Genomic DNA, 67,059 nt, shown 5'->3' with positions numbered 1-67,059 from the left:
GAGTGTAATGGGGTTTTATGGGTGTCCCCCATCCTGCTATAGAAGGTAAAGGACGGGATCATAATACACCCTATGGATTCACAATAGGAGAGGAAATGGAAAGGCTTTCAGTAAGACTTTGAGGACAACTTGCTTCTTGGGAGGTGGGGACTCCAAGGTGGGGTGAAACTTTTTCCTTCCTTTTCCAGAAGCAGGCTAGGGAGAGGCCATGGCTGCTGGAGTAGTGTTAGGACTTTGGGGTAGGGTGGAGGGTTGAGAAGGAACAAAGGGACCAGCGGGAGAAAGCCCAGTCAGAACTGTGTAACACAGGTACCCTGGGTGCTGTTTTCCTAATTTCATCTTTAGCATTTCTATCTGTCCCTCATTTCTCCTGGAAATCCCTTGGGCACTTTCACCCCAACATTTGCTGCTTGCGGGGGGGACAGGAACTCCAGCCTATTCTTTCTAACAGGAGGAGGATAGTACTAAGTTTGTAATAAACCACTTTTTTATTTTGGTGGGACTGAGGTTTGAACTCAGGGCTTTGCACTTGCAAAGTAGGTGCTTTACCACTTGAGCCACACCTCCAGTCCATTTTGTTCTGGTTATGGGATCTCTCGAACTGTTTGCTTATGCTGACCTCGCCTCCTTATCTCTGCCACCCAAGTAGCTAAGATTACAGGTGTGAGCCACTGGTGTCTGGCTACAAACCACTTTTTAAAAATATGTGCATATGTGCATCAATTTATTAAAAGCATTTAATAAATAAATAAATACTTAATTTGCATAAAATTCTATTCTTACGATATCCATTTTATAAATGGAGACACTGAGGAAGGAAAGAGAGGTTAAGCGAGTTGCTCAAGGCCACATAGCTAGTAAGTGAAAGAGCCTGGATTTGAACTCCTGAGGTAGTGTGCTTTACCTCAGTGTTCCCTGTCTTACTGAGCTTGTGGCATCACCAGATTGATGACCCGGGCCAGGGGAGTCAGGGATCACAGAAGCAGCAGACCTGCACCCTGGGTGCCTTTGGAACTTGCAGATGCAAGGAGAAAGCACAAGCCTCGTGCCTCCCCTTCTTCTTCATGGATTTGATTCGCCTTTTTTTCTGTGGTACCAGAAGCTGGACAGACAATGCTCAGGGGGACCAAGTCCCTTCCCTCCACTCTCCTGAAGAGGGAAGAGGGTGTGGATACCTCCCTGGAGTGGGATGCTATCCCAGCATCCCTTGCCCCCTCTCAGCCCACCCTTGAGAGCAAAGCAGGGTCAGAGCTTCGGTTAGCATCTGTCAGGGGGACCACCCTGAGAGGGAAACAGATTCCTGTGCTCTCAGAGATGAGCTCTGGGCCATCCTAGTAAAGGGACTAGGATCCCTTACCTCAGAGGATCTTCTCCAGGGATTCTGGACACCCTTATCTCCCCAGAACTAGGGAAACCTTTGACTCCCACCTTCTGGACCCGGGAGTTTGGGATGGGGCATTGGAAGGTGTGGGCTTTGGCTGCAGCTCAAAACTGCAAGGCTTGAAGCTCAGGAGGAAAGAAAACTCATCCTCATCTCAGCACTCCACTTTGGACCAGGAAAGCTGGGCACATCAGGTTTCCCCACAGGAGCCCTGTTTTTTCTGGAGAATGGGGGCAAGTTGGGGGGTTGGGGGAGAGAAGGCAGAAGGACCAGGCTGCCGACTCTGAGCTTCTCCATGCAGCCCCCGAGGCCGGGTGCCTGGGCAGGAGGAGGGGGCAGAGCAGCTGCTGGCGATTTATTAAGCAGTCACGGAAAAATTGGTTTATAAATTAACAGCTGTTTTAACTTTAGGGCCTCTTCTTCAGGGAATGGAAGCAGCCGACTGGACCGGGATTGGAGTGTGTGTGAGGCTGGTGGAGGGAGTGGGAGGCGGCGAGCTCCAGCAGCTGGCATTCTTCGGGGGCAGCCTCAGCTGGCACCTCGGGGGGCACCAGGCAGTGGCCAGAGCAGGGGGTCTCCAGGTGCCTGGGGCTCAGGCTGCCCCTGCTGTGGGCGGCAGCTTGCTCTCTTCTCGCCAACACCCTAGCTTCCACCTGGGGGCGCCAGAGGGCACAGCTGCTACCGTACTCGTTTCTGCCACGAGAGGGCAGCCTCGGCACACCGATTTCTGCTTTCCCCAAGATCCGTCCAAATAGGGCTGGGCGAGAGAGAAGCCCGCTCCAGTGCTTGCTAGCGATCTTCCACTCGTCCATCCTGAGTGTGTTAGACAGCAATAAAGAGTAAGAGCTCCGCCGGGCGCCGGTGGCTCACAGCTGTAATCCTAGCTATTTGGGAGGCTGAGATTGGGAGGATAGCTGTTGGAGGCCAGACGTAGCAAATAGTCCACAAGACTGTCTCCAAAAGAACCAGACCAAAATGGACTGGAGATGTGGTTCAAGTGGTAGGCGCCTGGTTTGCGAACTCGAAGCCCTAAGTTCAAATCCCAGTCCCACCAGGAAGAGGGAGAGAAAGAGAGAGTAGAGCACTGGCCCTGGAGCTGGACTGTGTTTGAACCCAGGTTCTGGACAAAAGCCTGTAAAATGGGACATTTTAGTGAGGATTAAATGAAATAATGTATATAAAGGGCCTAGTGCAGTGCCTAGCACAGAGTAAATGTTCCTTTTCTATGTTTTAAAATTTGGTGACTTACATATTCATCTATTCATTCTTTCCTCAATCCATCCTCTTCTCAGTATGTAGTATGTATATATATTCTGGGCACTTTGTAAAGATAGATGGTGGGAAAGACACTTATCAAAACAGTGTGAGCCAGAGTAGTGGTTCAAGCGGTAGAGCACCTGCCTAGCAAGTGCCAAGCCCTGAAAGCAAACCCCAGTACTGCCAAATAGTGTGTGAAGACTTATGATGCATTCATTGGAGAGGGAGATTAGGTGGGACAAATGTATACTTAAAATTGGTACATTCTGTTGTTTGTAAACTCTAGCTTAATAAAGTTGATTTTTTTTAAAAAAGCACCTAAGTACCCAATATAAATATTGGATGGATGCATGAATGTGTGACTATCTCAGATGACTGCCTACCTGTACCACCATTGTGCCTGCTGAGGGTACCCTTGCCCTCTCTTTTCCCTTGTCCATGGATTTCCCCAGAAATGGGCCTTGGAATTCCTGTAGGGGGCACCACGCCCACTTCCTTCTCCTAAGGGCAAGGAAAAGTGCCCCTGTGGACCCAGCCAGCGCTCTCCAGGTCCGCTAAAGCCGCTTCCCAGGACTTTCCGGGGCCTCCCTTCCAGCTGCCACATGCCAACCCTGCCAGCTCAACTCAGCTTAGTGATGCCAAGGTTATGGGTGCGATGCCCAACTACCGACCTACAATGCCAGCTGCCTTGCTGCCCAAACCCTGGCTGATTCCGCCACCTGCTGACCATTTTCAGAACTGCATCTCTAGAAGCTGCAAGGAAAACTGAACCTTGGCGGTCTAGCAGGAGTCCTGAACTGGGCTGGGTGTTTCAGTTTTATCCCAATGAATCGTTACAGCCACCATGCAAGGTGGGCTTGAAATATAAGGAAAGAAAGGCACAGAGAAGCTAAGAAATTTGCCAAGTTCAGACTGGAGATTCCTACCCAGGGCTGTCAAGTTCCCAGTTTAAGTTCTGTCCATGCGACTACATTTGCTTGGGGATAGGAGGGAGTGTTCCCAATTGTCCCCTCTCCCCACCTCCCTGAAGCTGGGCAAAGGCCTCACAGCAGCTTCCCAAAGTTACCTTCCAGAGAAGGTGCCAATAGTGGCTCCTGCATGCCAGGCACTGTGGCAGGCTCTGGGCAATGATAAGAAGGAAATAGCGGGAAAAGAACCCACCTCCAGATCGTGTGCTCAGACCTGTGATGCATTAATAGCCTCCCATAAACTTCTTTTGTCAGTCCAACCAGGAAAACCCATAGTTCAATCAAAGTTAAGTCAAACGAGGTCTTGAGTTTGTTCTTTGGACCTAACTGGCTGTGCTTCTAACTCAAGAATAATAACCAAGGAGTGGCATATTATTTTTACATCTCATCTGCATATGATTAATTCCAAGTCAAAGTGAATGAAAGTCACCCAGTCCCCTTGTTTCTCAGCCTCCACCTCATGTGCTTGACCCTGGCCCTCTCCTCCAGTCCCTGCTGGGCCCCACCGCCCCAACTAGCTTCTGCCCACCTCTCTCCTCTGCCTGCCCCTTCCCCAGTTCCCAGAAGTGCCTGTTCCTTTCCTTTTCTGTCGCCCACGCAGCCCCCGCCACCTGGCCGCCCACCAGAAAAACTTTTCCCCAAGTTCTTCAGAAGTCGCGTAGGATCCAGAAGAGAAAAATCAAAGTAATAAAACCTCATTTAATTCCTACCGGAGGGCAGAGCTGTGAGCTGCAATTATCTTAATGCTGAGCTATTTTTACTCTCTCTCTCCATCTCTGTCTCCTGCCTCTCTGTCGTGAGGCTTTCTCCTTCTCTCTCTGCCTCCTTTTATCTCTCCATATCTCACATGGGTTTTCTTTTCCTTTGTGCTTTCTCCTACCTCTTGCCGTCTCTCTCACCTCCTAGTTCTGTGTCTAATCCCTCCTTTCCTTTCCAACTGTCCCTTGTGTGTAGACCTCTGTCAGCCAGTGTCCTCAGGGTTGAGGAGTCAGAGATGCAGTGCTGGGCAAAGGCTGCGTGAAGAGGTAAAGGCTCTTTCTTCAACTCCAGAGGCCCCATTTTCTGGGCCTGGCCAACAGGAAGGAGTTTCTGGTCTCATCTCCTTTCCCCCAGATGTCCCAGACTGGGCTCAAGAGAACTTTTTCTAATTGGGGTCTCCCAGAGCACAGCCTCCATAAACAAGCTTTCTGGTCAAATGAAATGAGGTCCGGTATACTGTTGCCCAAGGGCTTTTCAGCTCCAATGGGCACTAAGGTGCCACTGGGGGTCAAGTTCCCATCCTTGACCTCTCATAGCTCCTTTATTCCCTTTGTCTCCCCTCTGCCTTACCCACCCAGCACTGGAAGCCCTGTACCTTAACTTCACCTGGGCTGTCCAGGTTACTGCTGGGCGAAGCCCTTCTCATTTTCCCTCACAAGGCTCTGCCAACCTGGGCTTCTCCACTCTCCACCACACCCCATCTGGAAGAGGGGTTCTGGGCCATGCCAGGGGCTGCCAGAGATGCCCACAGTCCTTGGCCAGCAACCTGGCATCCGGCTATTTCCCAACAAATATGTAAGTCAACAAACACACGGGGATTGGAACCAGGCCTGTGGCTGGAGGATGCAGAGCTGAGCAGCCAGGACATCCCATTCCCATGAGCAAAGCTGGGCCCTTCCTGCTGCCCCTTCCTCACCCCCGAGTGGGCACTGACTCTGGGGCAGGACTTCGTGCCTCTGACCTCATTTCCATAACACTCCTCCAGCAGCCAATGAGCCAATATGCTGGGGCTGGGAGTGGAAAAGTTGCTGGTGAGTTGGGGGGGGAAGGGAGGGCTCCTGGTGTTCCAGGCCTGAGAGTGACCAGGAGAGAAGACAGCCAACGCACACAGAGCCCCAGGAGGGCACACTCATGGGCACAAGTCCACACATGCCCCCTTCTGGGTGTTACAGAAAGGCATTCAGACCAGCACATCATATTCCGCAGAGGGCAGTGCCAGTTCCTGCAAAGACCCCAGGGCCTGGACAGATAAACAGGGTCACACAGCCCACAGGGCAGCTCCTCCCCTCCCCTCCAGACACACACACAAGCACCTCTGTAGAGGTGGAGGCTTGCACCTCAGAATGATCACACACACCTCTCTCCCAGCTCTGTTCCCAAATGCACGGAGCTCACACACGTGATGGCACGTGTACTGGTAAGGCAGCCCCCAACCCTGCCCCCCAGGCTGGCTCCATCCCCTCCCCCATTACATCTGGGGAGAAAAGGCAGAAGACACGTGAATGCAGGGTGCATCATGGCAGGGACTCATCCTCTATGTCTCCCGGAAATATTCTTACATTCACAGCCTCAAGCCCCTCTACCGCACAGACCAGGCTGTGGATGCAGCCCCCCTCCCTCCTCAAGCTGGCACCCCCCTGCCCATCACCTTGACAGCCTCTGACATCCTTCCCCACACCCACACCCTCCCCCGCATACACGCAGTCCTCCCACGCCCTGCCACTCACACCCGCATCTTTGACACTCTGACACACTTACTCACCTAAACTCACGCACTCACACCATACCGACCCCCACTCCCCAGCTATAGCACCACAGGCCCCTGGCACTCTTCACACACTCCCTGCCATGATGACTGACTTGTGTCCTCCCACGCACACCTCGTTCACACTCACTCGCTTTCTAGGACACCCCCATTCACAGCGTGACATGCTGGCACTCTTTCCTCCACCTCACAGGCCTCCCATGAAACTCCAAGAATCAGGGCCACGCAGTGGTTAAAGCCAGAGTCCTGTCTCCCAGCTGCCCGCTGTCCCTCTTCCCTTTCCTTCCCCCCTTCACACTCCCGGCTGGACTCCATCAATAATGCAGCTTGGAGTTCAGGGGAGACGGCAGGGGGCCCCGGCCCCGCTCCCCCAGCCCTGGCTCACACTTCCCACCCTCCTCCCAGCCCCAGGGGAGCACGATTCTCATTGCTCATTGGCCACTTTCTCCTAAGCCCTCCCTCCGAGCACCCGGGGGCCAGTCCCAGGCCGAGGGGACGGGCTGGGACCCCAGGGCTAGGACCAGAGAAGTGAACCCAGCAGAGACAGAGAGACGCGGAGAGGAAGAGAGGCAGAGGGGGGGAGACAGAGGCAGGTGGAGAGAGGCCGAGAAGAGACCTGCAGAGACACTCAGAGGACGGGAGGGAGAGGAGAGACGCGGGAGCCGGGCAGCCCGCGGGCGGAGGCGCGGGGGACCGAGGCAGCGAGCGTCCCGGCGCAGGATCGCGGCGGGCGAGCCCGGCAGGGGGGCGCCGAGCCCGGTGCGGCAGGCGAGCCCGGCGGCGGAGCCCTCCTCGCATTCTCACGCCTCCTCGCGCCCGGCGCGGTATTTTTATCAGTGCGGGATCAGCCTTCCTCCTCTTCCTCGCCGCACGCGCGGCTGGCAGCGTAGGGGAGCCGAGCCCGGAACAGCCGGAGACCCCAAGGCGCGCCCTAGCCCCGCCATGGACCCCAAGGACCGTAAGAAGATCCAATTCTCGGTGCCCGCGCCCCCCAGCCAGCTCGATCCCCGCCAGGTGGAGATGGTAAGGAAGCCGTGACCCACCCACCCCCCCCCCCCCCGCAGCACCCGCAACACACACCCGAGGTGCTGCCAGGCCACCCGCCCAGAGGATAGGGGATAAAGGAGGGCGGGGACCCTGCCTCGGCCACGACAGGGGGACCCGGACAACGCGTGAAGTTCGCTGGAGACTCAGGCAACTTTTTCTCCAGAGCCTCTGCTCTGAATCCGGGCGGGAGAATTCTGGCAGTGCGACCCGAGCAGGCTGGTTCCAGGGCAACTGTCCTTTCCGTCCTGAACAGTCTCCCTAGGCTACTCTCTTCCCCTAGGCTACCACCAGGATCACTCCGCCCTGGTTTCAGCCCCAGAGCTGGTCACACGCAAGAAACACGGTGCATCACGCATTGACTCTGTTACACAGCACAGGAGTCTGAGACTCCACTCCGCTACCCACGGCCTTGCTGGCCTTCAGTCCCACCTTGAATGCCTGGCCTGAGATCCTGGAACCCTGTTCTGACCTCTTTCTGCTATCAGACTCTACAGCCCCAACCTTAAGGAGAAGTGGTGACCAGTCATCCCTTCCAGGGGCTGGGAGGCTCCAAAGGTGGGGGCTTGAGACAGAGGTCTACAGCCCACAGCCTAGCAGGGGGCACTTGTTGCTGAGATGCTGCTGGCAATGAAAATGAGGCCAAGTCATTCTAGGGGAGAGTTGGGTGGAGTGGGCTGGAGGCTGGGCCTAAGCAGCTTTTGGTCTGGAGGGCAGTGCTGCAAGCTTGGCAGGGGGAGGTGATAAATTCAGCTTAACTCACCCGGTTCTCTCTGTGCATTTCCCTGGAGCTCAAAGGAGACCTAATTAACTGACAGTTGGTCTGATTGGCAAGATGGGGGGGGGGCACCCAGTGCCCCCACCACTGTGGTACAGCTTGGCTCAGGTAGTAAGGAAAACAACTTTCCATCGGCACTGGGTGGAGAGGCCTATAGTCTGAGAAAGACTGACCCACACCTCCAGAGACACCCCCAGGCTCCCTGGCATCAGGGGTCCAGGAGCACTACCTGTGCTCAGTGTAAAATTAGAGGTGCCTGCAGAGTCTGGCTCAGACTTCCTCTGCAGCTGGTTCCAGTCGTTTTGGATCCCTTTTTCTGACTTTAGGTGGTCAGGGCCTGTGAGCATCTTCCCCAAGAGGGCTCATCTCTGTCAGCAGGAGTAGCAGCGAGCTTCAGCTAGCTTCAGAAACTGAGAAGAAGGGCCTCAGTGGAAGAAGATAGAAGGGAGATGTTGGTTCTAGAGTAGGACAGGCAGGGCTGGGAATCAGTAATTGGGATTTTTCTAGCCCTTTGGACTCAGTGTGCTGTGTGACCTTGAGTACACTGTTGAATCTCTCTGACCCTCAGGGTTTTCATCTCTGTAAAATGAAGGGATTGAGTAAACTACGGAATTCCTTTCAGCCCTCATAGTCTTTGATTCAAAGACTCCCTGGGGACTCCAAAGCACTGCTCCTGCTCCCTGGGAGGCAGGGTGGACCTAGGGTGTCTATTCTACTCTCCCTTCCTCCTTCTTCTTAGATCCGGCGCAGGAGACCAACCCCTGCCATGCTGTTCCGCCTCTCAGAGCACTCCTCCCCAGGTAAGGCCTATTCTCTACTTCCCTCCCCACTCAGCCCAGGCTCCACCCTAACTCTGATGCCTTCCTGAGGGCCCTGCCAAATCCAGTGAGCAGGGAATAGAGCCAAAGACTGGGAAGTGAATAAGGTCTGGGAACCCAACTCTTTTGGGTTCACTTATTGGCATGGCACTTCTCAACAGTGGGAGGAAAAAGGCAACTTCCCATCTCTCCAGAGAACAAGGCTTTGGGGAAGGTAACTCAAATTCTTTCTCTCTCCTCTCCTCTTTCCCTCTGCTGGTGCATTTGATGTGACCCCCTCAGAAGAGGAGGCCTCCCCTCATCAGGTGAGTTTCCTGGGGCAGCTGGAAAGAGGCACATCTTGCCCTTTGGGTTGGGGTGGACAGGTGCCTACAAAGCCAGCCACCAACCCAGGGTGCCACAGGACACATTAGCATATCAATCGCACTTCTTCTGAGAGGGCCTGGTTCCAGGGTACCACCAGCAGGTCATTCTGTCTCAGATGTGGGTGGGGTGTCCAAGACCTAAGGTCCTGCCCTGAGCCAGGCCCTGGCTTGCAGGATCCTCCCAAACAAAGCAAGGGGGGCAGGTGTGGAGAGGGGGCTTGGTTTAGGTGCAGGATACATTGTCTAGCCTCTATAGTGGAGGTGGAAGGGGGCTGGAGTAGCTCCTTTCATCTGGCCCTTCCTTGCAGAGAGCATCGGGAGAGGGACACCACGTCAAGTCGAAAAGACCCAACCCCTGTGCCTATACACCTCCCTCTCTGAAAGGTAGGATCCCCAGGCCTGGCTGTCCCCTGGAGGCCTGGGACTGGGCTGATGTAGGGGAGGGAGGTGCAAAGTCAGTGGGAGGGATTGTTCCCCACACCTCAACCCAACTTCGAGAAGAGGCTGGTTCTTTTTTGGTCTGTCCTTGCAAAACACCAGCACCCTAGACTGAAAAAAGGGAGCTGTGGGCTTTAAAAGAGGGTTGTAGGGTTGAAAAAGAAGAGCTCGCTGGCCCAAAATGATAACAGGCATCAACGTGAAAGAGACTAATTCTGCAGTTCTACTGTACAAGCACGTGCTGGACCACCCCCCCACCCCATCAGAGGGCAGCTCCTCCTGTGCTGTCCCCTGCTCCCCCCTCCATTTCACCTCCCATTTGCACACATCTGCATCCTGGGCTCTTCCCTTGCCTGCTTTCCCCTTCTATATTAAAAGGCAAATCATTCCTGTAGCACACACTTATTGAGCACCTAGTATATGTCAGACCTCACTGCTAGGCAATGGATAAAATAAGAGGAATAAGATTTGTGGCTGGGCACAGTGGCTCATGCCTGTAATCCTAGCTACTCAGGAGGCAGAGGTTCAAGGGTAGCCAAGGCAAAAAGTTTGGAAGATCTTCTCTCAATCAATAAAAAGTGGACATGGTGGCATGCACCTGTCATCCCATCTACACAGGAAGCAGAAATAGAAAGATCATGGTCTAGGTGGCCTGGCCATAAATGTGAGACCCTATCTGAAAAATAACTAAAACAAAAAGGGCTTTGGGAGTAACTCAAGTGGTAGAGCCCCACTACCTAGCTGCCTAGCAGCTACCACTACTACCTTGCTGCTGCCTAGCAAGTGCAAGACCCTGAGTTCAAACCCCAGTACTGCCAAAAAAAAAATTATGAGCAAGATTTGAGGGCTGGAGGTGGTTGAGTGCTTGCTTAGCAAGCTCCTGGTTCATCCCCGGCACTGCTTAAAAACAAACAAACAAACAAAAACTCAGTAAGAGTTGATTCCTTCCCTCCTGTGTCCTTTGCTTCCTAGGGTCAGGAAGAGGGAGAATGAAGGATCATAGAACCAACAGGTAGGCAAGGCAGATAGAAGGAAGAAAGTGTGCAAGGGGCAGGAGGTATGAATCACAGGAGGCTTTAGGGCCAGCCTGGAGACTTGGTTTCTGGCCAGGGAGCTGTGGGAGATACACCTGTAGGAGAAGTAGGTGCAGACTGAATATGTGAAGGGCCTCTTCCTAACTAGGTGCCTGATGCCTATTTGACCCCACCTCAACTCCTTCCATGGAGGGAGGGAGGGAAACTGGAAGAGTGATGGGTAGGTTTAATATATTCCTAGCACCTGCCAAGGTCAACAGGTTCACCTGTTAGCACTCCTGCCCCAGGTGGGAGCAGAGCAGGGAGACTGGAAGGAGAGGAAGAAGGGCAGGGGCTCTTTCTCTCCTTCCAGGACAGGAAAGTGAAGGGACAGCTGCCGCAAGAGGAGGTCAGTGTGGAAGGAACTCCCCACCTGTAGGGATGTGTGGAAGGGCCCAAAGCAGGAACGAGGGAGAGTTGATAACATAAGAAGCCACCTCCTTCCCTCTCTAGGCAGGGTGGATGAGAGGAGAACTGTCCCTTGGGACCTTTTTTGGGGCATGGTGGGGGTTGAACTCAGTGTCTCAAGCATGCTAAGCACATGCTGTATTGCTGAGCTACAGCCCCTGTCCTCCCTGGGCTCATGATTGTGAGCGTGGGTAAGTGGGCTGGGGTAGGAGTTTAGGGTCAGGGTGCTTCCCGTGCACCCTGCAAAAGACAAGTACCCTAGGTTGAAAATGGCAGCTGTGGGCCTTACAAGCAGGTTGTAGGGTTGAAAAAGAAGAGCCGACTGACTCCAAATGGCAACAGGTGTCAGCATGAAAGAGACTCAGTTTGAGGCTCCACTCTGCAAAAGCACCCTGGACCACCACTACCCCATCAATAGGACAAAAATGTGCCCCACCTCACCTCTGTGGGTTAGTCTGAGTCTGGGTGGGGAGAAGCAGGGACTTGGAAAGTGGTCAGAAGAGGGATGAGCTCTCTGGGGCCTATGCTGGAGTTCTCAAGCTTAAAAAAGGAGGATTGGGATGGAGAGAGTTCAGGATCCCTGGGTGGGAAAGGGTAGACTCCAGAGGGCCCAGTGAGGCACATGGGAGGCTCATGGAGCACCAGTGGAGGCAGGCAGGCGGGTGCTGCACATACCTATTGTTGTCACTGTGGCTCCTGAACTAACTCTCCTCCCCTGGCTGGGGAAAAGGAAGCTGTCCTGGCTGCCACCTCCTCTCTCCCAGCCTCAGGGGCCCTTCTGAGGCCTTGGCAGACCTTATCCCTTTCAGGGCAAGGGCAAAGCCTGGCAGGGTTGGGGGCTTGTAGAGGAGGATTCAAGGCCCCCCAGCCCTCCAGGGAGAGTAGATAACACTGTCTTGGCTGGGGAGTGGTGAGGGGTTCTTCAAGGCCAGAGCTCTCACACTTGGCTCAAGATGAAACTTTGCCAACTCCCCAAGGCCAGAGTAGGTTGATTTATTGTGCTTTTATTGCCTGGGTAGTTTGCCCAGAGCCAGTGGGAGGCACTGGCCTGGGAGCTGAGGGCAGGGTGGGGCAGCAGGCACACACAATGCACCCTCTGTGCCTGTCCCTGAGTTGGCAGGATTGTGGGGCCCTGCTCACTGCACCGGAGGTTGGAGGTTTCCAGCCAGGATCTACCCCTTGGGCTGCTAAGGGGAGGGATGGCTGGCAGACCAAGGAGCCCTGTGGCCCTGCTCTGCTGGGCAGCATCTAGACTGAGGGCAGTGAATTCAGTGCCGCACATGCTCCAAAATCCCACCAGCCCCTGGTTCCCCTCTGACTCTATCCCAGTCTCAGCTCACAATGTTCCCTCAACCACTATCACTCCCCAGAGCCCCCAACCCTGGCACCTTTCTCCCAACCCCCTGCTCCTTTCCATCTTTGGGAAACTTCCCTCAGTGTTCCCTTCCTAGGCTGCATCTGAGCAGATCTTGGTGATGGTGGGGTGTTTGCTCCTTTCTAGGTCACCACAGAGTGAGCTGGGAACTTGGGGATGTGGGTCAAGATTGTGGGGGCCCGCATCTGAGCAGGCCACTTCCCCAGTACGGACTTCACAGGCTACAGACTGCTATGACCTCAGTAACAGAATCATTCCTGCTCTAGGAGCCTGGGGCAGGGTGTGTGGACTGACATCTAAGACTGCATAGTAGGGTCAGTGGAGTGCAGAATGGAGGTTGGGAGGGTGAGGGTGGCGGGAGGATAGGAATAAGCAGTAAAATTGGCAAATCCCTTGGCCCTGGCCCACAGGCCCAGTGCCTGCTGCTAGGGTTGAAACTGTTTGGCAGTTTCCAGTTCTGGGTACTTAGCAATGCAAGGTCAGGGAATGTTAAGCTGCTGCTGTGCCTGCCTGGTCTTGCCCAGCCTGGTTCCCTTTGGTTGGGGGAAAGTTTCCTGGTGCTAGTCTCTGGGGGCCCAGCATCTTAGGACAGCTTAAGAACCAACATGATCTGGTAAGAGCACCTGCCTAGCATGCATGAGGCCCTGAGTTCAAACCCCAGAACCATGCCAGGCATGGCTCATGCCTGTAATTCTAGCTACTCAGGAGGCAGAGATCAGGAGGATTGTGGTTTAAAGCCAGCCCAGGCAAATAGTTTGAAAGACCTGATCTCAAAATAAAAAAAAAAAAAACAGAAACAACCTTCACAAACCCCAGTACCAAAAATCAAAACAAAACAAAAACAACATGATCAAATCTATCCCCTGCTGTTCCCACCTTGGTCTGGCCCCCAAGTAGGCTGTCCCAGTAGGCTGGCCTACAATCTTTGGCCCTTGAACTTGGTCCCTGGAGAGGTTAGCTCTGCTCCAAACCTATGGGAAGGAGCTCTGTGGACTGCTTCTTGGTTCTGCTGACTCTTGCCTTCCTGGGTTCCCTCTGTGCCAGCTGTGCAGCGCATCGCTGAGTCCCACCTGCAGACCATCAGCAATCAGGCCTCGGAAGAGGAGGATGAGCTGGGGGAGCTTCGGGAACTAGGTTACCCAAGAGAGGAGGATGAGGATGAGGACGAGGATGAGGAAGAAGAGGAAGAAGAAGACAGCCAGGCTGAAGTCCTGAAGGGCATCAGGGGGTCTGGTAAGCTGAAGGGACTCTGATGTGCGGGTTGTACGACCATGGGTTAGGTGTGGGTCCTCCTTGAGTATCCTGGACACCCCTCCCAGGCCAGTTTCTTACACTGTACTGCAGGGATGCTGCAGGATGCCTCTCACTCATCCTCACCTGAGACCTGGCTTCCTCTATCTTTGGCTCATCCCTCTCTTGATTAGGTTTTTTTCCCTGAAAAAGTAAGGCAAGGGCATACAAGGTTTGAAGCTAGATCCCCCAATAAGGACTTCCCATCTATGAAAGCAAAAGGGTATGAAAAAACTTGGGGCTAGAGGAGTGAGAGTCCCACATCTCCCTATTTCTGAACCTAAGATGTGGTCTTTGCTGGGATGCAGGGGACTGGCTGATTTGCCTCCCTGTGACTGTTTGTTCCTTTTACTTAGGATGGGGTAGGAGGGTGCCCTCTAGTGTCCAGATGGGGAATCCAGGATTTAAGAACTCATCTGTTCCTCCACACCTCAGTTACAGAAGAAAAAAGGGCTTGGAGACTGGCCTAAAACTCAAAACTGCAAAGTCTGGGCGCTGGTGACTCATGCCTGTAATTCTAGCTACTCAGGAGGCAGATATCAGGAGGATTGAGGCTTGAAGCTAGCCCGGGCAAATAGTTCACAAGACTCTATCTCGAAAAACTCCTTCACAAAAAAGGGCTGGTGAAATGGCTCAAGATGTAGGCTCTGAGTTCAAACCCCAGAACTGCAAAAAAAAACCAAAAGCAAAACAAAAAAATTGCAGAGCCAGAGGCCCAAGGTCCAAAAAACCCCCCAAACCCCCCCCAAAAAAACCATAGGTCTCAAAGCCCAGAGAACCAGGCAGAAAGATCTCACCTCTCTCCCATGGTTATTTCTTCATGCCTAGCCATGCAAATTTGTGCCACATCTATCCCTCCTGGTGCACATTTCCATTATTTATGGGAACTGTTCAACCTTTGCACCCAGACAAGATGACTTGGGCCTCCTGTCTGAACCTCTGGTAGTGAGAGCCTCAGTGGGCTGGAAGAGTGAGTCAGCTCCCACTGAGACCCACAGAACAGAAAAGATGTGAGAGGAGATGTTCCCCAAGGACAAGCAGGAGGGCACTGGGTCACATGACTAGACTGCCAGGGAGCAACACCTAAGTGGATTGAGGGTGCTGGTGCTGGGCTGCACAGGTATTACCTTACTTAAGGTAATCTACAATGACCTTCTTACATAATAACTCCTTCAGAAAGATGCCAACTGCTGTACCTAAGTCATGGCCAGTCATTGAGAGTGCTCTGTCCAGTATGCCTCAGAAACCTTGGTCTCAGCCATCAGTTATAGCTAATGCTCCACAACAGTTGAATGGGCACTCAGAGCCTGTGTTTGTATGCTCTCTTTACAGCTGGACAGAAGATAACCTATGGCCAAGGCTTGGAGGGGCCCTGGGAGCGCCCACCCCCTCTGGATGAGCCCCAGAGAGATGAAAGCTCTGAGGACACAGCAGCACTAAGTGGTGAGGCTTGGTGTGGGATGTGGGGAGGACAGACAAGGACCTTGGTGGGTGGGGCCAGACCCTGAGTCCCTCTCTATTTGCCTTGCAGAGTGTGGGGAGGAGCCTCAGCGCCCTGGCCCCACTGAGCCTGGCACATAAGTTCCCAGCACTGCACCTCCCAGGAAATGGAGGGGGGCATTGCTGTTCTCCAGAAACCCACTCTATCCCCACCCTACTTTGTGCTCTTCCCTTCACCTGCTAGGGCTGTGGCTTCTGACTTTTAGAAGACTAAGGCTGGTCTGTGTTTGCTTGTTTGCCCACCTTTGGCTGATGCCCAGAGTCCCTGATGCCTATCCCTGCCAGTTGTTCCTTCATTCACCCAGTAAGAGGTGGGATAAGAGAGCCCTCATTGGAAATTTCAGGAAACCAGAAGCAAAGATTTGCCCTTCACAATTCTATTTCCCAGGTCCTCTCCCCTAGGCACAGGAGACCCACAGGGCAGGACCCTAAGATCTGGGGAAAGGAGGCACTAAGAACTTACAGGTGTGCCCTTAGATCTCCATCCTCTCTCCTATGAGGGACTTCAAGTCACCAACCCTTTCACTGGCTTCTACCAGGGCCCAGGACTCAGGCATCCTCTCCCCAGCCTCAACATTCTGGACATCATCCCCTTATGGCCCTTGTTCCTCCTGGGTGCTTGGAAGATGGACTGGCAGTGGCTGCTTTGTTGCATTTTGTTTGTGCTTTGATGCCAGGAATGCTGCCTAGTATATGTCCTTAGAGAGGGCACATGGTGGGAGGAGTCAGGTTCTCCTTGTCCTCCAGCTGTTCTGCCCTCTCTCCTTCTTCCCTGACTCCAGGTCTGAACCCCTCCTATGCTGTAATAAATGTTTGTAAATAATTGTGCTGAGACTCCTCTTTCAGGGGAAGGGGGAGAAAAGGGGTGGTAATGTCCTGATATGGAAGATTGGTGTTCATCTACCCACAGATCAGGATTTTTTTTGGTGGTACTGGGGATTGAACTCAGGGTGTAATGTTTGCTAAGCAAGCACTCTACCATTTGAGCCATGCCACCAGTTCCAGATCAGTATCTTGATCCTAGTGTTCAGTCCTCTAGTCTAGGACTGTTTCCTGCAGATAATAGGTTCAGGGCACTGTTTAGGAAGGACTACGGAAGCTCTAGCTCCTGCTGGGGATGGCTGAAAGAGGAGGTTGGGGTGGGGGAAAATAGAAATCTTTTAAGAGTTAACTGTGGGCCGGGGCATGGTGATGCACATCAGGTAATCTCAGCACTGAGAAGGCTGAGGCAGGAGGATTGCGAGTTCGAGGCCAGCCTGAGCTACATAGCGAGTTTCGAGGCCACCCAGGGGCTACATAGTGACTCTAAAAATTAAAATTAAAAAATAAGTTAATTAGCTCTGGATTTCTGCAGGGGACCCGTCCCTCAGCCCTCCAGGCCGCCCCCCAAGCAGTTCCCTTTTCTTCCGCAGGGCCATGCGATGTGGCCCCAAAACATTGGAGCCCCTGGAGTTCTCCATTCTTCCGTCCTTGGGAAGCCTTTACAGTCTAACTTTAGCCTCAGCCCCACTTCCGGCTGTTTTCGGCCCGGCCCGCCGGCTCGGGGGCGGGGCTGCAGCCCGACGCGATTCCCGGTTTGCTCTTAGGGGCGGGCTCAGTAGCGGAAGTGGAGCCGCTGGGAGCTCTCCTTCCGCTCTGAAGAGCTGCCTGAGCAGCCGGGCAGTACTGCGGCTGGGGCAGGAAGAGCGGGGGCCGTGCGCATATGGAACAGGTGGGTCCTGCAGCGGTAACTGGAACCGGGTGGTGATACGAGGGCTGGCTCTTGACAGTGGATTGCGCTTTCCTGCCCTGTGTCCGCCCTTAGTTGCGTCCGACCCTCCCCACGCCCCCCGAGCTCCGGGTTCCGCCCCCTTTTTCTACTCGGCCTAGCTGCTCTCCGTGCGGGGCTGGGGTCTTCCGTGCTGATTTTCAGCGGTCCCACCTACCGGAAAGGGATTCCCGGGAGGACGTCCAGGATCGCGATTCAAAGCTTCTTTTTTAGCCGTGAGAGGAGAGGCGAGGGGATTAAGGGATAGGGGTTGGTTATGGGGAAAGGTTAGGATCTGAGGGGGAGGGGGAGGGGGAATCTACACATTTGGTTAGGTCTGCGTCTCGTGTCATCCGCTGTCTGCCCGACTTCCTTTGGAAACTGTCGCGAGTAACTTCCTAATTAATATCAAAAGGGCCCTTTAAACTCTTTCTTGCGTTCTTGGAGTTGCATAGTGCCATTGACATTAATTCCTAATTGACATGCCCTCCCCCTCCTTCTTTGGTTTCTCTTGCACCTCCTGTTTTTTCTTCTACTTCTCTGACAAGGTCAGAAGTACCACTTCGCATTCTTTCTTGCCCAACCCCTCACTCTGTACATGGATTCTGGATGGTCTCATCCACTCCTGTAGCTTCAGCTTTGCACCAACTAAATACCCAGCTCCACTTCACCAGCGCAGCCCCTCCCTGGAGCTCCACACTGACCATCCAGGTGTGAATGGACACTTCCACTTAGATGGAGTTTTCTGGGTCCACACCTGAACTGATCTTTTCTCTGCAGATTAATTCTTTCTCTGTTGTCCTATCCCAGCAAGAAACTCAGAAATTACCTTGCATTTCCTCTTTTTCCTAAGTTCCCACATCCAAGAGGTGACTAATGGCAGCTAACTTCCTGAGCCTTCTGCTACTCCATCTCCTCTGTTACCACCCTTGTTGACATATTTCTCACCAGAATGACTGTAGTAACTTCCCAGCAGTTTCCAAACATGGCCTGCAAAATAGTCTCCAAACGCTAACTCTTGCAGACCTTTTAAGAACACAAGTCTGGGCCGGGTGCCGGTGGCTCACACCTGTAATCCTAGCTACTCAGGAGGCAGAGATCAGGATGATTGCAGTTTGAAGCCAGTCCAGACAGATAGTTTGAGAGACCCTATCTTGAAAAACCCTATCACAAAAAACTGGGCTGGTGAAGTGGCTCAAGGTGAAGGCCCTGAGTTCAAGCCCCAGTACCACAAAAAAAAGAGCACAAGTCTGATTGTGTCACTTTCTTGCTCATAAGCTTTTGCTGGCTTCCCACTGCCTGTGGAAAAAGGCTGGAATCCCAGCACAACTTACAGTGCTCTTTATGAGCTGATCTCTTCATTAGCAATCGCCTGTGTGGATCCTGAGTTCAATAACAGCACAATAATATAGGATGTGCTTTGCTTATACCTTGCTATTTGTGTCTTCATGCCTTTGCACACACCAGCCTCTCTGGCCACTATGATCTGCTGGGCTTCCTACTAACTTGTCTTTCAGTGCTCTGCTCAGGAAGCACCATCTCTAGATCACTTCACCCCCACCAAGACTAAATCCTCCCCCCCCTCCCCGTGTCACCTTAGCACCTTGTCCTTTTTTTTTTTTGTGAGAGACCGACTCTCGTTATGTAGCCTAGGCTAGCCTCAAACTTCTGCTTCATCTTCCCAAATGCTGGGATTGCAGAAGTGAACCACCACATCTGGCTAGCACCCTCTCTATAATAGCATTATGGTGCAAAATAATATAGATTCCTGAATCAGATTGCCTGGATTCTGATACTGTTTTTGTGGCTTTTTTCCCCATGGTTCTGGGGATTGAACCTGGAGCCTCGAGCATGCTAGGCAAGCATTCTACCACTGAGTTACATTCCCAGCTTAGTTTTATGACCTTGATGAAGTCAGTGCTTCAGTTTTCTCATTTGTAAAATAGAGATAGTAATGTGTAGAGATAGTAATATGCCTGCCTCTTAGAGTCATTGTGAGGATTAAGTAGTGTATGTATAGGGTTTAAAACTGCTGGGCACATGAGTGTTCAATAAATGTTAGCCGTCATAACTTGTGTAAGAATAAACTAGTGCCAGTTGCTGGTGGCTCACACCTATAATCGTAGCTACTCGGGAGGCAGAGATCAGGAGGATCATGGTTCAAAGTTAGCCATGGCAGATAGTTATCTAGAAAATATCCAGTGGGGGGAAAAAAAAAAAGGGCTGTCAGAGTGGTAGAGTACCTGCCTAGCAAGTGCAAGGCCATAGGATCAAGCCCCAGTACCAGAAAAAAAATAAATAAACTAGTTTACTAGTTACAGTTTTTAATATCATAAGCTTTTTGAGGACAGTTGATTTGGCTTACTTCTTATTCTATCACAGGGCCCTAAAGCCTGACTCTGTCAATAAATAAAGTTGTGGGGTGGAGAGCACTGGGGACAGGATCTGGATTAACTGAGTGAGGATTCAAAGGTGAAAAAGATCCAAACCTCTGGGTTATATTTCAGTACTAAGGGGGGGAAAAAAAAAAGTGTGTGTGAGTGGGATGGGACTAGGGATGTAGTTCACTAATAGAGTGTTTATCTAGCATTCAAGAGGCCCTGGGTTTGATCCTCAGCACTGAAAAAAAAAGACAAAAAGACCTGATGTCGGTCTGCTCAGGTAAATGAACCTGGAAAATGGGTGAATGTTACATGGTAAGCATTAATTGTATTTGGAGCTTTGGGAACCCAAGGGAGACGAAGGCCAGGTGCTACTTCCCAGAGATGCTGACAATTAGTGAGGGGTCTTAAGCAATAGCATGAGTACACCATATACCAGAAGGAAGTAGAAGCTGTAGCACACTCAGAGAAGGGAGATGTAGGTCCTCCAAACAGAGCTCTGATGGGTGCTGGAAGGCAGGGGAGAGGGGAGGTGAAGCTGAGGAAGACAGAGACAGCCTCTTCCGCTGGGTGATTCCTTTCTTCCACTGGCCATGAGGAAGTGTTCTGGTGGCTCCTGAGACCATACCCTGAGGAGGTCTAGGTGACTGGTGTTTGGGGCCAGAACCTTGGGGTAGAGTTATTATGCATGCCTTAGACCAGTGTCTGGGCCTTTATTGCCATTCTTTTTTTTTTTTTTTTTTTGGCGATCCTGGGCTTTGAACTCAGGGTCTCACACTTGCTAGGCAGGTGCTCTGACCACTTGAGCCAATCTGCCAACCCTTTTCGTTGCCACTCTGCCAACCCTTTTCGTTGCCACTCTTTTTCTGCCTGGGATGCCTTACCTCCAGCTGATAGATGCTGATTCTTCCAGGACTGGGTCAGAGGGCCCCTCCTTCCTGTGGCTTCCCTGCATGCCCATCCCCCCCACACACATTGAAACTTGGTCAGATATTACCTCTCTGGGAGCCCCCAGGCTCCCTGAAAGTGCTGGACACAGCATGACACTGTGGGTTTATCCTTCAGTCTTTCTTATCAGACTCAGGGTCCCTGACAGATCAGAGTAAGGTTCTGTGGCCCCAGGAACTCACTCGTGTCTAGCACACTGTTATCTAAGCTGCTTTCTGCTGAACTCTTACATACTAAGGCTTGGAGGAGGCACTGAGAATCCTGCCCCTTTGGCAACTCATACTTGTTCTTTTGAGTGCCAGAGCTTGTTTTTTGTTTGGTTTTGGCCCCACTGGGGTTTGAACCCAGGGCCTCGCTCTTGCTAGGCTGTCCAGAGCTTGTTGCCTCCATTTTACAGATGAGGAAACTGAGCCTAAGGGGAAATTTCTTTCAGTCACTCAGCAAGGATTTAAAGAGCTGTCCCCTGACTCCACGTCAACAGCTGTCTCCCAGAAACTACCTTCCATCCCAGCCTCCAAGGAGGCAGCTGCCACATCAGTGGGACAGAGGACAAGAAAAGCATTCCATTGACCAGTTGTGTGTGTCTCTGACTTTTTGCTGGCTGGAAAGAAGCTAATTCAGACTTTTGTATATCATGGTTGGTACTGGGAAGAGCCTATACCAATTGGAGTTTATCCTCGAGAGATCTGAGAGCTCCCTGGGAAGATAATTAGCCCTCCAGATTGATCTTGGAAATTTGATGTCTTTGCCCCCAAGTTTTACCCAACAGCACTAAAGGGCGAGGTCAGGCCTGATTATCTGCCCTTGAGTACGCCAAAGGGTCGCAGAGCTGTGGATATCACTGGCATTCAGCTGGGTCTGGCATGGGGTGGCAGGAGGACTGAGCAGATTTTCTTAAGTGGTCTGGGTTTCCAGTTACTGCTCTGTCAGAGCCTACCTCCTGGGGAGGAGAGTTTGAAGAGTCTAGCTTCTGTTTCAGCCTAATCCTCCTCGTCAGTCTCTAGAAGAAAAGGAGAAACAGAGCCTGGCTTTCACTTTTCATTACTGCCATGTCCTCCTCTCCTTAAACTACCACTTCCTCCAGGAACTTCCCAAGCCCTCTATGGGTGGCAAGTAGGCCAGCTGTCCCCAGAGTGAGAACAGGGGCCACTGAACCCTAAAATACAGGAAAACCCAAAATGGGCCATCCCTGGTCAGCTCTTTGAGTCCAGAGCCCCTCCTCCCATCTAGCATCATTGGTGAACCCTCAGCTTAGATGTGCCTATCCCAGGCCCTGCCTCTCCTATACCCATGGAGGTCAGTAGCAGTAATAGCTGCTGTTTCATAGGCCCTGTATATGTGGAATTTCTAGTCCTTTCAGACTCTATGAAGTGGGCACTGTTCTGTCCCCATTTTACAGATGAAACTGAGATTCAGAGAAACTCAGTGATTGGGCCAAGAGCACACAGCCTAATAAAAAATGGCTTTGAACTTTGATTCCTCATCTGATGCTGACTTCCCATCCCCCCTATTTCAGGTGATCTACAGACCAGCTAAGTTATTAGACATGCATTGTGGTCAGGCACTATGACCTGGGCCTCAGTGGCTCCAGGAGAGATAGCTTTGAGGCTGAGGTCTGGCTGTGGGATAAGGAAGGTACTGACCCACAGTCCTGAGCTGTCAGGGCAGCCTGGGGGGTGGGGGAAAGTTTTACCTAGGACTAACATTTGAACTGGTGTCTGAAGGACCTGAGTTCTCTCCCAGTGGGAGGAAGTCATAAGAAAACAGGGGTCAGAGGCCTAGAAGGGAGAGGGCTGTGGTGTGTCTTGGGAGCACCAGTGGTCAGGAGAGTGGGCGGGCGGGGGGGGGGGGGGGGGTGCGGTTGGTAATCAAGCCCCATAGCAGGAGAGGAATGCTGGAATCCTGCTGAGGGAGCGAATCTTTTCTCCTCCTTGACCCTCCTTACCTGAGTTATTTAACTCACTTTGAGCCTTCTCCCTATTGGCCCAGGGGAGAGGGATCTTGTCTGATGGTGCCCAGAAAACCATTCCCCCCCCCCGCCCCCAATTTTGGGGGCAGTACTAGTGTTTGAACTCTGGACTTCATGCTTGCTAGGCCGACATTCTACTGCTTAAACCTTGGCTCTAGCCCAGTTTCCCTTGCCTGTGCTCTGGGCAGGGCGAAGTCCAGCTCAGGATGGGTGGTCTGAATAGAGAGGGGCTGCCCCAGGGCTCCTGTGCACATGTTGCTGGAGGGAAGGCTGTTCACACATTTCCTATGCATGTGCCATGAGCCTGGTATGCTTCTGGTACTAGACATGCAGCAGTGAGCCAGGCACCAGAGTCCCTACTCTCATGGAGTTTAAATTCCAATGGGAGGAGACAGCAGTAATAATCACAGGCCTGTAAACATATGAGGATAAGTCAGAGATGACAAGTGCTATGAAGAAGAGTAAAGCAGGGTAAGGGATGCAGGGTGGGGCCTAAGTGGGGGTGTTTAGGAAAGGTCTCTTCAGGGACATTTGCCTGGAGACCAGAATGGAGTGAGGGAACAAACTGTACAAGACCTTGGGTTGCAGCATGCTTGGTGTGTCCAAGGGAGGAGGGACCAATGTGGCTGGAGTGGAGTTCATGGGGAAGAGGCAAGGGAAGCTGGGGCTTATGGGCCACAGTGGGAACTGTGGCCTTTACTCTGGGTGAGCTGGAAGCCTGAGGTCTGGGCATTGGGGAGTTGTGGTCTGACTTTTAACAGGATTCCCGTGGCTGCTGCGTTGGGAATAGGCTTGGGATGAGGACCAGATCAGGCAGCTGTAGCCAATGAGAGATAGTGGCACAGGGTGACACAGGGGTGGTTGAATAGTGGACAGATACTAGCTGGATTTGGAAGACTTCACAAGATTTGTCGGTGGTTTGGGTATGGTGGGAGGGCACTGGGCTCCCCAGGCACTTGCTGGATGGCTGCTGAACTCCTTGGGGTCTCTTGATGCTCTGCCCCACCCAGGTAGCAAAGGCTTCTATGTTTAGCTGCCCCAGAAGCCTACAAGCCCAGTTGTGCCCCTTCCTGGCATGGTGTGTGTGTGTGTGTGTGTGTGTATGTATGTGAGAGACAGACAGAAAATATCAGTCTTCTTCTCATGATGGAGTCATCCCACTGGTAGAGTATGTGGTGAGTAAAGGAGGCAGTGCAGGGTAGCTTTGTGAGCTACTACCAGCCAGATTTGCGTTCCTGGATTGCACTCAAGCCTGTTTGGTCTGTCTTCTACCCCACCCCCACCCCCACCCCATGCCAGCTCCCTGCTGGACTGACCAGCAGCAGGACACAGGTCAAGGTCCTCCTCCACATCCAGAGCCTTCTTGCTTCCTACCCAGCTGTGGACTCTCCTTTGACCTGGGTACTAACAGACTGCTTGACTCAGACACCTCAGCCTTGGTGTGGGGCCCAAGGCTCTTCCTGTGGAGAAGAGGCAGGGCAGGAACAATAGCTGACCATCACGTGGTGACCACTATGTCAGGGATGCTGTAGGACATTATACTGAATGAGTCATTTGTTCCCTAAGCAGTAAGTGCTAGGCTGGGCACAGTGGCTGTTGCCTATAATCTCAGCTACAAGGGAAGCAAAGATAGGAGAACTGTGATCTGAGGCCAGCCCTGAGCAGAGTGTGAGACTCTGTTAAGATAAATAATAAATTAAATAATTAGATTAATAAATTAATAAATGAAATTAAAAATAATTAAAGCAAAAAAGGGCTGGGCATGGCTCAAGTGGTAAAGCCTTTGCAAGGTCCTGAGTTCAAAGCCAAGTACTCCACCCCCTTACCCCCAAAATAAGGAGGCACAGTGTTGACCCCATCTTGCAGAGGAGGAAACTGAAGCACAGAGATTAAGTGACCAGGGAGGTGGTGGGGATCAAAGTTTTACTGTTCTTCCAGCTTGATTCCAGTTCTTGCCTAACTTCACTGATGCCCATGCTTTGTTGAGTCAGGGACTCCCCTGGGCAGCACTTAAGGCCCAGCCAGGGACTAGTGCAAGCATTTTTTGAGGAATGCAGGATGGACCTGTCTGCTCTTCCCCTGGGCCTTGGCAGAGAACTTGGAGAATCCACACTGGCCAGCAGTTTGGCTCCCTTCTGGATTTAGGTGACACTTGTCCCCCTCCCCTTGGGTCACACAGCACAGCTGTGGGACAAGCTCTAGTTCTTGGAGACTTTGGCCTGGTCCTCCACTTGAGGTTGGTGGTGGAAGTGAACATCTGTTGAATGCTTGGTCCTGGGGCTGGTCATTGTTCCAGGCACTTTGTTGGTATCACTGTCTCCTTGGACGCCCAGATAGCCTAGGGTCAAGACAGGTATACCCATTTTGCAGATGTAGCAGCTGAGGCTTGCCCAGCCTGTAAGTTGTGTGTTCACAGCAAAGACTTACTTTGGCCAGGAAGTGGCCACTGGGAACTGCTGTCTGCAGGATTGTCAAGCTACAGACAAGTAGCTAGGGCCTCTGACCCAGGGATTAAGAGCTGGTCAGGACCCTGTCTGTGCCCCTGCCACCTAAAACCTGTGGAAATCAGGGACTGGGTTGGAGGGGAGAGCCTCAGCAATGTGTATGGAGGGGGCTATGGGTAGGAGGGGGTAGTGTCAGAGATCAATCATGGCATTCCCTCTACAGGGAGCCAGGACAGCCCCTATCCCAACCTGGGACTCCTCCTCTGCCTCAAGCTGGCATAACATATCATCCCTCCATATGATGAGGGAAACAGACTGGGTGGTGGGGGTACGTTAGGGAGCTCTCTGAGTACCATACTGCAGGTGAATTGTATTGTTCCAATTTCAACCCAGGCCATTCAGGGTAGCTCTTATTACACATCACTGTAGTGTATGGTACACACCACCACCACCACCCTGCCATTTCTTTCTTATCTGAAAGGTCTTGCTAGGTATTTGTGCATCTCAGCTGCCACTGACCAAGCACTTGCCATGAATAGTAGAACTTTGTGTACCCTGTGTGCTTGTGGAAGCTGAGCTATTAAGGCTTGGGGAAAGTGGGAAGGAAGTAAGGAGGGAGGAAATTGGCATGAATGGTCAAAAATATATAACATAAAATTTACGAATTTAACCATTTTAAAATATTCAGGAGCGTTCAGTATTGTTGACTTTTAAAAATACAGCTTAGGGGCTGGGGGTACCACTCAATAGTAGAGTGCTTGCTTAACATGTGGGAGACCCCTGGGTTCAGTCCCCAGCACTGAAAAAAAAAAAAATTGGTGACTCACACCTGTAATCCTAGCTACTTGGAAGACTGAGATCAGTGAGATCTAAGTTCCAGGCCAGTCCAGGCAAATAATGCACAAGACCCCATCTCCAAAATAATCAGAGAAAAATGGACTGAAGGGGTAGCTCAAGCATTAGAGCACCTGCTTTGCGAGCAGGAAGCCCTGAGTTCAAACCCCAGTCCCACCCAAAAAAATTACAACTAAGGAAACATTGTCTCAGAAGTTTCTGATTGCCTGGGTCACAGGCTAGAAATGGACAGTCATAGCTTTGAATCCTGGCTACAGACTCTGTTCCTTTTTTTTGGGGGAGGGGGTTGTGCTGTGGTTCCAACTAGGGTCTTGTGAGAGGCAAGCCTTCTACTACTACTGAACTACATCAACAGCCAGTCCATTCCTTTTATTAGTTGCCTCCTGAGCCTGTTGGTTCCACTTAAAAACCTCACTGCAAATGGGGCAGGCTGGTCCCAGTATGTCCAGTAAAGGAGGGTCTCAGAAGGAGTGTGAAGCCTGGCCATCCCACCCCCAACCCCCTTTGCCTCAGGAGCTGCCACACACCTGACTTGCCCACTCTTCTCACTGCCCTTCTCCCTCCAACCTAGGGCTGCAAAACCTCTGACCCCCTTCCCTCCCTCATTCCCTTCTTTCCTATCTTCCTGCCTCCTCCTTCGCTCCCTGCCTCCTTCTCACTCTCCCCAAGCTTTAGCAGCTCAGCTTCCACAGACACAAGTGTCAAGTCTGCAGCCATCCCAGGCCGGCTGCTTCACAGCCACATGTACTGTTCCCCTCCTGACACCTCTGAAAGGGCTTGGGAGGGGCTAGTGACAGGTTTGTGGCGGGGGTGGAGGTTTGCTGCTCCCAGGGGACTGGGCGGCAGCCCTGCTGTCGTTCCTGCCTCCTGCATGGTGAGGGTGGCAGGTAGAGCTCTCACTGGGTATTCTGGCAGCTGCTAGCCTCTGCCCTTTGGACTTAGCCTGGAACCCACCTGAGAAGTTGTTCTGGAGTGCTGCTAGGGGCAGATCCAGGCCAAAGTAGTTTTTGCAGTAGCCTAGAAGGTGGTCTGGGGAGCTGAAAGGCTTTTCAGAATCCTCTGAGCCTGTTTTGCACTGCAACCGAGGAGGCCTCAGGAGTGATGCTGGAATTTGAGGAAAGGCTGATCTACTGATCCACTGGGTCCCTGTAGCCACCTTCACCCATAGCAATCAAGTTTTTGTTTAAGTTGTGTTGGGGTTGAAACTCAGGACCTCACACATGCTAAGCACAAAGTGAGGTGCAGGTCTCCTAACTTGGGACCTGTGCTCTAGCTGCTTACAAGCCCTTGGTGTGGACTCCAAGCTGCTTTTGTGAGGAGGGTGATGCACACTCTGACTCTTGGCCAGCACCCCCCCCCCCGCCCGTAGGCCCCTGTACTTGGCTCCCACACCCTAGCGTCTTCAGATCTCCCATGCTTTCCAACACCTCTGCTCTCAGACCCATCCATGTCTCTCACTTCAACAGGGTGGGTGTGTGAGTGTCAGTGTGGTTGCCACTCCAAGTGCGTCTCACACCCAAGCTGCTGCCACCCAAGTCCTGTGCCCAGGGAGGGAGGGGGAAATGCAGACAGAGGAGCAGACCCAGAGTAGGGAAGTCACAGCACCCAGAAGTGAGACAGGAAAGAAAGGGGATAGGGAGGAGGAGAGAGAGAAAGAAGGTGGGGGAAGGAAGAGAGAGGCACAAACAGAGATGAAAGGGGATGGAGAGAATGTCTCCTAAATGAGAAAAATGGAGAGGAAGAACCAAACAGACAGATGATGGTACCTTGTGGGGGCTGTGTGCAAACAGGCATTCTTATGCTCAGCTGATGGAAGTACAAACTGCAAATGGAATTTGGCAATACTTAACCAAACCACAGATGCAATTTGACCCAGCAATACTACTAGGAATTTGATACACTCCCAATAATGTGAATATATATGTATATATGCATAGGTAATTCATGCAGCATTTCTTTCTTTTCTTTTTTTTTTTTTTTCCATTCTGGGATTTATACTCAGAACCTACACCTTGAGCCACTCTACCAGCCCTTCTTTGGTGATAGGTTTTTTCGAAATAGGGTCTTGGGAACTATTTGCTACTGCTGGCTTCGAACCGTGATCCTCCTGATCTCTTTCTCCTCTGAATAGCTAGGATTACAGGCATGAGCCACCGGTGCCCAGCCATGCAGCATTTCTGATCATTGTAGAATAGGAGATGGATTAAATCAACTCTGCTTCATCTAGCAAATGGAGTACTTGGTGATGTAGCTTAGTGGTAGAGTGCCTGAATAGCATGTGCAAGGTCTTGGGTCAATCCCCAGCCCGGCAAGCAAGCAAGCAAGCAAACAAACAAATAATAAACAAACAAACAAACTAACTAAATGAAGTACCAAGCAATTCTGTAGATGAGGACAGTCTCTGCAAAACTGATGTGGAGTGATTTCCAGGCTATGCTGTTAAGTGAAAAAAATAACATGCAAAAGAGGCATGGCTCAAAAGATAGAGTACCTGCCTAGCAAGCACAAAGCCCTGAGTTCAAACCCCAGTACCATTAAAAAAAGATTAAAGGATCATCTGTAATAATCTATTCTAAACTGGACTCAAGCCAGTAACCCTAGCTACTTGGGAGGCTAGGATCAGAGAGATCACAGTCGGAGGCCATCCCAGGTGAACAGTTCGGAAACTCCATCTCCAAAATAACATAGCAAAATGAACTGGAGGTGTGGCTCAAGCAGTAGAGCACCAGCTTTGCAAGTGCAAAGCCCTGAGTTCAAACCTCAGTCCCACTGGAAAAAAAGTTTATTTTACATGAAATAAGAGATACAAGGAAAATACATAAATGTATTCATCTTTTTGCATAGAAGAAATATAGGAATACAAATCAAGACACTGAAAGGGTAGGTTACCGTTGCGAGTTGAGTTGTGTCCTTCACAAAAGAGATACATTCTGTACTTCAGAATGTGACCTTATCTGGAAATGGGGTCATTGCAGATGGATCAGTTAAGATGAAGTCAGGGCTGGAGGTGTGGCTCAAGTGGTAGAGTGCCTGCTTTGCAAGTCTGAAGCCCTGAGTTCAAGCCTCGGTCCCACCAGAAAAAGAAGAAGAAAAAAAAGAGACAAAGTCATATTGGAGCAGGTGGACCCCTAATCTGACTGGTGTTCTTTTTTTTTTTTTTTTTTGATGGGACTGGGGTTTGAACTCAGGGTTTCATGCTTGCAAAGCAGGCGCTCTACTGCTTGAGACACACCTCTGGTCCATTTTGGAGATAGGGGTCTCAGGAACTATTTGCCCAGACTTGTCTCAAACTGCGATCCTCCCAATCTCACATTCCCAAGCAGCTAGGATTTTAGGTGTGAGCCACTGACACCCGGCCCTGACTGATGTTCTTATAGATGACAACCATGTGAAGACAGACACAAAGAGAGCACTATGTGACAATGTAGAGTTGACAGGCTGGAGTTAAGCAACTGCAAGCAAAAGAATGCCAGAGATTGCTGACAGTCACCAGAAGCCAGGAAGAGGCAAAAGGTTCAGAGGGAGCCTGGCCCTGCTGACACCTTGATTTGGACTTCAAGCCTCCAGAACTGTGAGATGATAAGTTTCTGTTTTTGTCTTTTCTTTGTGGTGCTGATTGAAACCAGAGCTTTGAACATGCTAGTCAAGCATTGAGTTACACCCCCACCCGAAGAAGACAGACAGGGAGAGGGGTAAAAGAAAGGTGCATAAAGCTGGGGTGGTGGCACACGCCTCCTAGGTACTTGGGAGGCAGAGATCAGGATTGAAGCTCATGGGCAGCCCAGGTAAACACTTGAGACTCTTATCTAAAAAATAACTAAAGCAAAAAATAAGAAGAAGAAGAAGAAGAAGAAAAAAAAAAAAGACAATGCAAGTGGGGAAAGTTACTTTGTAGAAGAGACATAGGAGAGAGGAGAAAGAGATGAAGATAGAGAGGAAGAGAAACAAGTCTGGCAGGACACAGGAGAGCTATTGGTGACAAGGAAATGTCACCAACCCTGGAGCGGCATCCAATCACAGTGAAGGATGTCCTGAGTATGCTGTCTGACACTGATTCAGCTAATGGATGTTGGGGAGGTTCTGTGTTGCCAGCGGCTTCTCACCTACTGACAACTTCCTCTGGAGCTGGGCCCAGCTTCCTGAACTCTCCAGATGAACTTGTCGTGGGGATGCAGTGGTACTTTGGGCTGTTGCCTCTGCTGAGAACAGCCAGTTCCTCTTTGTGGGGGCCTGCACAGAGGAAGCGAGCGGATGAGCTGGCTTGCGTCGAACCTTCTGCTGGCCACAAATGGGCCTCTTTAGCACCTGGTAGAGTGAGGGCCCAAGAAGGTAGAAGACAGAACAAAGGGTTAACAGGGACAGCAAATCAGGATCAGGGATAATATTTAGGATTTCCCTTCCACTGGTCCCCAAACCTGCTCCTGGGTGCTGGGGTGTGAGAAGACTCTGGAGATGCCTGGTCAAGTCCTAGCAGCTCAGGCTTACCCAGCTGGTGTGGGTTACACCCCAGAGTTGGCTCCTTTGAGTCCTAATAGGACCTTTCTTTCTTACCTAGAGAGCAGGGCCCCTTGGAACCCAGCAGATTGGTGGAGCAGGGACCCTAGACTTGAGGGCTGTGCAGGGAGGGAGTGCTCTGAGGTTCCTTTGGTCTTTAAGGTTCATGAGAATCCCATGGTTGCCCAGGACATTAAGGATGGGGTAAGTCCATTCCCCTTTTGCTCACTTTATCTGTAAAATAGGAGACATCTTGCCTTGCGTGGGTGTGAACATGGCAGAGGATTGGGGTCGTCAGGCGGCAAAGTACTGGGCTAGAGTGGTGAGTTTTTACTCTCTTTAGGGTTTGCCTTATTACCTTTTGCTGTGTAGCATGGAGCTGAGGACCAGGAGACCCTCTGGAGCGTTTTGGGTTTTTTTAAGTCATCAGTCAATTATAAAGCACCTACTATGTGCCACACCTACTATGTGCCACACATTGTGCTGGGCATCATGGAGACAGCAGTGACCAAGTCAGTCAAAACCCAATGGATGGAATTTACTGGAGCTGGGCTATCTGAGGGGAGGGCTTTGAGCTATGGAAGAATATTCCAGGCAACAGGGAGAGTCAGGTTTAAGGGCCAGCAGCAGGACAGGGTGCCTCACTGAGGGACCTGAAAAAAGGCCCAAATGGCGGGGTCTGCCTTACAGGAAGAACTGGGCAGAGTGCTCCCCACCCCAGGTACCTGGCTGCTCTAAGAAGGGGCAGCTCCCCCTCTTGGGGATAAGTGGGAGAATGGAAGGTTTCTGCTTTGGAAAGCTTCCTCCAGCTGCCTTGTAAAGAAGGGGTTGGAGTTGGGAGAAGGGAGGAGATGGTGGTTGGGTCTGGGGTGAGGGTGGTGGAGGTAAAGGTTTCTGCTTTGGAAAGCTTCCTCCAGCTGCCTTGTAAAGAAGGGGTTGGAGTTGGGAGAGGGGAGGTGAGGGTGGTTGGGTCTGGGGTGAGGGTGTGCTCTCCTAGCACACAGAGCCAGTGCTCCCAGTCTCTCCCAGTTGCCATGGATTAGGAGGGGAGGGGCGGGCGGGCTGGCTGCCGAGGGAATGTGGCTTTGTGCTCAGAAAACAAAGAACAGAGCCTGGGGCCCATTTCTCCTGGGGGTGGAGGTGGGGGCAGGCCTAGAGGCTGTTGACTGGATGGGACTGGAAGAGGCTGAACGTTTAGCTGGGCAGGATCAGACTGTGCCCCCAGGATCAGGGAGGAGGCTGGTAGGTACCCAGCTGAGGGGCCTCAGAGCTGTGGGGTTACTGTGTTGTCAGGGGAGGCAAAGGACAGAGTAAGAGGGATTCTTAAGCCCCTCCTGTCTGGAGACCCAGGTCCTTGGAGGGAATTTGAGCAGAGACTGCCCTTGGCTGTACAGTTGGGACAGGGTGGAACCACAGATGTGTTTGGGAGCATGGAGGCCCTTGGGGCTCTATGAGGAAGGACAGAAGAAGGTTCCTGGGACCTCCGGTACCTTGACAGTCACTTGTCTATCCCCCAGCTCTGCTGCTGAAGCCCTACTGTCCCCACCTCAACGTGGGGGCCCACCAGGATGAGCAAACTGCCTGGGGAGCTGACCCGGGACTTGGAGCGCAGCTTGCCAGCTGTGGCCTCCCTAGGCACATCACTGTCCTGCAGCCAGAGCCTGTCCTCGCATCTCCTCCCACCACCTCCAGAGAATCGCAGGGCCATCTCTGATGTCCGCCGCACCTTCTGCCTTTTTGTCACCTTCGACTTGCTCTTCATCTCCCTCCTCTGGATTATTGAGCTGAATGTGAGTGGGAGCAAGGCTGGGGGACAGGCCCTGTTGGGGGTCACCAGACCACAGTTTGTCCATATGTTACATGGGAGGGTAGATGAGGTTAGATTATCTGGGTAAAGTGAAGAATGAGAAATAAGAACAGCTGTTGTCATATTCCAGATGAAGAAAATGAGATTCAGAAGGGTTGAGTCACTTGTCCCAGGCTTCTTAGCAAGTTTGTAAAGGAGGCCAGTTGAACAGACTCTGGTTCCAGAGTTCTGCTCTTGGCCTCTGGGCCATACTGCCCCCTAGTGGGAACTCCTGGAACAGAGGAAGAGAATGGTCTCTAGCTGAGCTTGATGAAACTTTTATTTTTGCCCTATGTTGCTCTTTGGCTTTAACTTATGTATCCATTCATCCAGTTATCCATTCATTCTTTCAGCAGACATTGTTTGAGCCCAGTTGTCTCCAAGATACTGTGCTAAAAGCAGAGGGTACAGTGAGGAGAAAAGTCAAAACTCCCATTCCTGGTGTTCCTGGTTTTGGTGAGATGCTGCCTAGCAGGCTGGAGACAGAACTGCCTTATAGCATAGGGTCCACACTCCATCCTCACCCTATGCAGTGTTTGCCCCACCCTTGGGCCTGACCTGTCCTCAGTGCCCACAGAGGCAGGAGCCCTGAGAGCAGGGTGACCCAGGAAAAGTCCTCAGCTCTTCCTCTGTTAACTGTGTTACGTCAGCACCTTGGAGCCTCCTCCCGCCTTTTCCTGCCACAGTGTGAGCTCACCATCAGAGTTCTGGAGGACAAGGGGCTTTTCCTCAAGGTCTCTGACATGGGCAACAGGAGAGCAATACCTTTCTTGAGAGAAGTGAGGTGTTGGAGGAAGGGACTGGTTGAGGGACAAAGAGAACTAGTTTGATTCTGGACGTGTTAAGCTGGAGGGAAAGGCAGGGTTCGGAGGTGGACAACTGTTCTCTGCGCATGGGAGATGAGTGGGCACCATCAGTGAGATAGACCCATCATCATGGAAGGCCTCAGGGTCACTTTACCAATGAGAAAGCTGAGGCCAAGCAAGATTTTGGCCTTTTGCAGAGCCCCGGTGGTCTGAGGCATTTTCATTTTGAAGGTCTCAACTAAGATCAAAGCAAACACTGAAATTTACCCCCACCCTACATTTAATACATGTTTTGTAACGAAAGAAGAGCTGAAAAATGTTGATAATTTTACTTTTGAAGTTATTTGGCTGTCATCTGTGACTGCTTCAGCAGTCATTCATATTTGAGAATTCTTGCAAAGTGAGAGAATCTAACCTTCAAATTGTTTTCAAATGCAGTGAAAAATTTCAGAATATTGAATGGAATTTTAAGTAGTGTTGATATGTTTCACTTGGCAGATGTTTAATGAAAAATTTATTAATTTCCAATTTTGTAGTTTTATTTTCATATTTTGAACTTTAAAAAAATTTTTGGTGGCACTGGGGACAGAACCCAGGGCCTCAAGCATACTAGGTAAGAGCACTGCTGCTAAGCTACATGCCAGCTCTATATATTTTGGATCATATGTATTTTTAGTTGTTTGATGGACTGTGTCTATGTTGTCCAGTAAGGTTATGTGCCGGGTTTTACAGTCAGAGACTGGCAAAGCAGAGACTAAAACGCTACTCTCATCAGTCCTGATCCATCCAGTGCTGGCAGGTACCCAGGCTTTAGGAGAAGACCATGGAGTTCAGATCTTTGACAGACTGTGACTGCTTGGGATGAGAAGAGCTGTGGAGCCCAAGAGGGTGCAATGTGAGGAGCCAAAGGAGGGCTGTGGTGAGGTAGTGGGATCAGGAAACAGAGTGTCAGAGTTTTTGGGACTCAGTGGTCTTGAGGTAGAGGTAGGCACATGGTGGGAATGTGGAAGGGCTGTCCAGCCTGCCAGCCCACTCCCAGCCTCAGAATCACAGAGCTGTTTTGCTTTGTTTTGTTGAGACAGAGTTTTGTGATGTATCCCATGCTGGCCTTAAACTCAAGATGCTTCCTCCTTACCCTCCCAAGGGCTGGGACTGTAGGCATGCACACAGCGCCTGGCTTACTTGGGAGCTTGATAAAGATTACGGATGCTCAGCTCATCCTAAGATTCAGATGTAGTGGCCTGATCCGTGTCCTAACAAGTCCTTCCCCAAATTTGGATGACCTGCCAGAGATCAGAAGCCCCAGTCTAGGTGGTTGTTAAGAGTCTTCTTGGGGGCTGGAGACATGGCTGAAGTGGTAGAGCATTTGCCTACCAAGTGCAAGGCCCTGAGTTTAAGTCCCAGTACCACCTGAAAAAAAACCAAAAAAACAAAAAAATGTCTTCTTGGACTCCATCCCCAGAGTTTCCTGTGTCTTCGCTTCTCCAAGGGACTAGCACTCCCATCCTTTCTGAGGAGTTAGACTGCAGTCTGGCTCTCAGAATCCATCTAGACTCTCTTCCCTCCCAGACCCCTGAACAGTGGAGTCCAGGCCTAGATCAATAGGGGTCCTACTGAAAATGTGTGGGGGACTGGGGCAGAGGCAGGAGCCAGGACAGGTCTGCCTACTTTCTATGCTGTCTTCTCCAGCAGCGTGATGGATTTTTCCCATTAAGCACAAACCTAATCAATTGATTTGCCACCTGGGGCTCTGTCTGACACCACTATCCACCTGGCCCCAGTCCCCCAGATGGATAGTTGGCTGGAAAGATAGAGCACCATGGTGCTGGGAGGCAAATGGAATTATATGAGGTAGGCTAGGTCCATCACCTCTCCAAACAGCCAGAGGCGTCCAGATCTGCCCCTTTCTGGGCAGTGTACTTGAACTCAGCCTTGCTGATCCTTGAGGAGCAATGTTAGTGCCTGAGGTCTTGGGCTTCTGGCCAAGCTCCCTTCTGCCTCAGGGGCTCCTTTGGGTGGTGGTTTGGTATTTATACCTCTCCTCCACAGTCTCCACTCTTGCCTCCTCCCCATTTTAGAAGGTGGGTTAGGAGCAGCCTCCCCTCTCCCCACCCTTAGTTCTAGCCACAGATCTTGTCTTATCTTCTCTTCGCAGACCAACACAGGTATCCGCAAAAACCTGGAGCAGGAGATCATTCACTACAGCTTTAAAACCTCCTTCTTTGACATCTTTGTGAGTGGCCAAGGGGGATCCTGGGACCCTGGATCCTGGGCTTAGAGGGCTTGAAATGCCTAGGTTCTCTTTTTTCTGCAACACATATCCAATCTGACCACAAAGACTGGGAAACTCAGCTCATATCCTCAGTCTTCAAGAGGCTCCTCAGTGGGGCCCCACCTTCAGAGAGCCCCAAGTGGGAGCAGGGAGACAAAACCCCTATTCAAGAAGGCCCTATCCAAATTGTGCTAAAGAAATGCTGACTCAGCCCATTGTCTCCTGAGAGTGTGCTTATGGAGGGAGAGCCTGGGTGGCAGGACCAGAAGGGAGGTCACTCTGTAGTGGGGATGGGTGCAGAAGCTGGCCTCTGATGGCCTGGTACCTTCTTGCCAGGTTCTGGCCTTCTTCCGCTTTTCTGGACTGCTCCTTGGCTATGCCGTGCTGCGGCTCCGGCACTGGTGGGTGATTGCGGTAAGATGCCACAGTTTGCGGCAGTTCTGGGGCTCTGGTGGGGGCGGGTGCAAGGGGTGGGATGGAGGAAGACTCACTCCCCAGTGTGTGCCTTTCCTCTTGCTCCCCTTCCCTCTCCTGCAGGTTACTACATTGGTGTCCAGTGCATTCCTCATTGTCAAGGTCATCTTGTCTGAGGTCAGTGACTCAGGGTCTGGCTGGTCTGGGCATCTGGCCTAAGGGATGAGCTTCTTTTAAGAAAGGCTCATTCTCTGCTTTGGGGTATCTGCCCCTGTTGTTTGGGTTGGACTGAAGGGAATTCTGTCCTCTGATATTTCCAAGGAATCAAGCCCACTATCTTTTCCCACCTATCGTCCTGCCACCCTAGGAGTCAGTTCTTCTCGTAGCCTAACCTCAGTTTATCCTGCTGCAGACTTAATTAATCCATCTCAGAGACATGTGCCACAGAGGGTCCCTGAACAGCTGGTACCAGGAATGGGATGTATTCCAGTTTGGCCAGAGCTGGTGGCCACTGGGGAAGTATCTGGGTTTGGGGTGACCTCTGCCATGAAACTCAGCCCCCTTCCTCTATCATAGCTGCTCAGCAAAGGAGCATTCGGCTACCTGCTCCCCATCGTCTCCTTTGTCCTCGCCTGGTTGGAGACCTGGTTCCTCGACTTCAAAGTTTTACCCCAGGAGGCTGAGGAGGAAAGATGTAAGGGGGGGGGGTTGGGGAGCTAGGATCTGGGTTCAGTGAGGGTGATCCCAGCCCCAAGAAAGGAGAGTTTGCAGGCATGAGAGTGAGGTCTGTGCCATCTTTTCCCCTCCCAGAGCCTGAGGGTGAGCCTGAGTGGGGAGGGGGATCCAGGGTGCAAGAGCATGCTCTTCTTGGTCTGGGATGATGGTCCATGTCTCCTCCCCCAGGGTATCTTGCTGCCCAGGCTGCTGTTGCCCGTGGACCCCTACTGTTCTCCGGTGCTCTCTCTGAGGGCCAGTTTTACTCACCCCCAGAATCCTTTGCAGGTGAAGGCTGGTGGGTGGGGGAGTTGCCTTCAGGGAGGGGCTGTGTGAGGATCTGGGGAGGCTGGGTCTGTTCTTTCTGTTCTGTCAGGCTCCCTGGGGAAAGCCAGCAACCCTCTCCCACGCATCCTTAGCCCCACATCCTTGCACTCGCATCCCTGAACCCACCACCTCCTACACTCTCTCCTCACCCCTTGCCATTGTCATCTGCGCTTGTTTTCTACAGGGTCTGACAATGAATCAGATGAGGAAGTCACAGGGAAGAAAAGTTTCTCTGCCCAGGTATTTGGCTGCCCACCCCCACCCTACCTGGAGGTGGGCACCAGAGAGGGGACAAGGCAGGGCTTGGCTAGGGTGGGCAGTTTCCCTGCAAGGACAGACCTCAAGGTCCATCTGTCAGGACCATCTAGTCTGCCTCATAGCTGGGGACACAGGAGGAGCAGCCAAACCCACAGGCCTCAGGAAGCCTGAAGGACCCAGGGACACTAGTCCAGACCTCACATCCAGCTGGGCCAGACTTCTCTGGGAAGAGTGCCTGGAGAAAGAACAGGCCACAGGCAAGATGGGGGACAAGCTCCAGGCTGACCACCTCCCATCTCTTAACCCTGGCTAGGAGAGGGAGTATATCCGCCAGGGGAAGGAGGCCACCGCAGTGGTAGACCAGATCTTGGCCCAGGAGGAGAACTGGAAATTTGAGAAGAATAATGTAAGGAGAACCTTTCCCACCTGACTCTCCTGCATGTGTCAGCAGTTTTCATTCCTTTTTCTGAGGCTTGGGAAATAAACCAAGGATTGCTGTAACCATATGGATGTAACCATATTACTGCCCCAGGATAGGGGGATGAGCACTTGGGTAGGCCACTGGGTAGGAGGCTAGGCTGGATTAGACATTCCTCTGTTTCCCCCCTTCCATGGCCCAGTCCTCACCTCCCTGCTGATTGACTTCCTCAGCTCCAGGCTTTGAAGAGAAAGCCAGGCTCCAGGGTCTGCCCTGTGTCCAGTGTTTTGACTCATTATCAAAACATTATCTAAACAAACCGCAGAGAGCTTGGAAAATGGGAAACATGCCCCAGTCCTTCTCTGGCCAGTTTCTCTGGTGGCCCTTGGTGGTCTGGCGATGTGGTTCTGGTTCATTGTTGTTGTAGCCAGAGCTGCAGCTGCACTCCTATCCTTTTTGTTGTTTGTTTTGGCAGTATTGGGATTTGAACTTAGGGCCTTGTGCTTACTAGGCAGGCACTTTACCACTTGGGCCACACCCCCAGTCCTGCTCCTATCTTTCAAATGGCAGCAGAGCCTCTTTCCTCATGGCCATGCTTAGAACCACTTTGTTTTGATGGCTGCTCAGATGTCCCCAGACTCCTAGAGTTTCCTACCCTGAGCTACTGGAAACCTGCCCTGCCTGTCATCCATTCTTGTGCCACCAACCCATCTCCTATGCCCTCCAACCACCTCCCTACCACCTTCTGTCCCTGCCACAGGAGTATGGGGACACTGTATATACCTTTGAGATTCCATTTCATGGCAAGACCTTCATTCTGAAGGTAAGTGAGGCAAGGGGGGTCCTGGAGCATACCGTTCCCTCTGGCACTCCAGGAAAGGACTAAGGGACCTTGGCAGGTCCCCCAGCATAGGGAATGTCTGGGGTGCCCTGGTTCCTCTGGCACCACACAGCCCTTGGCCTGCCCTGCCCAGACCTTCCTGCCCTGCCCTGCGGAGCTGGTGTACCAGGAAGTGATCCTGCAGCCTGAGAGGATGGTATTATGGAACAAGACAGTGACCGCCTGCCAGGTGAGCCAGCCTGGGCCCTGCCTGGTCACCTCACCACATGGGTCATGGAATAGTCATGCTCCCATGGGACCAGTTACAGTCACTGACTGGAGTACTGAGCCCCACTGTACCTTGGCTACTCCTCTATAAAATGGATGATGCTCATGCGCCTTTGGAGAAGGCTGGGTGGACAGGAAGCAGTGTGCCCATTGAGCGTCCAGCCCAGGGCCCGTGGGTGGTGATAACTCTTAGTATAGAGCTCCAGGCAGGGAGGAGGCTGGCCTGGGGGTTCCTGAGATGTTGGGGCTGCTGGGGTTTCTGTGGAGTGAGCTGCACCTCACTTCTCCTGATGGGCCTTCAGATTCTGCAGCGGGTAGAAGACAATACCCTCATCTCCTATGATGTGTCTGCAGGAGCTGCGGGTGGTGTGGTCTCCCCCAGGTGAGCACTTCCAAGCCCTCTTTTGTCAGCCAAGCCTCCTGACCCCAGTCCTGGGTTTTGCACCCTCTGTTCTAACCCTCCCACCCTCAGGGACTTTGTGAACATCCGGCGCATCGAGCGGCGCAGAGACCGATACCTGTCATCAGGCATTGCCACCACACACTGTGCCAAGCCCCCAACACACAAATATGTCAGGTGAGCCTGGTCTTGCCCAGGGCCATCCCAGCCAACCCCTCCCCCAGGAGCAGTGAGCAGCTCAGGGCCTAGCGTGTGTAGCTAGGTGTTTTCCTCTGCTGAGGACACATTCCTGCTTCCTGTCCTGCTGGGCCTTGCCCCTCCCGCCCTAATCCTGCTAATCTCACTGACTGGAACCAGGCTACCAAGGCGGGACGGGACTGTGTCGTGAGCAGCTACCCCGAGAGAGCGTTGGCGAGGACTAGTCCAGGGAACGGGGCTGAGGAGCCATGAGGTTGCACTGGGCTCTGAGTTAGGGATTTCACCTTCCTGCCTCAGGGATCCTTTTTGGATTCTCTGTCTTCCTCCTGCCCTGTCCCCTCTGCCTTTCCTTTGTCCTAGATGGTACGGAAGTACCCTTAGAGGATGAAGTGTTGTGTCTTCCCGCTACCTGTCCTGGCCTCCTCCTGGCACTCCCTGCTGGCAGTTCAGGCTTCATTGCTGGGGGCACACAGGGTACAGAGAGCACTCTTCTTGGAACATGAAACTGGGGCTCTGTCTTGGCACTGGGATGAACTTGCCCAGTGCTGGGGCAACAACTTCACTGTCTGTGTAGTAGACTTAAGTGTGCCCAGTGAAAAGACCACAGGAAGTAAACCCCGTGCCCAGGCCCTGGCTGCCCTCTTCCAGAGCCACACTGCTGTTCCCTGAGTTGAGCAGGGGTGAGAAGTACCACCCCAGGCCATGCTCATAGCCAGAGCTGGTCTTGTATCTCTGGACAGAGTGGATGATGGCTGGGCAGGTGGTGAGCTCTCTGCCACTAGCACTATGCCAACACCAGCAGACTGAGGTGAGAGGATTTGAGGCTGATCCTGCAGCCTTGGGATGCCAGATCTGAGCCCCAGAGAAGGGTGGTGGTTTCTAGACTAGCATCTTCGCTCCTCTTCCACCACAGTTCAAGTTGGGCCAAGAATGGAGGTGGGGTTCAGGGGTCTTACTCAGTCTGAAGCCCTCCTTCAATGGTGCCTCTCTCCTTAGGGGAGAGAATGGTCCTGGGGGCTTCATTGTGCTCAAGTCGGCCAGTAACCCGCGAGTCTGCACCTTCATCTGGATTCTTAACACAGATCTCAAGGTGAGGTGCTGAGAGTTATGAGGTGGGCATTGGGGAATGAAGGGCACTCGCCTGTTACCTTGATTGCTGTGTGACCTTGGGGGTTCTGCCCTGCTCAGGGCCCCCTACTTTCAGCTTTCTTTATTGAGGATTGGCGTTCTGGTCCAGATGGTCTTCTAGCTCTAAGTTGTAGGAAACATGTGCGCCACCCCCCCCAGCCTTCTTACCTCTCCCAAGGCCCCAGGAAGGGTGGCTGAATGCCAGTCCAGCCCCACTCAGGTCTGTTTGTGTGGCTGGTGCCAAGAGCCAGGCACAGAGTGTTCTTCCCGCCAGCGGTGAGAGGAGGGGGGCCCAGGCGGATTCCAGAGTTCCACCTGCCCTCTGGCCTGAGGCACTCCTGCTGGTGTGAGCTGCAAGGGGGAGACCCTGCCGAGGGCAAACTGTGGTGTGACTTCTTTCTGTCTTCCCTCAGGGCCACCTGCCTCGGTACCTCATCCACCAGAGCCTTGCAGCCACCATGTTTGAATTTGCCTTTCACCTGCGGCAGCGTGTTGGAGAGCTGGGGGCCCGGGCATGACCATGTCTTCTCGTCCACCCTGCAGGCCAGGGTCCTGTCACCACAGACTCCAGAGCTGAAAAGGGGAACTGGTTGGGCTTCCTCCTACCCATGGAGATCCACACACTAAGCAGCAGGGGGCACCTTGGTCCCAAGCTGCCCCCCTCCACTGAGCTGTACTGCCTGACAGCCATGGCCCGAGCAATTGCGGGGTTGAACACTTGGACTCTGGGGCGCCACTGGCTCTGAAGGAAGCAGTCTGTCCTGCTGATGTTTGCACAATGCCCCTGCCTCCCAGAGGAGAAGATCCCTGTCCCCTGCCTTGCCAGGGACAGGGCTGGGCTGGGAACCTCAGACTTAATTACCCATGGGGAGGGGAGAGCCGGGTCCCTAGGCAGGACAGAGCAGGGCACCTTGCCTCCAGTGTTAAGGTGGAGTAGCCTTTCTTCTGCCTGCTCTTGTCACTTTTTTTTTTTTTTTTTTTTAGGATTATTTAAAGGTCTGTGACCTTTTTCCATACGTACTTATGGGGGAGTGGGAGGTAGGTTGGTGCCACAGGTGCTGGCAGTGCATCTCTGCCTCTCCCAGGTCCTCCTCATCTCCCCACGGCCTCCGTGGGGACCTTTGTAACTTGAGCCGATTAAAAACATGAACTGAAAAAAAACAAAATTCGGTCTTTCCTGCTGCTATGCCATGGCCTTAGCTTTGGCTTCAGCCTCATGCCTACTTTTGAGGGCAGAGCAGGGCAACACAGGCAAGGAGGGGGCTGCTGCCCACACAGAAACCACTGACCCTCTCACCAGCTGACCCGAGGGAGCTGATGGGAGCCAGTTTCTGGGCCCTTTCTCCCCAAGTGGTTCACCTGAGCTGACCACAAGCCTCAGGGAGGGCAGGCTAAGGTTTGCAGCCTAGGGTGGGAGGTGGGAGAGGCACCTGTGAGCACCCACAGGCAGGCCTTGACTGTCCCGAGGCCAGGGGTGCCTGGAAGTGGGACTTGGCTTTCTGGGTCATTAAGGTACCTGTGGAACCCCCAGCCACCCAGAACCGTGAGCCTTAGGCTTTACTTGCCTGTCCCTTTTGCCCCCACTGCTCTCACACCAGGGGCAGCTTAGAGTCTGGGATCCAAGCAAGGCCAGAGCACCCTCTTTTCCTCTCTGCTTGCTGCCTTGCAGGCTTCCAGAAGAGCCAGTTGGCCTAGAGGCAGATGGATTCTGTCTTGGTCCTGGCTAGGTGTGTGACCCTGGGCAAGTCTACTCTGAAATGGAGATTTCCTACTTTGTAAAATGGGACCAGCAGCATACAGCTGTGAGATGAAAGGAATCTTGAGTGGGCCAAGTGCTTGCAACCAGTGTGTAGTTCTGCACCTGCTGCAGCCCCTGTCACTGCCTCTTCTGGTGCCCTTCTCTCCATCCAGTCCTTGATGCCCTCATTCCTCTTTCCCCCCACGCATACCACCCTGTACACTGACTGTCTTCTTGCACCATGAGTTGCTCTCTTGAATTGGAGCCCCTGGGTTCCCATTTTGGGGAGCTGGTGGTTCAACTGGGGGCCACCTTCATACCTGCCCTCTCCACCCTGACTGGCTGACCTAGGAGACCTCTTCTCAGACCACTGGCCATGGGGAAGGAAAGCACCTGGCAGAGCTTCATGCTCCAGGGACCCAGGTGAGGCATTAACATCCACTCCTCCTGCTGGTGTGGCCGTGGTGGTTGGTAACTAGGGTCAGACGCCTAAGTACATAGCTGCACTGTTCCTTCTGACTGAGGGGCCCAGCTGGGGGATGTGCCCTTGAGCTCAGGAGGGAGGGACCTAGCAGCCCTGGAACAGACCGAAGGGGCATCATTCCCTGCTGTCTCCTGCTCTGTTTATAGACAAGCTGCTGTCCTTCCTAGGCAAAGGGGGAACAGGGCAGAGGACAGTGCCAAGGTGGCACGAGGCTGGGCATGTGCCTGGTGAGATGGAGTCTGTAGCGTGTCAGGTGTCTGGAGGTGCTGCTTTGAAGACCCCAGCTCCCACCAGAGCATCCTGACCCCTTCAGAAGCTGATCTCTGACATGGGGGCAGCCAGAGTCCAGGTACCCCAACCCTCGCCCTAACTCAGAGCTGCCCCATCAGTGAGTCTTGGCTCCATTTTTAGTATCTGACGCCAGAAGGGCCAAAAATAGCCCCTGGAGAAGGGGGAGAAGGGGATTATTTAAAGGGCTCAGGAGGAGTGGAGCAGAGCAAAGGAAGCAAGAAGTGATCATGGCTACTGCAGAGCTGAGCTGCCAGGTGTCCGAGGAGAACCAGGAGTGCAGGGAGGCATTCTGGGCTGAATGGAAAGACCTGACTCTGTCCACCCGGCCAGAGGAGGGGTGAGTGTGGGTCAGCTGGGAGTCCTGCTTCTGCTCCCCCAAAGCACCCTCCCTGAGCCATATGAGGCCAAGCCACAAAGCCCTGAAGTTTCCAGGCGTTGGGGTAAGAAGGGTGACCACTGGACAGAGCAGAGTGGAGTCATCCTCCTACCACCAGGTCCTGGTGGTCCCAGGGAGCACCTACCCAGCCTGAGCATGAAGGCAGCAGTTCTTGGGAGCTCACTGCCTTTTCTCCATTTCCAGCTGTTCCCTGCATGAAGAGGATGCTCAACGGCAAGAGACCTACCACCAGCAGGGACAGTGTCAGGCCTTGGTGCAGCAGTCTCCCTGGCTGGTGATGCGTCTGGGTATCCTTGGTCGTGGGCTGCAGGAGTACCAGCTGCCCTACCAGCGGGTGCTGCCACTACCCATCTTCACCCCCACCAAAGTAGGGGCTGCCAAGGAGGAGCGCGAGGAGACCCCTATCCAGCTGCGGGAGCTGTTGGCGCTGGAGACAGCCCTGGGTGGCCAGTGTGTAGAGCGCCAGGATGTGGCTGAGATCACCAAGCAGCTGCCTCCTGTGGTGCCTGTTAGCAAGCCTGGGGCCCTTCGTAGAACCCTGTCCCGCTCCATGTCCCAGGAAGCACAGAGAGGTTGAGAAAGGACTGTCTCAGGCTCCACTGTGCCCTCTCTGGGCTGGGCCCTTCCTGGCTAGAACCATGGAGCTGTTGGCTGTGACTGCTTTGTAGTTTGCCCAGAACTGGGGGCTATGGGAGGCGGGAGCCAGAGGCCAGGATGTCTGGGTCCCCTGAACTCCAAAAGGGAAGAGAGAAAAGATGGTGGGCACTAGAGATGAAGAGCTGGGGGCCAGCACAGCCTAGCACCCTCAGCCCCAATAGAGACAAAAGATGCTAGTGAGGGAAAGAGACCCCTGGGAGCAATGGCCTGGTCCAGACTGCAGCTTTGGAGAAGGGCTAGGACAAGCATGAGAGGATCTGGAATGTTCTGGGAAGGAAACTTGGAGACTGGAGGGAGGGGGATGTGAAGAGGGCAGAAGCAGGGCTGGGCCCCCAGCACCCTCTGTTAGTACTGCAATAAATGCTCAACCATGTTTCAGTCTCGTCTCTTTCCTTGTGGTTGTGGGGGCCAGTCCATTAGTGTGTGTCCCCCACCACACACACACAGACACTTCTGGGAATGGCCCTACATCTGAGCTAAATATGGCAGAGCCAGAGATTACCCCCCATGCTTGGAGGTGGGGTGCAGGGAAGAGCTGTAAAGTAAACAGGGTGGCTGTCTGGTCCCCTTTGCATCTCCTGACTCTGCTGTCCAGTCCTGGCCTCCATGTCCAGCTCCTGGCACTGGGTGGTGCCCAGCAGGCCAACTGGCATCAGGATTTGTTTAAATGATATCTCATGGAGAATATGAAGGAGGCTGGCACTAGGAGTGTCCTTGGCTGTGCTTGGGGGTGTGGATGGGGTCAGTGACCCCAAAGCCTCTCAGTTGTAAATCCAGACAGAATCAATCCTTGGCTGGGGTCAGGCGCTCCACCCTCCCTGGCCTGGGTTGGTTGTGCGGGGGGAGGACAGGGTCAGGTTCCTGTCTGTGACCCCTGCAGCTGTTGTGATGACTCATGTCCCAACCGGGCTCCCTGGCTCAACAAGGAGACTTTCCCCTTGGGATAAGAAGGGGCACAGGAGGCCCGTATCAAAGGAAGCCAGGGGCCCATCTTGACCGAGGCTGGTAGCTTATCCAGGGCAGAGGGGTCTCTCTTTAGGAAGACCATGGACATGTGACCGGCAGAATAGTGTCCCATTTGAGGGGGCACAAGGAAATACCCTTGCATCTTGCAGTGCCTCAAAGGGAGTGGGAATGTGGACTGGGAGAGAAGGGTCAGAGACCCCAGGCCCGCGGGACGCCAAATACACGGGCTGTGCCTCCTAGTGGCCATGGCGGCGCGGAGAACACGCTCCGCGGTCACCCGAATCCTGTGTCCCGGACCTGAAAGGAACATCCCGAACTTTCCGCGCTGGGCAGCCCCTAGATAAGCAGCTCCGCGCCCTAGGGGCCCGCAGCGGAGGCCCGGCTGTTCCACCTGCTAAGTGCATTAGCCCCACTCACCTCCCCTATCGCTGCTGTCATCGGACAGGCAGGCTGAGCCCGACTCCGGGTGTCCTCCCCCCGCGGGGGCCACAGCGGGGAGAGGCCGGAACGGAACGGATTGTCCTTTGGAGGGGGCACTAGAGGACCGGGATGGGACAGAGTCCTGGACGAGGGCCAGAGGAGAGTTGGGGTGACATTACTAAGGAAAGGGTGGCTGCTGTAAGGGGTGTCCCGGAGGAAGGGGAGCCGCCAGGATTCTGGAGCCTTGGAGGGAGGGCGCTGGGAATTGGGGAGTGGGAACAGGGGCTAATAATTCAAACCTTGGGGAAGAGAAGGGATGGTGTACTTGGGAAAGGGGGTGAATGGCTGCGGGGAGGTGGAGAAGAGAGGAGCCGGACGACGGGGGCAGCGGGATCGGGAGCTGAGGTGGGGGCGCGGCGGGGGACTGGGACCCAGCAGGTGAGGCCGAGGGTGGAGATCTGCGCGAGCGAGTGCGGAGCGAGGTGGGGCGGGAACTGATGTTCCAGCGGCCGTCCCCCGCGCCCCCAGCATGTCTGCTGCTGGGACACTAACGGAGATGGATGGGGTGGCTGACGCGGTGCGCGTGGCCCGGGGCAGCTCGTTGCTCAGCCGCCGCCCCCGCAGCGGAGGGGTCAGGGTGGGGGTCCAGCAGTGGATAAAGGGGCTGTGAGGCTGGAGGGGGCAGGGCAGGCCGCGGCAGCAGCATGAGCAGAGCAGACCCGAGTCACATTGCGGGCTCTGCCTACGACTCGGACCCCGGCCAGGCGGCGGTCGCCTTGGCTTACCAGCGCTTCGAGCCCCGCGCCTACCTCCGCAACAACTATGCACCACCTCGCGGGGACCTTAGCAGCCCGGATGGCGTTGGGCCTTGGAAACTGCGCTGCTTGGCCCAGACCTTCGCCACCGGTGAGCACAGGGAAAGAGGCACTAGGGATAAAAAAGTCACCAGGGTCAAGAGAGAAAGGAGAGTGCGCCCTGGCGAGTGCTTCAGATGAGGACCAAGAAACAGGTAGCTAACAAATGCAAAGAGGTAGTCCAGCATGGTGCTACATGCAACCGTGTAGTTAAGAGCTACTGGGAAAGTTGAGGCAGGATGATTTCTTGAACCCAGGAGTTCCAGGCCAGTCTGGGCAACATAGTGAGACCCCACCTCTTAAAAGAAAGTGGAGGAGGAGGAGGAAAGAGAAGGCAGGGTCGTGCGTGACTCACGCCTGTAGTCCTAACTACTCAGGAGGCAGAGATCAGGAGGATCATGGATGGTTCCAAGCCAGCCCAGGCAAATGGTTTGCAAGACCCTAACTCCAAAAAGCCCAACATGCACACAAAAAGGGCTGGTGGAGTGGCTCAAGATGTAGGCCCTGAGTTCAAATCTCAGTACTGCAAAGAGAGAGAGAGAGACAGAGAGAGAGAGACAAAGTGGGGAGGAATGGTCAGAACTGAGAGATCAAGTAGGGGGATACAGGAGACAGACTGATATGAAGGCAGATGTAGAGAAAGAAAAGTCAGGGATTGAAGAAAGGAGAAAAGCCAGGTAGCACTGGCTCTCCCCACTTAATCCTTGTGGGAGTTATAGTTTTCTAGATGTGGAATCTGAGTCAGAGAAGCCAAACTCCTTTCCCAAGGTAAGTCAGCCCATACTGGAGCCAGGACAGCCTGATTCAGTCTAACTCCAGAGCCAGTGCTTCTTCCAGACAGAGATGTGCTCATCAGGGAGAAGAAAGAGCTAGAGAAAGGTAGGGGAAGACCAGCGTGGGAGGAGTGACTGAGGCAGGGGCCACCTGGCTAATCACAGGACCCTCTTCTTCTGCCCTGCTAGGTGAAGTGTTTGGACGCACGCTCATTGATGTTGGTTCAGGCCCCACTATATACCAGCTGCTCAGTGCCTGTGCCCACTTCGAGGACATCACCATGACAGATTTTCTGGAGGTCAACCGCCAGGAGCTGGGACTCTGGTTGCGTGAGGAGCCTGGGGCCTTTGACTGGAGTGTGTACAGCCAGCACGTTTGCCTCATCGAAGGCAAGGGGTGAGGGCCTGGTGGGGGGAGGCTTCCCGTGGAGTGGCCAGTGGGGCGGGGGGAAGGTAGCAGAGCACTGACTGAAAGCAGGACAGCCCTGAGCCCTGCCTTGTGCCCCCTGCACAGAGAGTCCTGGCAGGAGAAGGAGCGTCAGCTGCGAGCCAGGGTGAAGCGGGTCCTGCCCATTGATGTGCACCAGCCCCAGCCCTTGGGTTCTGGGAGCCTGGCACCTCTGCCTGCCGATGCCCTGATCTCTGCCTTCTGCCTGGAGGCTGTGAGCCCAGACCTCATCAGCTTCCAGCGGGCCCTGCACCACATCACCACACTGCTGAGACCTGGGGGGCACCTCCTTCTTATTGGGGCCCTGGAGGAGTCGTGGTACCTGGCTGGGGAGGCCAGGCTGGCAGTGGTGCCCATGTGTGAAGAGGAGGTGAGGAAGGCCCTGGTGATTAGTGGCTATGAGGTCCGGGACCTTTGTACCTACATCATGCCTGCCCACCTTCGCACAGGTGTAGATGATGTCAAGGGCATCTTCTTTGCCTGGGCACAGAAGAAGGTGGGAGTGGAGGTGTGAGGACCCATGTGCCCAGTGTCCACCCAGACTCCCTATTACCTAAGGTGGCACTTAATAAATCATTCCTTGCTACCAAGTGTCTGTGGTCTGTGGTTCTCCTGGGAAGCAACTCTTCTAAGAGTAGGGGGTGGGAGGCACCAACCCTAGTCTTTCTTGTCTTTTTAAAATTTTTCCAGAAGCCTCCATGAGGGTAGCATTCTGTACCACTCACCCTTCCCAAACTCAGGAAGGCCAAGGGCACGGGAGCACATTCAGCACTGCTGTTTGCCAGCAGTGTGTAGTCACAGCTGTCATTCACTTAGCCCTGGAACTCAACAGTGGGTCTTGGTAGTTTGTTTCCAGGTGAAGCTCAGAGATGTTAAGTAACAAGCTGTAGTAAGTCCGATTTAGACCTGAAACTGGAGAGTGGGGAGATAGGCGGAGTCAGAGGGTGGTGGGGAGGTGGAAGCCAGAGAGAGGTTACAATCCAGGCACAAACACAAGCCCAGGAAGTGAAGGCAAGGATCAGGGCCAGCTCACTTACCTAGGCTGGACTTGAGCTCTGCCCAGTTCTGCGCCTGGCCAGTTCTGTGCCAAGGCCCCCCCTCCCATGCTTTAGTATAGAACCCACTTCTGTCTGCTGCCTACAGCCAGCACTGCCTCCTTGTTCCCTCTAGCCTCCACACAAGTGAGCCAAACCAGGGTGAGTAAGGCCAGGAATTAGTTTATTAAGCATGTCCCTTGCTACCTCCTCAGTATCAAAAGAAGCTAACATAGGCCACCCAGGTCCCTGAGGCTGGAGGCCTGGCATAGCTCCCTTCCCCCTAAAGAGGGATGGGGATGCAGGGAAAGAGCAAAACTCCATGCTTCCTGCTGCAACATGGACTGCCTTTGGGATGGAAAGGTTGTGGCACTGCACTCTACCCTTTAAGGGCAGGACAGTGCCTTGGACTGCCAGCACTACCAGGGGTCACCAGGATGGCCCCTACCTGGAACAGTGAGCCTCTCTGGGGAGGGCAGAAACCAGACTCAGCCACAAGCTCTTTCCCCTCAAAGTTTTGATTGTGGTACCGGGGCTAGAGCGGGGAACTGAGCAGGGAGGCCAATCATGGCGAGGCAAGGAGACAGGGAGGTGGAGAGGGCCCTGGGATCCTCACTTGCCTTCCCTCTGTTCCCAGGGGGCTGATTCTGGAGGGTGCTCTTAAGTTATGTTGGGGGCCTGTGAGAATTGGAGGGGGACAGCAAAGGAACATGCATGCATGCAAGCACACAGGCTTGACCCCCAGTAAGATCAAGTGTGTACCCTGGCTGCCAGCCTGGCTGGGTTCTTGCAGACTTGGTGTTCAAGTGACTGCTGCTGGTGATGGTTCCCCATGCTGCTCCAACCTCCCGCACTGTGCAGGCATATGCACCTGCATTCTCTCACCTCAGACACCCCCCCACAAGCACACAACATTCTGTCTATGTACATTTCCAAATCCATGCTCACCCACCTGCCCCCGACCACCTCCCCTACACTGCCCCAGGCCTGAGCTGAACTCTCCCATGTAAGTGTGTGCACACATAAGCCCATACTCAACGCCCCACCTAGTCACCTCTGCCAGGCCTGGCTCACAACCCACTCCACACTGATGTATCAGCTCCCAGCCAGAACGGCAGCACAAGATTCTTGTCCCGGGCCTTCTGGGGTCCTGGCCCTGGAGGTGAATGTGAAGATTCCCTGGGAATGTGGCTGGGGCAGGAGGCAGGTGAAATCCCTCCCCAATTCCAATCCCAGCAGTTTGGTCCCACAGATCCCGTGGGGACAATAATACTGGTCTTCAAACTTGAGCAGGTGAAAAATAGGCATCCAGTGCCACCTAGTGGTGCTATAGAGGAAGGCAGGGGTCACGGACATCCCTCTGTACCCCAAAGGCCTGTGGTACCTGGCATCCCACAGGGGCGGGGGGAGGGCTAGTGGGGAGAGACAGAGGCAGAGCTCCTCTGGGTAGAACTTGGAACGTGGTCCCAGTCCAGTTCAGCTCCAGGTACTGAAGGTGCTGCCCAGATGCTGGGAGGCTATCCCTAGAACAGGCTGAGCCCTGTGAGGGCCAGCTACATGATTCTTGGCCCACACCCCTCATGTTCACGTTCAAGAGGCTAAAAAGAGAAAATAAATCATCTCAAGGGGGAGGAAGGAGGAGGAACCAGTAGGAAAGGAGCAGACCCATTCCCAGGGTCTTCAGTCCAGCTTGAATTTGGCTTCCAATTCCTTTAGCAGGTACAGGCTGTCATCCTCCAGAAAGCTGTGGGCCAAAGGAGGAGCCACCTGAGACAGGAACCCAGCTCTGAAAACTCCCTGGGGCAAGTGGAGTGAATGCAGGCAGGCTGGGAGGGGGTGGTGGGCGCATGGAACCCCCAGTGTCCCCTAGGAGCAGGCAAGGAAAGGCACAAAGGTGAGCACTGGGCAGGGCGTGGCACTAACCTGAAAAAGAGGATGTAGACAGGAATGGTGCTGATATGCCAGATGGCATGGGCGTCCAGGACCCAGAAGAGGGGTGGGAAGTCAAGCAGCTCAAGCAGGGACAGCCCCTGCAGCAGCAAGACCACCACCATGCACTTGCGCACATGAGGCAGCCGCCGGTGGTTCCGCAGGCACCAGGTCAGCCACCATGCCACATTAACCAGGCCTGGGTGCCCAAGGACAGGAGAGCTCACTCCCTGGACCTCCTTCCTGTCCCCAGGCTACCTTCCCAATGTGCTTTGACCCTGGGCCATCCTCAGTCTCTCCTAGCCTTCCTTCTCTTCCACCTCAAATTCTTCCCCTTCCTCCCTGCCAAGGGCCTCTCCAGAACCTCCTGCTTCAGGAATCATACCCACAACCCCCGAAGTTGTGAAGATGGCCCAGCCCCCCAGGCCTCAGTCCTGCCTCACCGATCCCCACGTTGGCCGCCAGGTTGTAGCCGTAGTCGAAGTGGATGAGGCTCAGGTAGGAGATGTGTGCGGTTAGCAGCAGCAGCAAGAGGGCCCGGAAGGCACTGGCCACAGCTGGGTGTTGCAGCCCCACCGTCCTGCCCCACCACCCAAAGCAGCTCAGATGGGGGGTGGTCAGGTGGCTGTCCTACTCCCCAAGCCATCTCCTCCCCAGTGTACGAGTGGCTTGCTGAAGCCACTGCCCTGTCCCCTGCCCAAACAAGCCAGCTGGCAGCCCTCCTGCCCCAAGGTCCTGGACCAAGTGCTGCCACTCCTGGAAAAGCCAGCACTGCCCCTCTGGCCTTCCCATCCAGGGCAGCTGGCAATATGGAGGAAGCCAGGGAAGAAGGCCCTGGACAGCACTCCTGGGATGATGGGTGGCCCCTCTTTGCTCCCAGACCATGACTTCACCCCTGCAGTCTCCTGGGCAGGCTCACCTGACACAGCACAGGTAGACAGAGTGCAGGATGACAGCAGAGGCGCAAAAGTAGTCCATCTTCTGAGGATGGAGAATGTCCGTGGGGACCATGATAGGGAAGCAGGACATGCAAAAGCTTTGTGGGGGGCAGAGCCCACAGAAGAGCCACCGGGGATGGGGCAGGGAGGACATGGGGCCTGGACCTGCAGTCAGTGGAAACTCTGTCTTGTCTCCCTCAGCCTATGGCTGCTTCACTCTTTTTTTTTTTCTTTTAATCGTTTTTACATTTACTCACATGTGTATGCACTGTTTGGGCCACCTCCCCCCCCAGCCCCCACTGCCCTCCACTTCACTCTTCAATTGTACCAACTGTCCCTGTGTTTAAAACCCTGTTACACAGTGTTTTAAAACCAGGAGGCAGCAAGGTTTTTTGTGGCATCAGTGGCGACATGAGCGTACACCATCAAATTCAGAGTGCTGTCCAGGGTGTAACGGCTGTAGACTCTGGTCCTGATGGCATCCCTGTACCAGCTGGGTGACTCTGAGCAAATGACTTCATCTCACTGATACAGAACAAGTCAATGATGAAACTACCTTATAACCACCAGCTGAGGCTCGAGTGTGCCACCAGGCTTAGGTGGTACAAATACAGGTGACTCCTTAGGTGGAGGTGTTACTACACTTTAGAGTCCCCTCTGCCAACCCCTACTGGGCTCCCCTAGGACTGTCCCAGGAAGGGGGTGGGGGGAACTCACCTCTGTGAGATCAGTGTCCCTGGTGTGGAAAACTGTGGACCAGAACCAAGCATTGAGGGACACCTGAGGAAGGAGGGTCCAGTGAGCTTGCAGCCCCAAGGTCAGGGAAACCCAGAGGGCCTTTGGGAGAGAAATGTGCTTTCTGTGTCCCTGAAGCCCTGTGAACAAGCCTGGGTCCCCACCCAGTCCAGCTCCCTCAGGTGGACTTCCTGACCCCCCAAACTACCACCCCAAACCCCAAGGCCACGGAGGCTACAGCCTCCACAGGTTCCGGCCTGGCCTGGGAACCAGTCCCGGCAAAGCAAGTTCCCTGGTTACTCAATTGCTAAGACAACAGCCCCCAGGGGCCTGCTTCCTCCCCCAACTGCCAGGTGATGACAGCCCCACCCAGGCCCAGGGGAGCTGGTGACCTCAGTCTCTGGGGGCGGAGTGAGGCGGGTGGGGTAGAGGGGCTTGAGCCAGCTTGGGGTGTGTCCCTGAGCAAGTGAACAAGGGAGGGAGGGAGATCAAGCAGATCTCACTGGGGCCCAGTGCCTGAGGAGGACAGCAGCCAACCTAGCCAGGCTTCCTTCTGGCTTGGCCAGCCCAACCCGCCAGGCCAGAGGCTGGGCTCATGCCCTGGGAGGAGCATGGGCTGGACTGGGGGGCTGTGACAGAAGGGCCCAGGAGAATGAAGTGAAGAGAGTAGGAATCATCTTGCAAACAAGCCGGGTCTTGTGGGAGTTGCTGGCACTTTCTTCGAGGACGACTGTGTCCACAGCAGAGGCCCAAGTTACTAAAGAAGGGTGGGCTGGGGTGGAGACAGAAACAGAAGCCTGGGAAGCCAGGACAGCCAAAGGAAGGAACAGCAGGGCCAAGCCTGGCGTGCCCTGGAGGAGGGGAGGGATGCTCAGGGTAAGGCAGATCTGCCAGACATGAAAAGGCCAAGAGCTGCCTGCCTAAGTACCAGGACAAATGGCCAAGGAGGGTGAGAAGCCACTCTGTAGGATCCTGAAGCAGGAGGGCCAGAGGGACAGGCATGTGCCCCTATGCAGGCATGGAGCTAAGGAGAGAGTGGGGATTGCAGGGTGGAGGAGGGGCAGGGCTCAGGAAGGCCAGTCAGTCAGGCACTCTCCTGCTGCCATGCTCAGCTCTGGGAGGCCCAAGGTAGCCAGGCTCTTCTGCACTCTTGACCCTGACAAAGGTCCTGCCTCTCAGCCCAAGCTTCCTTCTGAGACAAATCAAGGTTGGCCCGAGTGATCTTCACTTCCTTCCCAGCCTTGACTTTCTAAGTCAGGTTGCTTTCCTCCTTTGAGGATGGCCATTCTGACCCTGCCTCCTGCCGCCAGGCTCCTCCTTGCTGCTGTCCCTTCCCTAGAGACACTTTGGAGGCTGGGAAGTAGGAGTAAACCTGCTGGCTTCTCAGACACGGTTCCCACACAGCCTGTGGTGCATAGGGTTAGAGCTGGGACAGGAGCAGCCCCGAGCTCAAGACAGGTGCAGGCGACAGATCACCTGGACAAGGCCAGGCAGGCCAGGCACAGGGACATCTTAGGGAGAAGAGTGGCCCTGATGTCAGTGTGGGAGGGGAGGAGGGGAAAGCATCAGGGCCTGGCAGCTAGCCAGGCCTCCTTGTCACCCACAAACAGGAAGGGGGAGGTGACAAGAGGAGCGAGCTAAGTGGCAGTTGGAACACAGAAAGCAGGGAGTGGAAGTACACTGGGCTAGGCCTTAGCTTCATGAGAGAGGTGGGGACTGCTGGGTGCCCTGCCAATCGGCCTCCCCTCCATTTAGAGACCCAACTGAAGCATTGACTCTGCACCCGTGAAAAGTGTCCCCTAAGCAGAGTCCTCTTTTGACTCTTTCCTCAGACTTGGGAGGTAGTGCCATTAAGAATGTAGGCCTTAGCTGAGTGCTGGTGGCTCATGTCTGTAATCCTAGTTACTTGGGAGGCTGAGATTGGAGGATCTATGTTAAAGGCCAGCCTGAGCAAATAGTTCAGAGACTCCATCTCCAAAATAACCAGAGCAAAATGGACTGGAGGTGTGACACAAATGATAAAGTGCCTGCTTTGCAAGCACAAAGCCCTGCATTAGAATCACAGTCCCACCAAAAAAAAAAAAAAAAAAAAAAAAAAAAAAAAAAAAAACTGCAGGCCTTACAGCCATACTGCTAGGGTTCAAATCCTGGTTCTGCATTTCCTTTGTGTCCTTGGACAAGTTATTTAGCCTTGCCCATGCCTCAGTTTTCTCATCTATAAAATGGGAATAATCATAGTGTTGGTCAGAATTTGGTATTTAGTATAAATACCATGTACGACATGCTGCCCAGGACAGAGTAAAACCTCTGTGTTATTTTCTCTGCCTCTGGACCAGCACTGAACCCTCACAGCTCTCTGGAGCCCTGGGAAAAAACAGACCAAGCCTTTCTCCCATTCTCCCTCTAAGCCAAGAAGGTCTAGGCTGAGAAGGGTGGTCTCACTTAGCTGTGAGCCCACCTGATAGGTCCAGACTTGGGCAGAGCGTCTGGAGTCTCTATGAGACAGACCCTGAGTTCAAGTCCTGTCTCAGCCCCTAAAATAGCTGTTCTTCTTATTTTAAGGCAGTACTGGGGTTTTAAACTCAAGGCCTTCTTGAGCCATGCCCCCAGCCCTTTTTGCTTTAGGTATTTTTCAGATAGGGTCTTCCACTTTTTGCCCAGGGCTGGCCTCAGACCTCTATGCTCCTACCTCTGCCTCCCACATAGCTAGGATTAAGATGTGCATCACCACTCCCACTTGCTTTTGAGATAGGATCTCCCTAACTTTTGCCTGGGTTGACCTTGAACCATGATCCTCCTATCCCTACCTCCCACCAGCTGGGATTATAGAGATAAGCCACTATACAAGACCCTTTTTTTTTCTTTTTTTTGAGATGGGGTCTTGCTATGTTGCCCAGGTTGGTCTTGAAGTCCTAGGGTCAAGCCATCCCCCTGCCTCAGCCTCCTGAGAAGCTGGGACCACAGGCACATGCCAACACACCTGGCTCAGATGCATGTTCTTGAACAAGTAACTGCGCTTCTGTGAGCTCAGTGGCTTCACCCACAAAACAGGGTTAAAACAGTACACACTTCATAGGAAGGCTGTGAAGACCATGTTATATATTGTGTGCCACAAAGGAGCCACTCCAGCTTTGTACACAGTAGATATCCCATAAATGTCCCTTTCCTTCCTTATGTTCAGTAGGCTGACCCTACCACTTCCCTTCACCTGATCCCACCCCCAACTTCCCTTTCCTCAAGCAGTGCCAGGTTCAAGGCCAAATCACAGGGTTCCAGGGTCTCTGGATCCCAGAATGTAGATACCTCTGCAATGGAAGGGGCCCCCACTCCTTGTTCCTGAGCCACTAGCCCAATAGTACAGTCCTGACAGACAGTGTTTTTCTTCAGAGTTTGTAGTCAGACACAAGCATGGGACAGATGGACGTGAAAGGAAGGGGAAGCCCCAGCCGCCATTGCACGGCTGTTCCAGGCAACTCTGCCAGGCTAGAAGGGAGCGGGAGGGGCAGGCAGGGTAACCAGCTGTGGGGAGGTGGGCTGGTCCAGGCACTAAGAACTTCAGCAAACACTGAGGAAAGGAGGAGGCAGAGGCAGGGTGCTAGTGGGGGCGGGGATAAGGGGACAGGGAGGACCGGTGAAGGGAGGCAGGAGGCTGCTTCAGTCTGCTGGAAAATAAGAAAATTGAGACAAAAATATCAAGTCGTGAAACTGGTTGGATGCCAAGTGAGCCAGATCTGTCAGGAATTCGACCCCAGTGCTAAGCCCCAGTACCCGGGGCTGTCATTGACACCATAGTGGTGGGGACAAGTGGGTCTTTAAATAGCCTGGAGTCTCAGAAGTGGGGGAGGCAGAATGCTAAAATATGCTGCCTGATGCCACCCCGCCCCTCCCTGGGGCCACAGCGTCTCATTCTGTGCCTCAGGCACAGCAAGCCTGCCCTAGCTCACTCCTGAGATAGCAGAGGGTTTTCTGCCATTAAAAAGGATTCCTTGAATTCCTGCCATTGCCTGCTCTACTGGCAATGGGAAGTCCTTCTTGAAGTCTAACCATTGCTCTGTTGTAACCTCAACCTATCTCCTCTTGTGGTTTCCTCAACAGAGATGACACAGTCAGTCCCCACCTTCATAAATCATCCTACAGAAACAACTTGGGCTTCCCTGTCACGTCCTCCTCTCACATCCACACTTGAAGACCTTTCCTTATTAGATGAAGAGGTGGGAAACTGATTTGGCTTGTTAGCTTTGGTACAGCCAGGCACCCTGTTGCATGAAGTCAAAGGGTTATGATGTGCAGAGATTTTTTTTGGACTTCCCAGCCCTGCTTGGTGCCTGCACTGCCCAAACCCAGGCCTAAACAGCAAGACAGGGGGCCTTCTTCTGCTGAAGCTTCATTAGCCCCATTGGGAGACAGGGTCTCTCATTTTCTCAGAGAAAAGACTGAAACACCCCTACCCCAAGATGGAACCCAGAGCTGGTGAGGGGCCTTCCCACTGTACCCCAACACAAATCAGGAGCCCCACTTGCTCCAGAAGACCCAGTTCAGGACAAAGTCCACTGTCACACCTTCCAAACCACATGGGATCCTCCCCTTCTGCAGAAACACACACAGGGCTCAAGAGCAAGTGTAAAATCCAAACTAGATGGACCAGGCGTGGTGGTGCACACCTGTAATCCCAGGATTCAGGAAGCTGGGGCAGTAGGATCAAGAGTTAGAGGCCAGCTTGGACTACATAGTGAGACCCTGTCTCAAAAATAAAAACAAAACAAAGTAGATCATCAAAGGGGAATGGGTTCCACTGCTGTGTCCCTTGAGGGTCTTATGATAGCATAAGAGGGATCCTATGATGCAGAGCCCAATATCCTGCAGGCCCCTCAGCATCCCCTGTTCCTTTACTAAGGGAAGGATGCCCTTGGGAGGTAGAACACCCCCTCTCACCAAGATGGAAGCTGACTCACTGATAACAGAGATAAAAGATCCAAGAATCAGGAGGATGAAAGCCAGGCAAAGTCTGGGACCCTCCAACCTGTCGTCCAACCACAGAGGTGCTGAGGTTTTCTGAGAGTCCAGGCAGAGCTTCCCTGAGCTCTCTAAGAGGGGTGGGGTCGGGGGTGGGGAGTGCAGGCTGTAGACCCAGATAAGCAGTGTCCTTGGAAGAACCCCAAAGGAGAGAGGATAGGCCTCCTCAATTTCCCTGTTCTTCCTGATTTCTAGGCCAGAACCAAGTTACTTTCTCTGTGAGAGGCCTACACGGTGAGTAGCGGCTCTACTGCACCCATGCCTGTGGCACCAGTGCTGTATGCTGATGACCCTTCATACGGCAAAGTCCCAGTCCCAGCCTGACACTCAGTCCTCTCTGCACCACTTCATCTCTCTCTACTCCCCTTCCTATAGCCATTGTAACCAGACTGACCCAAGGCTGCCTGTCTGGGTCCCTCATGTTGCTCCTGAGCCCCTGGCCTGGAGTACCTGAATCCCATCTCCTCTCCACCATATGTCTGTGTTTAAGCCTTGGCAGTCCTGCAAATCCCCAGTGACACCTGTCCTCCCTGGGCGTCCCGGGCACTCTCTCCCTATTAGAGGATGTGCCCCCATAATACCCCCGGCTCTCAACCTGGGCCTTCCTCAACTCTGCCTGCCTCCTGCCTCCCAGGCTAGCCCTTGCACCTCCTACTACGTTTCGCTCCTTAGGGCAGGGGCTGAAGCCCCGACAAGTGCCAAACCCTGTCTCTGCCCATCACAAATGCTCAGTCAGCACTCATCCCAGGACAAGGAGGCAGCCCAGACTGAGCAAGCAGGCTCTACAGTCAGACATGCTGGAGGATAGCCCTGTTCCCCCACTTGCTAACTTGTTAGCACTAATTTGGGCCATTTTCCCCACTCTGAGCCTTTCTCAGAGCTCAAAATAACACGATGAGGATTATGTGAGGAAATGTACGTAAGGAGCTTAGGGCAAACTCATGATGTGGTTTGTGTTCCATATTCTTTTTTTTTTTTTTTTTTTGCAACAGTCTCCTATATAGCCCAAGCTGACCTGGAACTTGTGATCCTCCTGAGTGCTGGTATGGCAAGCATCTGCCATTGTGCCTGAATGTTCCATACCTCTTAACAATTACTGTTAATATTTGTTGAGCAACAAGTGTTAGAGAAGACCAGTATTTCCCAAAGAAGGATGTTAAAAATCCTTCTTCCATCTTCCATTTCCCAAGACAGGCTCAGCTGGGACTTCTCAGCACACCTGTGCTATTAGTGGTCCTCAGGGACCTCCAGCTGCCAGGTTTAGGGGCACCCTTCTGTTCTCATCTCCATCTAGCAACATTTGGGAGTGTGAACTATTCTTTCCTTCCTGTCCTATCCTGGGGCTCCGCGGCCCCCAATCTCCTAGTCTTCCACCTGCTCCTCTGGCCATTCCTCCTGACTTCATTGCTAGTTTATCCTCCTCTATCCAGCCAGGATTCCACCCTAGACCCCTTCTCTTCTTATTGGCTAAGGTCCCCCTTGATGGCCTCATTCACACTCACAGCTTCTGTTACTGTCTCAGAGGCAGGAGCACAGGTTCAGCCTTGGCGCCTCTCTCTTCAACCTAATCTATCAATGAGATTTGTCCATGGAGCTAGACAGTAAGAAGGTGGGCTCTGGAGACAGAAGTCTCTCCTTAAAACCTGGCTCTGTGACCTAGGCTAGGGTCCTTCACCTTTACAGCCCTTGGTTCCCTAACCTGTGAACTGGGGATGACGATCATACCTACATCTAATAAGCTTGTTGTGGGGTGAACAAAGTTAATATTTACAAAATGCTTACAATGATGCCTGGCAGACAGTAAGAGCTATGTATGTGTTTGTTGAATATGGAAATATGTAAAATTTAAAAATTTAAAGTTTTAGTGTCACTCACTCCTGAAACACAACTCAAACATACTTCTTTTAAAGTCCATGTCCCAGGCTACTCTCTCGTGCACTGCTGTGGCCTCCAGCATTTGCTCTCACCCTCCAAACTTTCTTCCACATGGTAGCCAGAGGAAGCATTCATGACACAAAGCTATTCACGAGACCACTCCTTTCCCCACCCCATTTAAAATCTCTCAGCAACGCCATGGTGGCACTGGCTTGTAATCCCAGCATTGAGGAGGCTGAGGCAGGAGGATTGTGAGTTTGAGTTTAGCCTGGGCTACAGAACGAAACCCTGTCTCAAAAAGCCAAGGGCTGGGGATGTAGCACTTGCACAGTGTGTGCAAGGTCCTGAGTTCAATCCCAGGGTACTATAAAATAAATAAATAGATAGATAGATAGATAAATTCCTCAGCAAGCCTGGCATGGTGGTACACCTCTATAATCTCTGAAACTCTGGAGGCTGAGGCAAGTTTGAGCTCAGCCTGGCTTACATGATTACACTCCATCTCAAAAAAATAAAATGAAATTCCTCAGCACTTCCTGACACTTTGAGACACAAGACCTAAAGTGTTAAGCTGTCCAGGGGCTGACCCTGGCCACTGCCTACCTGCTCGTCTGTTTCACATCTCAGTTCTCCCCAGCTTCCTGTGTGGCAGGTTCCAGAGGAGGTCTTGGGAAGACTCCACAATCCCAGCAAGCTCCCCACCACCCGTCCGCGCTCTGTGCTTGTAAACTTCCCTGTTGAGTCTTTTAGGACAAGGACACTGTTTCTGTCCTCCCATCTTTCCAAGGAGACTGGACTAAGACTCTGCTAGAAGGGAAGGCCTGGTGTGGCCCCTTTTCGGTTTTCCCAAGCCTGACCCCTCACAGTTGCAACTTCAGCCCTGGAAAACAGAGGAGAAGCTGGGCAGCTAGAAGCTCTGTGACAATGGGGATCTAAGAGTTCCACCTTCCCAGCTACTTACCCAGGCGAAGGCCACGCATGTATGGTACATGGGGGAGGAGGCTGGCACAGAGGTTCGGTAGCGGCACAGCATCACCAGGTTGGCCAGGCCATTGAGGAAAGAGGCCAAGGCAGAAGCTGGCTCTTGCATGAACAGGAACCGGGAGAAGGGCCACTGAAAAAGGAACAGATGGAAGGGGACTGAGGAAAAAGCAACCCCCAACTGGCCCCAACCACCTTTTCTTAACATGCTGTGTCAACAGATCTCCAGCTGATTCCTCAACTCTGGATTTTGGCCAAAGGTTCAGGTTCTTTCAGGTCAATGAGCTACTATACAGTCATCCCTGGTTAGGGTCATATCCTTGTCCTGGCCAGCACACACCTCCCTGTGTCTGGGGAGGGCAGGTGGGCCAGTGTAGATGACTCCTATGGTTTGGTGGAAAGAGAACAGACCTTCCATCCAGACACAGGTCCTAATTCCTCCTCAACTGCTTCCCACAGTCCTCAGTATCAGCTCACTCTACGGCAAACTGGGGAAGGTAATTCCTGCCAACCTCAACAGGCTAAAATGAGATTAATAGTGGATCAAGAAGCACCTGGAAACTGGACAATATGGGGGGGTGTGGTACTGATATTAATTCCAGACCCCTATTGCGGAAACAATAGAAAACATGCCATGGTGAGTCAGAACTTGTCCCTGTAGCAAGCTGGCCATTTCAACCACCCAAAAAGTCCAATACCACTCTCAGGAGACTCCAAAGCCTCTCAGATCATGTTATTCCAAATCCAGAAGCAGGACACGTTAGGATCCCACTGGATAATAGGAAAATCAGAATCTGGGAGTAGGTCCTGCCCCAATCACACCCCCATCACCTGTCATTAAAGACTGCTTGGACAGTTGGGCCAACTACAGGGCATGTTACTTTCACTATTCCACCACCATGCACCTTCCCTGACCCTCCAACTCACCTTGCCATGGAACTGAGGCACTCTGTGACCTTCTTGGAGGTACAGGCCAACGGTGACCCACATACACTCATACTTACAGTCATCTCCACAAGTCCAGCCTGAAACAAACAAATGGGGCCTGTGGACTCCCAGCCCAGGGAGGCACAGAGAGAGCCTGGTGGAGTCTAAGTACAAATAGAGGTCAAGAGGGCCTGCAGATTGGAGAGAATCAGAGGAAATCTCAAAATTCTAGCCTCCCACTTGGGTAGAGGAGAGAGGGTGAGACACACACAAGGGGAAGGTTTGTGTATTTATGTAAGTGGATTTCAGGGATGGGAGCAAATGGACTCATCTTTTGAGACCTAGGTATATGTTTGTCCTTCCTGAACACAAGATTTACTTCTACTTCTGTCTTCCCTGTCCTGTGCAAATGAAGCCTAAATCCTTCAACCTTACTTTTGAAGTTCCAAGTTGCCTTTTCCACCTTTATTGCCACTATTCCTTGGTTCCCTAGGTAAACCAAGCTGCTTGGTGTGCCCACATCTGCCCCGGACCGGACCTCCACTCTCTCTGTTCCTTCTGTTTGAAATGGAAAGGGGTAGTAACAAGGACAAGATTGTGGTCAAACAGTACAGAACTAGAAACTGCTTCACCACTTATAGGCTGTATGACCTTGGGCAGGGTACTTTTCCTCTTTGAGTTTCCCCAACTGTAAAAGGACAGATAAATTGCCTCAAAGGGTTGTGGTAACCTATTCTGACATCTGTCACACAGTAAGTGGCAATATATTGGTTTCTCGCCCACTATATTCCAAGTTTAATTATACCCATCTGGAAGTCCCTCCTTCATAAGTCATATGGAGATCCCTGCACTACCCTTCAAAGCCAGAATCCATTCTTTCCTCTTCCAAACGCATCTAGTGCTTAATCTAAGGGGCCTTTAGGCCTCAAATCATTCTCTACTTGGGAAGGCTAAGGTCCCACTGAGACCACAAGCCTGCCCTTGGTCTGATTTCTGTGTCATTCCAGGAACTGTACGCAGGAAGTATTTAATAGTGGTTTGAAGTAAGCTTCTGGGAAAGTAAGACAGGCTGATGAGATCCCCACCACGCTGGAAGTTCCACTCACTCATACTCAAGACACCCAGTGTGGAACCTAAAGTTGAGATTTCTGGGTATTGGGGTCGTAATGGGAGGTGCCAAGACCAATAGGAGGAGCTTACCCAGGGGGTGGGGCTTACCTGCTAGGCTCATGTAGATTGGCTGGCGGGAGCGGAAGTGCTTCAGTGCGCCTCCTGAACAGTTCCGCTCCTCGCACCGGAGCACGCAGTCGCGGTACACCGGCTCGCGATCACCCTGGGAGCCGCCTGCAAGCGCTATTGTCCCGGCTAGCAGTACCAGCCACGCCGCCCGGCCGGCCATCTCGGCACTGTGGCTGGCCGCCGAGGGAGGGGCTTAGGAACATGTGAAACTGCACTTCCGGAGTAACCGGAAATACCTGTGTTCATCATTGAACCATCCGCTGTCAGCCACCTATTTTAAATGAAAGTTCCCGGATTTTTGTGGGCGTCTGCTCCGCCCCTGGTCCCACTGCCATTTCCACATATTAAGGTCATATCCTTTAGGGAAAGGGGCGACTGGTAGGGTTAAGAGCAAAATAATTTTTTTCTTCTCCAGGATTTCTTCAAGTAGGAGTTAGAAATGCCGTGTCCAAACATTGATCAAAGAAACAAGCGGGAGTCTCATTAAGACAAACAGAAAAGTTTTACTTTTGCAAAAGGGTGCCGCCACAGACCAGAGTCTGGTAGGCAGAATACACTGAGTGGAATCAGCTCAGTTTTTATCTCTCTCTTTCCCTCACTCCGATGGACAGGTTTGGGTTCACAGTCTTTGCGAATGGTTACTTAGAGAAGGGGGCGCGTGGGGTAAGGGGGACCTTGAAGCAGGAAGAAGGAGAAAATTGTTTTGGGCAATATTCATCTTTAAGCGAGCAGTCTGAGATTAGCACATCTGGCGATAAACAGCTCTTCGACCGCAAGAACCTTGCAAGGTCAAGCAGCGTTTCACAAAAGCATGTAGGCAGCGATTTGTTGAGGCTAGCTTGGCGTCTGCACAGTGATAGTTTTACATTGACTCCTTTGACAGAAAAGACCTAACTTTAGTTGAGTCTCACAGGACTGTGTCTCCAGCCCTGTCATTCCCACATGTACCTGGCACCGTTCACTGCTCTCCATCTCTTCCGACGCCTTTTATCATCTGTCGCTGAGACACCTGCAGTAGCTTTTTTTTTTTTTTTTCCCAGTACTGAGGCTTGAACTCAGGGCCTTCACTTTGAGCCACTCCACCAGCCCCCTTTTTTTGTGTTGGGTATTTTCGAGATAGGGTCTCATGAACTATTTCTCCGGGCTGGCTTCGAACCGCAATCCTGATCTCTGCCTCCTGAGTAGCTAGGATTACAGAAGGGAGCCACCGGCGACCGGCCAGCAATAGCTTCTTAACCGGTTTCCTTGCTTCTACTTTTGCCCCCTACGATCTGCACTCCATTTTCTAAAATTCAAAGTTGAACACATCTTCCCTCAAATTTCTTTACTAGCTCCCAATTAACCTCAGATATAATTCAAACTCCACAAGCCCTACATGATTTTGTGCTTGCCCACCGGTCTCCTCCTCCTTTGCCCAGATCTACTTCAAAGGGTCACGTCCCCCCACCCTCCTGTCCTTGTACTATTTCTACCACCGTTACTCTCATTTTTGCTTATTCTTCCATTCTCAATTAAATGCTACCTCCTGAAGGAGAATTATTTACACCTACAGGGTGATACACAGTGGTCTATTTTCTCCACAAGGGGTGGGGATCTTTCAGGTTCTATTTACCACTCTGCCTCCAGTACTAGTATGGAATTTGGCTCAAATTAGGGTTTATTATTATTATTATTATTATTAGTGAGCAACATGAGTTCACATAAAATTCACAGGATGCCTAACCTGGAGTTGTCAAATCACCAGTATGGTTCCACACTGAGATAGAAGAGATGTAATGCATGAATGAAAAAAAATTAAAGAAGACCCTTGGGAATAGGATACTTGCTTTAGTCTCCCCCTTCTCCCCCACTTCCCTGAATGAGCACCAGCATCCACCCACCCAAATAATATTGAAACATTGAAGTCATGTAGCTAATGACTGCCTTTCTTCCTCCTCCTCTCTCTACACTCCTGGTCAAATTTTCCTTTTTATTCTGGAGGGGAAGTTGGGGCTGAAGGGTGTGGGTTTGAAGGTGGAATGAGCAACAATTAACATGGGATCCCATTTTCATTCATTCACCCAAAAAACATATCTAGAGCCCTCAGCTCTTGCACCCTACTTAGCAAGGCATGACTCACATTGAACTTTCTGTGAATGATGCTCAGGGGTGCACCATTCCTACTGCATTTTCTGTGAATGGCACTTCTTCCAGTTAAAAATAACGGGCTGGGATGTAGCTCGGTGGTACAGCGCTTGCCTAGCATGCGTGAGGCCCTGGGTTCGATCCCAGCACCAAAAAAAAAAAGACAAAAAAAAAAAAAAACCTCTCCCCAGTTAAAAATAACATGAAAAATGTCCTCTAGAGTTGAGCATCCAGTTGATACTGACTGGGAAACCTGAAATGAATAAAACAACCACTCAGCTTTCCAGTAGCTGATTGGAAACAATGGAATGCTAATACCACTTTGCATCATCACGTTGACAGAGTACTGCTCACTTTGTAGCCTAGGCTGGCCTCAAACTCAAACTCACTATGTATCCCTGCCTGGCCTCAAACACTTTTTCATTAAAAAAAAAAAATCAGGCTGGGAGCTGGTGGCTCACGCCTGTAATCCTAGCTACTCAGGAGGCAGAGATCATGAGGATCATGGTTTGAAGCTAGCCTGAGTAAATAGTTCAAGAGACCCTATCTCAAAAAAACTCATCACAAAAAAGGGCTGGCAGAGTGGCTCAAGTTGTAGGCCCTGAATTCAAACCCCAGTGCTGCCCACCCCCCCAAAACAATCAGTCCTTTTTTTAATACTTTTTTTTTTGTCCTCACTATTTTGGGGATAAATCTTTTTATGAGGATCACCATTTAAAGAAGAAGACATTTAGAACCAAAGAGGATGAAATCCTGACAAAATAAAGCTTTCCCTTTTGAGAGAATTTTTAGGCAGAAATAGGACACTTAAGACTTTTAGATTCTGGCCAAGTACAGTGGCTCACATCTGTTATCCCGGATACTCTGGAGGTGGAGATTGGGAAGTTGGAGGGTCCAAGATAGTTTGGCAAAAAGTCAACAAGACCCCCATTTTAATCAATAAGCAGGTGTGGTGGTTCACATTTGTAATCCCAGCCACTTGGGAGGAATAGGTAGCAGGATTATGGTCCCGGGCCAGCCAAAAGCTAGATCCTAACTGAAAAATAACCAAAAGTAAAAGGAACAAGGAACTGGAGGCGTAGCTGAAGCGGTAACGCACCTGCCAAGGAAGTGCAAAGTCCTGAGTTTAAACTCTAGTATAGAAAAGAAAAAAAGCCTTTAGGTTGCAGTTTATCTGTGTGTGTGCTGAGGATCAAATCCAGGGCCTTATGCACTCTAGGCAGGCATTCTACCACTGCCTGCCTTAGGTTTTTTAAGGTTTTATCCTTCAAAAACATTAAAATGTGGCAATCTCCCATATTAAATAAAATTTATAAATAGCAATAGAGTTGAGTTGCTGTTAATAGTTGAAATATCGCAATATTTATATACATTTAGTAAAATATTAATGTCCATAGTTTTCTTATCATCGTTCAAGCCCCAGCATTTCATAGACCTTGGAATATACCAATGCTACATGACTGATGGAGAAAATCCCAGAGGAGACGTCTGTTCTGTAGTTCTGTAGGGAGATAGGGTTGTTGAACAAAATTACAGAAGGACATTGTTGGGTTGAGCTATTGCATTAGGCCACGACAGAGCAGACCAAACCAATATGGAATCATTCATGCTAAATGCCACATAATTATACTGACACTTTAGGGAAGCAGCTAGGTCCCCAAGCAGAGCAATTGCTTCTAAAAATAGACTTCAGTCTACCTGGGTCAGTGGAGAATTCCGTCTCTGCTTTAATCCTTAAAAAAACTAACCCAAAGTGGGCTGGGGGTGTAGCTCAATGGTAGAGCACTTGCCTAGCATTCCCAGTGTCCTGGGTTCAACTGCCAGCACTGCAAAAACAAAACAAAACAAAACACTGATGCTAGACATTCAGCTGTTTTTTATTGTTTTGTTTCTTCGTTCCCACTTTACAAAACCCACTGTTCTGTTGCCCAGTGAGAACTTTCACTCTGATTTCTAGAATGAAGACTGCTCCATTCATGAATCTTGAATGAAAGCCAATTAGATCTATAAGCAAATTTACTGTAATTTTGTCTTTTCACAGGGTATTATCTCTTTGGGACAGCTATTGAAAATTTTCCCTGCAGACAATTATCTGGCCTGTCCCTTTTTAAATTTTTCAATCTGGAGCTGTCATTTCCCCACTGAGCCCTATTACCTTAATCCGTCTTCTAACTTGTATTTGGCTTCCTATGTGAGCCACAAGCTGCAAAGTCATTGATTCGTTCTCTCAATTCAGATTTATTGAGACTTACTGTGTGCCAGTCATTGCACTGGTAGAGAAGAAGGAGGAAGAGGAAGAGAAGGAGGGAGGGGGGAAGGGGAGGAGGAAGGATAGGAAGAAGGAGGAGAAGGAAGAAAGAAGAGAGAAGGAAGAAGGGTCCCAGCTCATATTCTAGACCCTACATTCAATCCTCAGCACTTCCTCCCCTCACCCACAAAAAAGAAATTGCTCTCAGCCCAGGCAGGAGAAAGACAAAGCAAAGCAAATCATATAATATACTGTGCTAAGGACTCAATGACAAGCCCACCATATTCTTAGAGCAAAAGCTTAGAAATAATAAGGGCTCTTTATTCATCAAATGTTTATTAAGGTGTACAATGTACAAGGCTCTGGAGACAGAGTGACGGGCAAGACACTGTCCTTTTTGTGATCTGAGAAAGGAGGCAATTAAACTAAGATAATTTCACTCTAAGGTAAGAGCACATTGTACAACCACGATGTAGGCTATTTTGGCACAATTTTGCTCCTGGGTATGTTGTACATATTGTACCCAAAATGGTATAAGTACAAGAGCTGGGGGTATGGCTCAAGTGCTGGAGCGCCTGCCTAGCAAATGCAAGGTCTTGAGTTCAAACACCAGTACTACAAAAAAAAAAAAAGGTGTAAATACAAAGTTACTAGCATTAGTCATTTTCAATAGAAAAAAAAGTAACTAAGTGTCCATTAACAGGGAACAAAATACATTAATTAAAGGAGATCAGAGATCTCTAAAATGGAATACAGAACATAAATTAATAGAAATGGTGCAGGTTTTTAATGTACTGGCATAGGAAAAACTTTACAGTATTATTGATAAGTATAAAGGGCAAAATGCAGAGCCAGGTGCCTGTGGTTCACACCTGTAGTCCTAGCTACTCTGGAGGCAGAGATCAGGAGGATTGCAGTTTGAGGCCAGACTAGGTAAATAGTTCTTGAGACCCTGTCCCAAAAATACCAAACACACACACACACACACACACACACACACACAAACACACACACACAGAGAAAGGGCTGGCAGAGTGCCTAC

General features: G+C 52.2%; 5 protein-coding genes across 12 annotated transcripts; 4 read left to right on the top strand and 1 right to left on the bottom strand.

Annotated features, from left to right (window-relative positions):
- The first annotated feature begins 6,486 nt into the window (after positions 1-6,486).
- On the top strand, positions 6,487-16,042 carry Ppp1r1b (protein phosphatase 1 regulatory inhibitor subunit 1B). The gene is made up of 7 exons (XM_020178051.2): positions 6,487-7,153; positions 8,692-8,752; positions 9,053-9,075; positions 9,444-9,519; positions 13,474-13,662; positions 15,052-15,162; positions 15,251-16,042. Exons 1-7 carry the CDS (start codon positions 7,073-7,075, stop codon positions 15,298-15,300), a joined length of 591 nt encoding a protein of 196 aa, XP_020033640.1. The 5' UTR covers positions 6,487-7,072; the 3' UTR covers positions 15,301-16,042.
- A 742-nt stretch (positions 16,043-16,784) lies between these two features.
- Stard3 (StAR related lipid transfer domain containing 3) lies at positions 16,785-41,112 on the top strand. 6 transcript variants are annotated; one of them, XM_074045868.1, is made up of 17 exons: positions 16,785-16,930; positions 28,941-29,134; positions 30,303-30,379; positions 31,575-31,847; positions 34,865-34,942; positions 35,318-35,395; positions 35,519-35,572; positions 35,972-36,089; positions 36,299-36,397; positions 36,621-36,676; positions 37,008-37,100; positions 37,873-37,935; positions 38,087-38,182; positions 38,523-38,602; positions 38,693-38,797; positions 39,815-39,908; positions 40,360-41,112. In XM_074045868.1, the coding sequence occupies exons 4-17, from the start codon at positions 31,626-31,628 to the stop codon at positions 40,462-40,464; spliced, it is 1,341 nt and encodes a 446-aa protein (XP_073901969.1). In that variant the 5' UTR covers positions 16,785-16,930; positions 28,941-29,134; positions 30,303-30,379; positions 31,575-31,625; the 3' UTR covers positions 40,465-41,112. The 6 variants fall into 6 exon arrangements, with proteins under 6 accessions (XP_073901969.1, XP_073901964.1, XP_073901965.1 ...); XM_074045863.1 differs by having other exon boundaries at positions 38,066-38,182; XM_074045865.1 differs by lacking the exon at positions 16,785-16,930 and adding an exon at positions 16,974-17,202 and having other exon boundaries at positions 38,066-38,182.
- Positions 41,113-42,637: 1,525 nt separating this feature from the next.
- On the top strand, positions 42,638-43,886 carry Tcap (titin-cap). The gene is made up of 2 exons (XM_020175855.2): positions 42,638-42,796; positions 43,040-43,886. Exons 1-2 carry the CDS (start codon positions 42,687-42,689, stop codon positions 43,431-43,433), a joined length of 504 nt encoding a protein of 167 aa, XP_020031444.1. The 5' UTR covers positions 42,638-42,686; the 3' UTR covers positions 43,434-43,886.
- A 330-nt stretch (positions 43,887-44,216) lies between these two features.
- On the top strand, positions 44,217-47,553 carry Pnmt (phenylethanolamine N-methyltransferase). The gene is made up of 3 exons (XM_020175857.2): positions 44,217-45,805; positions 46,716-46,923; positions 47,041-47,553. Exons 1-3 carry the CDS (start codon positions 45,604-45,606, stop codon positions 47,486-47,488), a joined length of 858 nt encoding a protein of 285 aa, XP_020031446.1. The 5' UTR covers positions 44,217-45,603; the 3' UTR covers positions 47,489-47,553.
- Positions 47,554-48,748: 1,195 nt separating this feature from the next.
- Pgap3 (post-GPI attachment to proteins phospholipase 3) lies at positions 48,749-62,123 on the bottom strand. Of its 3 annotated transcripts, none has more exons than XM_020175856.2 (8): positions 61,625-61,885; positions 60,407-60,504; positions 59,460-59,612; positions 51,593-51,655; positions 50,857-50,918; positions 50,381-50,517; positions 49,932-50,136; positions 48,749-49,752 (listed from the first exon to the last, which is right to left on the bottom strand). In XM_020175856.2, exons 1-8 carry the CDS (start codon positions 61,803-61,805, stop codon positions 49,689-49,691), a joined length of 963 nt encoding a protein of 320 aa, XP_020031445.2. In that variant the 5' UTR covers positions 61,806-61,885; the 3' UTR covers positions 48,749-49,688. The 3 variants fall into 3 exon arrangements, with proteins under 3 accessions (XP_020031445.2, XP_073901970.1, XP_073901971.1); XM_074045869.1 differs by lacking the exon at positions 61,625-61,885 and adding an exon at positions 61,513-61,563; XM_074045870.1 differs by lacking the exons at positions 48,749-49,752; positions 49,932-50,136; positions 50,381-50,517; positions 50,857-50,918; positions 51,593-51,655 and adding an exon at positions 51,663-55,272 and having other exon boundaries at positions 61,625-62,123.
- Positions 62,124-67,059: the final 4,936 nt, after the last annotated feature.

This window comes from Castor canadensis, chromosome 11 (assembly GCF_047511655.1).
Source record: "Castor canadensis chromosome 11, mCasCan1.hap1v2, whole genome shotgun sequence".
NCBI classification, from domain to species: Eukaryota; Metazoa; Chordata; class Mammalia; order Rodentia; family Castoridae; genus Castor; species Castor canadensis.
Note: the sequence above shows the minus strand (reverse complement) of the source record. Positions and strands in the feature narration are given on the sequence as shown.

What these genes read in the sequence shown, in the direction of transcription:
- Ppp1r1b (XM_020178051.2), top strand. Translation starts at nt 7,073, where the DNA reads ATGGACCCCAAGGACCGTAAGAAGATCCAATTCTCGGTGCCCGCGCCC. An exon ending in ATCCCCGCCAGGTGGAGATG is followed by an intron (nt 7,154 to 8,691) that starts GTAAGGAAGCCG and finishes CCTTCTTCTTAG; the next exon opens with ATCCGGCGCAGGAGACCAAC. An exon ending in AGGAGGCCTCCCCTCATCAG is followed by an intron (nt 9,076 to 9,443) that starts GTGAGTTTCCTG and finishes CCTTCCTTGCAG; the next exon opens with AGAGCATCGGGAGAGGGACA.
- Stard3 (XM_074045864.1), top strand. Translation starts at nt 31,626, where the DNA reads ATGAGCAAACTGCCTGGGGAGCTGACCCGGGACTTGGAGCGCAGCTTG. An exon ending in GGCACTGGTGGGTGATTGCG is followed by an intron (nt 35,396 to 35,518) that starts GTAAGATGCCAC and finishes CCTCTCCTGCAG; the next exon opens with GTTACTACATTGGTGTCCAG. An exon ending in GGTGGTGTGGTCTCCCCCAG is followed by an intron (nt 38,603 to 38,692) that starts GTGAGCACTTCC and finishes TCCCACCCTCAG; the next exon opens with GGACTTTGTGAACATCCGGC.
- Tcap (XM_020175855.2), top strand. Translation starts at nt 42,687, where the DNA reads ATGGCTACTGCAGAGCTGAGCTGCCAGGTGTCCGAGGAGAACCAGGAG. An exon ending in TCCACCCGGCCAGAGGAGGG is followed by an intron (nt 42,797 to 43,039) that starts GTGAGTGTGGGT and finishes CTCCATTTCCAG; the next exon opens with CTGTTCCCTGCATGAAGAGG.
- Pnmt (XM_020175857.2), top strand. Translation starts at nt 45,604, where the DNA reads ATGAGCAGAGCAGACCCGAGTCACATTGCGGGCTCTGCCTACGACTCG. An exon ending in GGCCCAGACCTTCGCCACCG is followed by an intron (nt 45,806 to 46,715) that starts GTGAGCACAGGG and finishes CTGCCCTGCTAG; the next exon opens with GTGAAGTGTTTGGACGCACG. An exon ending in TGCCTCATCGAAGGCAAGGG is followed by an intron (nt 46,924 to 47,040) that starts GTGAGGGCCTGG and finishes CCCCCTGCACAG; the next exon opens with AGAGTCCTGGCAGGAGAAGG.
- Pgap3 (XM_020175856.2), bottom strand. Translation starts at nt 61,805, where the DNA reads ATGGCCGGCCGGGCGGCGTGGCTGGTACTGCTAGCCGGGACAATAGCG. An exon ending in AATCTACATGAGCCTAGCAG is followed by an intron (nt 60,505 to 61,624) that starts GTAAGCCCCACC and finishes TGTTTGTTTCAG; the next exon opens with GCTGGACTTGTGGAGATGAC. An exon ending in GTCTACATCCTCTTTTTCAG is followed by an intron (nt 49,753 to 49,931) that starts GTTAGTGCCACG and finishes TTTGGCCCACAG; the next exon opens with CTTTCTGGAGGATGACAGCC.